Source organism: Convolutriloba macropyga, chromosome 9, assembly GCF_964194025.1.
Source record: "Convolutriloba macropyga chromosome 9, txConMacr16.3, whole genome shotgun sequence".
NCBI classification, from domain to species: Eukaryota; Metazoa; Xenacoelomorpha; order Acoela; family Convolutidae; genus Convolutriloba; species Convolutriloba macropyga.
This window is the reverse complement of record NC_134476.1, coordinates 4,157,782-4,222,081: the sequence shown is the minus strand read 5'-3', so window position 1 is coordinate 4,222,081 and position 64,300 is coordinate 4,157,782. Positions and strand designations below refer to the sequence as shown.

Genomic DNA, 64,300 nt, shown 5'->3' with positions numbered 1-64,300 from the left:
AGAGTGAACAATTTGTTATGTGATGCAGATTCCCTCAACCAATATACAATGACAAGGGTCAAAATCACGCAAAATTGATATCAAATAGCATAATCTCTACTAAATTGATACAAACTTGAAAATTTTTAATTCTTTACAGAAACGAATGCAAAATGAAAATTTTTTTCACCCATCAATTTTAACGAATTCTGTTACAAATTAAAGGCGATCAGGAAAAAGACAGCTGAAAGACTAGTGCACACAATTTCTTGTCAACTAGTACAAAATGCGTTGATTGGAAACAAATTTTGTGAAGAAATGTGACTCTCCACGAGAATTTCTCAAGACAGGCAATGAAAGCAAAGGACTTTGCGCGCCTAGTTCAACCATTTGTCTACGTGATACAGATGAGCTGCAAAATTTAACAGAAGAAGTACAAAACTCATACAATAAACGTTGCATATGACATAAAATTTGTCTGTTCGTCGCATAATATCTGTAAAAATTATAATCTGTTTTCCAAAATATCTCTGGAAAGTCAAAAAAGCAAATAAAATTGTTGAAAATTTGCTTTTTTTTGTTCAGGTTAGCCTAACAACCAAACCATTGAAATGAAATGTACGTACTTATGTCATACTGTTAAAATAAATCAGGAAAAAAATATTCCTACAAAGGAGGATTTCGAATCATTTAAATTATCTTTAGCAGAATCCTAACATTTTTTTCTGATGTAATTTTTCTCTCATTGATTGCTGCCAATAGTGTTACTGAAGCTATTGTTTAACATTAATTTACACTAAAAATTCCTAAAGTCACTTGTTTTCAATATTAGGTGGTAAAAAACGTAGAGCAGAAAATTTACAAATTCAGTTAACAAGATAATTCAGGAATAAAAAATAACAATAATTTTACTTTACAAATGCAACCAATCGGCTATATGAAACTCATTTTCTTACTCACTAGCAGTGCTCAAAGCAGTTAACACCTAAAATTCGTAGTATAAGATAATTGTTATTGAAAAACATAATAATTAGATATCAATAAAAATCAAGTACAACTATTGAAAACAATATTTTGCTAAATTTAGAATGCATCACAAAGTCAACAGCAAATATTTTGTTTTAATGCATTGAGAAACTCAGTTTGTTTTTGAAATGTCAAAAAAGGATACCATAATCAGCGACGACTCATCGTCTAGAAAGATTGCAAGGATCGTCAACAGAGGAAAGCACTAATCACCTTATCTGTGTTTTTATCCAGTTCTTGTGATCCATATAGTTTAGAAGCCAACGTCTCCAATATCAAAAGACAGTTCCGCTCGAAATTCTCAGACTCATGAAATTTTGTAAGTTGTTCCCTCTGTTCGTAATCACTTTCTTCCACTGATCCATTATCCTTCCTTGGAAGTTGCTGAACAGGAATGGAATTGGAAAAATTTTCCAAACCCATAGCTTAATGCGTTTTGTTCTTTGTTGTCTATGCTAAGAAAGATGAATTTTTACTCTTCTTCGTAAAGATTTGAGAATATACGAGAAAAGATAAAGTCTCACTAATCAAGAGTTTTATTGTTAATCATGTTATATTCAGCAATCAAAATTTGAACTTTTAGCTTTTCAATGTGAGATTTAACAAAACCAGTAAATCATTTCAAGTTAAATTGAGTAAAGAGTAAAAAACAACGCGGAACAAATTATTCTTCAAGATGAATTGAGTAAAATTCACGTAAATTGCGGAGCAACTCAATCTGAATAAACAAAAGTATAATGATTAAAAGCTGATATGTAACTTTGAGCTACTCGCCAATGACTCATCACTTCCATATATGGAAATGACGTCATTTCTTTTTTTTTAGAAACAGGCGTTATGAAAGAACATTCTAGAAGGAATATATGATCCCGATTGCGACAGTTCTACATATAATTTACTAACTTTCAGCTTAATGTACAAACTCATTCCGTGGCGAAACATTCCAACTATACATTTTTTTCTCATTTTTCTCTTACTCATATTTGTTAACTTTTACATGAAATTTTCTTTTTCAACACAGATTTTTTCACTAAAGAAAATACAACAAGAAAATTACTCTTTAAAAATTTCCGATTGTTACAGTATTTTGAATAGATGTAGTCCAAAATTGTGTATCTCAAATATTGATAAAGTTTACGTGTCGATAGGGGTAGTTGCTGCAATTCCATTCAACACCCTTGTTTTCTAATAGATTGGAAGCCTTCGGACAACCAAGATCATCAAGATTTTCCACATCCTTACACAAGTAGGGTGATAAAATTTTGCATTTTTCAAGTCCTTTAGCAAAGTTCTCTGTTGTTGGTGAGCAAGGTTGATGTATAATAAAAGCCAACTCAGAATAATCAAGCTTTCCATGGTTCCAATTTATACCGTGCATATGTTTTGTATTCCATTTTGCTTGAAACGTCGGCTTGTAGTCTTTAGGTGGGAGAAAACTGTATCCAAGTACAATTCCGTCCTTAAAGATTCCCAACTCTTTGATAATTTTTCCTTCTAAGCATTCAATATCTAGTACAACGAGAGGCATTCTTTCTTCTGGGATGTTTTTTCAAAAAATGATCAACAGTCTAGAAAAAAAGCCTTTTTGAAAAGACGTGGATGACAAATTTTTATAAAGATACAAAAGAACAGAGCAGTAATGTGACCCAAGAGACATGAGCTCGGAAATTGAGGTAACACGTAACAATAACCCGGTCCTGGTTTGTAGTTGCTTTAACCGCTCCAGCAGAATCGTGTAAAATTGCATGTAAACGAAACACTTTCGATCTTGCTAGGAAAAAGTCCAGAAATGAATTACCGTATCCAATAAGTCCTCGGTGGGGGAAGTTTTGGTCAATTTCCTCCAAATTAATGTTTTGATCCCAAATTTTACATGCAGCCAGGAAACAGTTTTTTTGTTTTTCGTTGTTGGGAAACATTGGAAAAATACTACTGTAACAATTAAAGATGTTTAGAAGTGTGACAATATCCATCAATTGTTTTCTTTATTTATCTAAAGTGATACTGGTCTTTTTGAAAGTCTCTACATAAGAAAGAAGGTCAGGAAGATGTTCCAATAATTTTTTGTATTCCTCCTTTTTTAGTTCAATCTTTGTCAAAAAACTCCATTGAACTCCGTTCCAACGATGTTGTGAAATGGAAATTTCGTGTTTATCAGATTGATAGATTAAAGTAGTGCGTCGTAATCCGTTATGAATAACCCACTTTAGTTCTGAAAAATTGGACTCACTGTCAAGTTTATCAATTTTGGGAAAATTTAGAGCCTCAAGAACTGTATAAGAAGACTTTTTTAGTTCGTAGTGAAGTCTAACGTGGAATACTTTAGATTTATTTCTTAGACTCAGAAAAAAATTTCTGGAGGAACCAATATTCCAACTCATTTTCAGTTTGAAAAAAAGAAAAATGATTCAAATAGTATGAATTAAAAAGACAAATACATTATAAAATTACACATTTATTGAAATGTACAATGTTGAATATTAGAAAAGTCCTTCAGATTTTGTATCAACTCCTTGAATTCATCCAGAGTGTAGCTGACATAAGTCACTTGTTTGAACTCGTTGTTCTCCTTTCGACAAAAAAGTCGAATTTGTACATAAGTTGAAGCTGGGTTGTCCTTGATGTATTGGAGGAAAGTAACATAGAGTCTGCGATTTCGTTCAAAGCTAATCTCTCTCACTTTGTGACACTGTTCCAGCACGTGTTCCATTCCTATGTTTTTGTCGAATTGGGGTTGGTTTTCTCTCATCTCCAGTTCTCCATTGAGAAGATCCTCCTTGAGGAAGCAGAATTTCTTAAACTCATAGTCTCCAATTCGCAGTTGCTGGTACTTTTCAAAAGTCCCAGAATTGTCTTTTCTAAAGACTTGGAAGGTTGCTTCAGTATGAAGTTGTCCGTTTCTTGAAATCTGGGACATATTAAATCTCCCAAATCTTTTTGAATTGGAACCAAAGTCCATATAAAAAGGAACCGAATCAGTCCCTGGTTTTGGTGAGGATTGAGTGTACATTGAAGGAGCACTCGAAAGAAAAGGTGATAGGTGATACTTTAGAGAGAGACATTTCAACAACTTGAGCTTAGAGTGAAAGAGAAAATAAATGATGTATTTGTACGCAATTCCTCTCAATAACTTAAAATTTCCTTTTATGATAATGACGTCGTGTATACCCATAAAAGGTATGCTAAATGACGTTATTTCCTTATAGGGTAATCTATTCGGAAATCTTGAGGTTCGCAAATTTTTTAACCAGAATTTCAAACGGATCCTGGTGTTTAGCTCTTCTGTGTTGCATTAAAAAAAATAGTGCTTGAAATATTTTGAACAAGTATAACAACGAATTTTTTTAGCCTTCTGTTTCTTGAACTGTATCATTTCGAAAATGGGTTTTTATGGAAACAGAACCTGTTACCTCTAAAAATAGAAATTACGTTACCGTAATTTTTGTTTGCATATATAGGTTCTATAGTGTTATCCCGATATAGAAATGGCAGCAATAATGTGTCAGGTTTTACCTCAATTTTACAGAGATTTTAATGACAAGACAATATTCATTTCTCTATCAGTTAAGGAGTATAAACCTTATCTACTCACTGAAAAATACTCCGTTGCTGCTCATAATGACAACTTTTGTCCATTAAAGACTTGTCGCTACCACATTATTCTCATTTCATCCTCAGTGAAAGAGATACTAGAGAAAATGGAAAATTTGTCTTATGTTTATCAAACAGTTGATTGCTTGTACACACTCTATAAACATCAGTTCTTTGGTTCCATTATAGAAGAGTCTGGAGTGGTCTTTACTCAGTTAACCAGAGCGGTAGAGCACAACTTGGAGAATAAGTACGTGGAAAAAGTGCCCAGTATCTCCAAAAAACGATTGAGCAGAAAGAAGTTCAAGCGTCACCTTCTACGCGCTGAGCAAAGAAACGCGAGTACTCAAACCCTTGGATCATCTTTTCTAGATAGGGTGCATTCCCTAAGAAACTCAAAGTATGAGAGTGAACTTATAAAGATTGTTGATTGTTTGTTAGATGGACATGGCATAATTGATAATCCTCTTTTGTATCTTGAAATTAGAAAATAAGGTATATAATTTCTTGCTTGTGATTTGTATTTACCTTTATAATTTAAATTAACTTATTGTTAAAAATCAATTTTCCAAAAACTTTTCTTACAATTCAAAAATTCAAACAAATTTTTATTAAATATCGAAAAAATTTTCAACCTTTTCTCTTAAAAATCGAAAATTTTTTCAACAATTTCTGTTAAATATCGAGTTTTGAATTGAAAAAGTTTTCTTGAATGTCGCAAAAACTTTCAAAAATTGTCATTTAAAAACGCAAAAAATTTTCATTTTTCTTCATTTTACGGTATGATTTTGCGCAAATAAAAGAAATTTTCTTTACATTTTAAAATGGCAACTTTCGAAATTGTTTTGTTTCAATAAATATCAATTTTTAAAACAAAGATTTTTATTTAAAAATTGAAAAAGTAATTCAGTTTTTTTCTTAAAAATCAATTTTTAAACGACCGTTTTTGTTAAGAAGCAGATTTTGAATCAAAGTAATTATAAAATTTTGACAAAAGTTGCTGTGTTTTTGCTTGAACATAGCCTGCATAGTGTTCGGAATAAAGAGAAAGTTCAACTTAAAAAGAAATGAATTAAAACAAAAGTATAAATACATCACAAAGAATTCAAGTATAAAATTTACAATATCAGGTTCATTCAAAAGGAGTTCTCACAACGTGATCTGGCAAGTTTTGAATTTCATTGCCAAATGGACGGACTCTTTCAACAATTGCTGGCAGTTCTGTAGGTCGAACACTGATGGGAGTTATCGGAGCCTCATCAGTCAGCACAATGGGGTTGTGAGCTGTTCCATCCTCTATGGAGAGGGTTGTCATTGACGGTGTAGTATATCAGTCGAACCATAATACTGAGCTGGATTGAAGTTTTCCAGATCATTAAATGACCACGTGGTGCTAGTATCGACACTCAATTCGCTTTGTTGGCTGCTGCCAGCATTGCACACTATCTGGAGAAGGCTGCTTTGCGGTTCTGGACTGGATACTTGACTTGTCTCTGATGTATTAAACCAGTTGTTGGGAATCTGGCCTTCCTCCCATGGAAATGTGTACTGAATGCTTCCAGCAACGTAGTTGTCGGGAAAATCTGTTCCGTTAACGTGAGGGTAGTGATGCCCACTGATCACAGCAACTTCGTGCCCCATTGCGTGAGTTCCAAGCTGATTCTCCGTGATTGGAACCTGTCCCTGATGATATGTGTCAAACTGTTGTCGCTGGTGCTCAATAATGTGCCACACTGTGACAGGTAGGGTTACAACGGACTCGTAGAGACCATTCCACAGGTCTCTGATGCTGATCCGAGCAGTCTCTTCTGTGAAAGAAACTGAGTAGAGAAGGCTGTTGTTCTGCACTGTAAATTCCATTTCTCAATGTGGTGAGACTAGAGTCAAAGGTAGTTGAGACAGAGGTGCTGTTGTTTTTAGAGAAGAGAAAGCAAGTGATGCTGGGTGAATTTTTCAGCTCTATTTATACTAAACTCCAACCAATGAGAACAAAGTTTCCAAAAAGGGTAATGTTTAGCCGAAAAAGTGACGTTATTTTCCAGAAAAGGAAATGTCTCAATTGTAAAGTTACCAAAGAAGGAATCAACTCATAGAAAATCTAACATTACTATCCGAAACAAGTAAGCTCAATACCGAATAAACACCAAAAAAGGTAACTTTTACACGTGTTACCCTAGTTAACAGCCAAAGATGGATAAGTTAGAGGAAATGAGTTGACGTAATTGACCAAAAAAGTCAAGCTTTGATAAATTCTCTCCATCTCGCTGAATCTCAAATCGATCTCGGAAAATGTTCCAAATTTGGAACTAAATTTTTGTATATAAATGTTGGGGAGTCGTATCCCAAATCGTACTCTTACCCCCTCTGCATTGTAGTCCTTGTAATAATGAAAGAACAGAGCACTCTGCAGAGATGAAGTAATTGTTACCGGTTCAGGAATTGGGATATAATTAGATTGAGACAAATTTCTGTACTGTTCCATTATCTCTGGGACAGAATTTAATATGAAAAGCATTTCATACTTGTTGATGTATAGTTCTGACGAAAAATCAAAAGATTGTTTTGTTATGTAGTCATCATACTCGAATTTTTTGATAGAGAAGGTTGCATATTCAAATCCTTTACTAAGTCGGATGATTCTGTTGTTTTGAGTAAAAACATCCAAGAAATTGTAAAGGAAATAAGAATCAACATCAATTTCGTCTACTCTGTAAGCATCAGCGATTCCTTCCTTTCTTTTGTAAATTTTTTCCAAAAACTGTAAGTGATTTTTGATCAACATTTTTCACAAGTGAATACGGTATCAAGTAAAACCCTGTTAATATGAAAGAAAATTAAAATAGAAAAAACAATACATAGAATGATATCATTTATCTTGAGAATTAGATTTCTAAAGCTGACGTCTGATTGGAAGGGAGGTTCTATTACAACAACATTAAGTTGTACAACGAAAACTTGTTCTTCAATAACAGATGGAAGATTTTTCTTGATCTCTCTCTGTTTGTGTTGAAAACACATTTATGCGCTAGTTTCTATTTTCAAAAAAAAACTAAATTTGATCTCAGACAGTAAATTTTATCAATATTTCAGATACACAATTTTGGACTACATCTATTCAAAATGCTGTAACAATCGGAAATTTTTAAAGAGTAATTTTCTTGTTGTATTTTCTTTAGTGAAAAAATCTGTGTTGAAAAAGAAAATTTCATGTAAAAGTTAACAAATATGAGTAAGAGAAAAATGAGAAAAAAATGTATAGTTGGAATGTTTCGCCACGGAATGAGTTTGTACCTTAAGCTGAAAGTTAGTAAATTATATGTAGAACTGTCGCAATCGGGATCATATATTCCTTCTAGAACATTCTTTCATGACGCCTGTTTCTAAAAAAGAAATGACGTCATTTCCATATATGGAAGTGATGAGTCATTGTCGAGTAGCTCAAAGTTACATATCAGCTTTTAATCATTATACTTTTGTTTTTTCAGATTGAGTTGCTCCGCAATTTACGTGAATTTTACTCAATTCATCTTGAAGAATAATTTTTTCCGCGTTGTTTTTTTACTCTTTACTCAATTTAACTTGAAATGATTTACTGGTTTTGTTAAATCTCACATTGAAAAGCTAAAAGTTCAAATTTTGATTGCTGAATATAACATGATTAACAATAAAACTCTTGATTAGTGAGACTTTATCTTTTCTCGTATACTCTCAAATCTTTACGAAGAAGAGTAAAGATTCATCTTTCTTAGCATTAGACAACAAAGAACAATACGCATTAAGCTATGGGTTTGGAAAATTTTTCCAATTCCATTCCTGTTCAGCAACTTCCAAGGAAGGATAATGGATCAGTGGAAGAAAGTGATAACGAACAGAGGGAACAACTTACAAAATTTCATGAGTCTGAGAATTTCGAGCGGAACTATCTTTTGATATTGGAGACGTTGGCTTTTAAACTATATAGATCACAAGAACTGGATAAAAACACAGATAAGGTGATTAGTGCTTTCCTCTGTTGACGATCCTTGCAATCTTTCTAGACGATGAGTCGTCGCTGATTATGGTATCCTTTTTTGACATTTCAAAAACAAACTGAGATTCTCATTGCTTTAAAACAAAATATTTGCTGTTGACTTTGTGATGCATTCTAAATTTAGCAAAATATTGTTCTCAATAGTTGTACTTGATTTTTATTGATATCTAATTATTATATGTTTTTCAATAACAATTATCTTATAATACGAATTTTATGTGTTAACTGCTTTGAGCCCTGCTAGTGAGTAAGAAAATGAGTTTCATATAGCCGATTGGTTGCATTTGTAAAGTAAAATAATTGTTATATTTTATTCCTAAATTATCTTGTTAACTGATTTTGTAAATTTTCTGCTCTAAGTTTTTTACCACCTAATATTGAAAACAAGTGACTTTAAGAATTTTTAGTGTAAATTAATGTTAAAGAATAGCTTCAGTAACACTATTGGCAGCAATCAATGAGAGAAAAATTACATCAGAAAAAATGTTAGGATTCTGCTAAAGATAATTTAAATGATTCGAAATCCTCCTTTGTAGGAATATTTTTTTCCTGATTTATTTTAACAGTATGACATAAGTACGTACATTTCATTTCAATGATTTGGTTGTTAGGCTAACCTGAACAAAAAAAGCAAATTTTCAACAATTTTAATTGCTTTTTTGATTTTCCAGAGATGTTTTGGAAAACAGATTATAATTTTTACAGATATTATGCGACGAACAGACAAATTTTATGTCATATGCAACGTTTATTGTATGAGTTTTGTACTTCTTCTGTTAAATTTTGCAGCTCATCTGTATCACGTAGACAAATGGTTGAACTAGGCGCGCAAAGTCCTTTGCTTTCATTGCCTGTCTTGAGAAATTCTCGTGGAGAGTCATATTTCTTCACAAAATTTGTTTCCAATCAACGCATTTTGTACTAGTTGACAAGAAATTGTGTGCACTAGTCATTCAGCTGTCTTTTTTCTGATCGCCTTTGATTTGTAACAGAATTCGTTAAAATTGATGGGTGAGAAAAATTGTCATTTTGCATTCGTTTTTGTAAAGAATCAAAAATTTTCAAGTTTGTTTCAATTTAGTAGAGATTATGCTATTTGATATCAATTTTGCGTGATTTTGACCCTTGTCATTGTATATTGGTTGGGAGAATCTGCATCACATAACAAATTGTTCACTCTGACGAAATATATATTGCGTTAGTCGACTTATAAGTTGTTGATCAGTATTCTGTGGTTTTATTATAGTATTTTGCTCATATTTTAATCTCGCTATATCTGAACTGGTTTAAGTCATTTGTTTTATGAAAGTCAGTATTTTCAACCAATCAAAATCAAGTACTTAATTTATTCTAGAACATATGGTAAAGAGCACTCTATGACAAAAATACATTACATTTCTCAAACTATCCTTTTTCTAAATATTTAGCATAGATTCTAACCAGTTAATCGACTAAGCTCGTTTTAAAACTAGCATTTTATTGAGTGCGGGTTGTAGTTCACATGTTTCGACGTAAATTGAGTGCAAGAAACAGAATAAAAAGAACAAGCTGACTAATAAAGTCGATATTATTTTTTTAACAGTTGTGACTATTACTCAGTTAGCTACGTAAGTTGTTCTTTTTATCGACTTTATTAACCCACTCGGGTAATTGTGCCTCAGTTTTCAGTTTCCTGATACTTTTTCAATGTCAGTCTTAGATTGAGGATGTATTTTTATGTGTTTAGTTTATTTTGTGTCTGTGATTTTTTAAATTCTAGTTCATTTGCTTTTCTATTATTTGACGTTTTTCCAAGTTTTCAGCGATAACGATTTCACTAGTACTGTGACAATGTCAGATTAGCAAGAGATAGTTTCGATCTACCGACCTCTGGGTTATGAGCCCAGCACACTACCACTGCGCCATCTTGCTGTTTAATGTCGGCTATACATCATCTTAAAACATCTAGGTTAAATTGTGAATTTTTGACTTCAGTTTTAAGTAAAACTTTCGTAAAGTTTGATTCGATTTAGCAGATTTTATGCTGTTTGACATCATTTTTGCGTAATTTTGAGCTTTTTATTGTTTTTTAATGCTAAAAACTGCACCACATAGCAAACTGCTCACTCTGACGAAAGTTGTATAGTACTAGTCAACTTTTAATTTGTTGACCACTTTTATTTGTTTTTATATTGTTTTTTCGCTAAATATGTCATCTGTGTCTGGTTATGCCCTGTTTCAACTCATTTGATTTTTAAAACTGGTATTTTCAACCAATCAGAATTAGGTATTTGATCAAAACCTAGCTTGAAAAGCAAAAAGGAGGCAAAATTTTGCAAGAATTTTGCAAAAATTCAGCAAATTTTTTGTAAAGTTTGATTCGATTTAGCAGACTTTATGCTGTTTGACATCTTTTGTGCGTAATTTTGAGCTTTTTATTGTGTTTTAATGCTAAAAACTGCACCACATAGCAAACTGCTCACTCTGACGAAAGTTGTATAGTACTAGTCAACTTTTAATTTGTTGACCACTTTTATTTGTTTTTATATTGTTTTTTCGCTAAATGTGTCATCTGTGTCTGGTTATGCCCTGTTTCAACTCATTTGATTTTTAAAACTGGTATTTTCAACCAATCAGAAGAGAGTATTCAGAAATTATTGAAAAAAAACAGCGTAAAATTGTACAAAAATCTCGAAAAATCTCAAAAAATACCCCTGATCTTATACCTAATCTAAATACATGTCGGCGGCTATAAATAATCTTAATACATTGCGACGCCTATAACTAATCCTAATACATGGCGGATATAACTAATCTTAGCAAATGGTGGCTATACCTAATCTTAATACATGTAGACTATACCTAATCTTAATACATGTAGGCTATACCTAATCTTAATACATATAGACCATAAATAATCTTAATACATGTAGGCTGTACCTAATCTTAATAGATGTTGACTTTACCTAATCTTACTAGATGTAGTCTATACCTAATCTAAAGACATGTAGACTATACCTAATCTTAATACATGTAGACTATACCTAATCTTAATACATGTAGACTATACCTAATCTTAATACATGTAGGCTATACCTAATCTTACTACATGTAGTCTATACCTAATCTTAATACATGTAGACTATACCTAATCTTAATACATGTAGGCTATACCTAATCTTAATAGATGTAGACTATACCTAATCTTAATACGTGTAGTCTATACCTAATCTAAATACATGTAGACTATACCTAATCTTATACTTGTAGACTATACCTAATCTTAATACATGTAGGTTACACCTAATCTTAATACATGTAGACTATACCTAATCTTAATACATGTAGACTATACCTAATCTTAATACATGTAGGCTATACCTAATCTTACTACATGTAGTCTATACCTAATCTTAATACATGTAGACTATACCTAATCTTAATACATGTAGGCTATACCTAATCTTAATAGATGTAGACTATACCTAATCTTAATACATGTAGTCTATACCTAATCTTATTACATGTTGGTTATACCTAATCTTAATACATGCAAATTCATTCCCTATCTTAATACGTTAGGGAGGACCCAAATCCCGAAAAATACGCTATACCCTATCTTAATACATGGGGTTCCTCACCCCCCCCCCCCGGGGGGACTATCACTCACTCTATTACTACTATTCTATTTGTCCGTTATTGCTCTAGGACGCCTGCGTTTTAAATGAAGAATATTTGCAATTTTTTGATATTTAGAGAAGACGAAACTTTAAGATCTGTTCAACATCTGCAGCGTGAATTTTACTTACTTTGAAGAGAATTTTACTTACTTTTGAATTTTAGTTACTTATTCTGAAGAGAAGTAGGAAAACAAAATTCGAACAAACATTCGTCGAGAGATCTTAGGTTTGAACCTCAGCAGTGTCATAACTTTTGGCATCCAAAGAAATTTATAAGATACACCTCTTCTATTTTAAGTGACCCGCATGTTGTGTCTAATTTTGATAGAGCTGATATTAATGAAAATTCTGAAGAGTAAAATTTATGCAGCAGTGAAAAACGTTTAACAGCTGATCAATGGTGATTTAGCTGAGCCAAAAAGTGATTTGGTTTTCATACTAATCAATTTGAGAGTGTAAAAAAATCTCTTAGTGCTCAGATGCGCTTCTGGTTCAGGTGCGGCTAATTCAAGCAGTTGATTTGTTTTTTTGTTTTCCTTTGAGGTTTTCAATAGGATTAGTAACAATATTGGGGCTACTAATATTTTAAGAAAAGATATGACAATCCATGTTAGCCGAGTAGTTAATGCTTCAGTCTAGCACGCCGGAAGTCAAATTTTTTTCTGCGCCCATAAAATTGCATCCAAGCTACAGCACTTTTTAATTAAATCGTCCCTTTTTTTTCGAGAGCAATATCTCCCACAGTCGGTTTATGTCCTTGAAATCTGAAATGTTTCGCCGATGATTATATTTCTTCCTAAAAACCGCCTTCGGAAGTCTCATTGGTCCTTCAAAATTGGAATTTGTTGTGAGGAATTTGCTGATTCTATTGACGTAGAAGATACCGCTGCTTGCATAGACTACAATTCATCATTTTTTGTATCTTTGAGTAGAAGAATTTGTCAAAAAAATTTCTGAAATTTTACATAAATTTTTTAGTTTCTAGTTCTGACAGCATTAAGCATCTATTTGATTATTACTAACATCGCTTGGTCATTATTTTTTTCTGAAAACAGGCAAACAACGCCTTTTTGTTGATACCGATACACAAAATTACCGTAAAATTAGATAGCATCTAAATCTTAAAGTTATTATTCTGCGTCTTAGATTATTGGAACCATCCTGTTTAGTCCATCATCTGTTCAACATTTAGACTTAAATAGATACGTTTAACACATCTTTATTGTCGTCAAAATCATTTAATTCAAAGTTCGTGTTGCATAAACTTTTTACTTAGAAGTAAACGTACTGTTATTTGGAGTTTTCATTAATTCGGAACACTGAAAAAAGAGATCTAAGAAATCTAATTCATAACACTAACTCTACAGTTGAAACGAGTTTCTAAGATTGCAAGCCGCTTCTAATGCATTTTTCAGATTTTATTTTTTTAAGTCATGCAGCGATCTGTTGATACTAATGGTTTCATGGTGGCTTTCTGTTAATTCTTTAAGTTCACCCATTTTATTGAACTTTCGGATTTTGCTTTTGGCGTCAAGAAAATTTTCATTCACAGGGTTTGAGCATAATTTTGCTCGTTTGGTAGAAGTTTTCGTCTCCACGTTCGGTAGGAAGATGCTGATTTTCATTTTTTTTCCAATGTTTTATTGTTTTTTAAAAATGAGATTTTAAATCACCCTCTATTTTTTGGAGGTATTGACTTTTAGCTCAAGTTTCTCCCCAATTATGTGACCATTTGCTGAAACGCCGTCAAAGAGTGACTTTCTCCGGTGATGTGTATTACTCAGCATCTCAATTTGGGTGCGTTACTTCAAGTTTACGAGCTTTTAACTAAATTTTTGCATCATTTTAATTTTGAATTGATTAATACCACCAAAAAAATTATTTTTATCCTCACTGATGATTCTAATTTGAATATTCATTTTAAGTTCAGATTAAATCGAAGCAAGCAAAATAATTTGTTATAAGATCACATAGCTTGTAGGACATTAGTGTTTTAAATTTGATTTGAAAATGAAGACAGAAATTGAAGTCTCAATTGCTAATTGCTCTTTGTTTTTGCCGCTGGTGGCAGCCTTTTTTAGCCGAAGGCGTCAAATTTTACAAATGCCTGCTGTTTCAATTGATCTAGTTATTGTCACATTTTGTCACTACATACGTCTACTGTTGGCTTTGCAGTGTAAAATTTTCTAAATTGTATCTTAAAAAATTGTCTAATCAATTTTAGTTATATAATCTATTTCCGCATGTTGCGTCAAAATTTCGCATTCCGTATTTTTTATTGAGTAAAAACATTGACCATAATCAGGGCTATTTGCTAAAACTTACTGAAATCATAAAATTTTTACGACATACTTGCGGAATGTTTCTAACTTCATCCTCGAATATCAACCTAAAGACCTTTCCAAAAAATTTTAAGAATCACTAGCTTGAAGACTTTGAGTCAAATTTTAGTGGTCCTATGTAGTGCTTCTTTAATTTTTTTTTCTGATTTGGCTGGAATTTTTCTTATTTGTACTTTTTGGTGCCATCTAATTATCAACACGTATTGCCTTATAGATAGCAAAACCTCAAAATGGTCGCTTTTGCTTATAATTGATTCTGTCTAATTGAGGCTAAAGCCGATAAAATTAGATGTAGTCTAACTAATTAGGTCTAACAGCAATTAAAAAAAATTGATACTGATGATTGAAGTTTTGTTGGCTTCTCCATAGCTCTATGCAATCGAATTTTTTCGTGAGCAATCTTGAATAACGGAAAACTTTCTCATTAGTAGAAATTTCAGAGGCTGCTTAACCGCAGTTACTAGCCAAATTTCTTCCGAATCTTTAAGAAGGAATTTTAAAAGTTTTCAAATAGGATCAAAAAATTTATTTACTGAGCATTATTATAAAATTTATCTCTTCTGGAAACTTTTTTTAGTCTTTTTACTGGGTAATTTTTTATTTGTCATACAACTTAAATTCTACTCTGTAAAATGCTCAGCAGAAATGTCTTGTATACTTGAATTGATTATGTCTAATTGAAGCTACAGCCAATGAATTAGCTGTAGTCTAATTAGGTCTAACAATATTTAATACAGAAACAGTTGATACTGATGTTTGAAGTTTTGTGGCTTCTCCATTGCTCTATGTAATCGAACTTTTTCGTGAGCAAATCTTGAACAAAGGAAAATTTCCTCATTAGTAGAAATTTCATAGACTGCTTAACCGCAGTTACTCGCCAAATTTCTTCCGAATCTTTAAAAAGGAATTTTAAAAATGTCAAATAGGGATCAAAAAAGTTTATTTACTGAGCATTATTATAAAATTTATCTCTTCTACAAACTTTCTTTTGGACTTTTTACTGGGTAATTTTTTAAATTTTTTATTTGTCATACAACTTAAATGCTGCTCTATATATTGCTCAGCAGGTATGTTGTCTTGTATACCTGAATTGACCGTGTCTAATTGAAACTACAGCCAATAAAATTAGATGTAGTCTAACTAATGAGGTCTAACAGTAATTAATACAGAAACAATTGATACTGATGTTTGAAGTTTTTTGGCTTCTCCATTGCTCTATGTAATCAAAATTTCTCGTGAGCAAATATTGAACAAACGACAATTTTCTCATTATTAGAAATTTCAGAAGCTGCTTAACCGTAGTTACTTGATAAATTTCTTCGAATCTTTGAAAAGAAATTTTAAAAGTTATCAAATATGGATTAAAAAAATTATTTGCTGAGCATTATTATAAAATTTATCTTTTCTGTAAACCTTTTTATGGACTTTTTACTGGGTAATTTTTCGAAAGTTTTTATTGGTCATACAATTTAATTTCTGCTCTATATAATGCACAGCAGGTATGGTGTCTTGTATACTTGAAGATTCGTTGAAATTCGGAATTTCTGGTTATAAATTATAAAAGGGTCACCTGAAAGTGGGCGAAAAAAGAACAAGAAGCTTCAAAAGTCACAAAACTTTCTATGATCAAAAAGACAATTGGGGACTTGTCATTTTCCCTCAACGAAATTTTCAGCATCTGCATCAATCAGGCATTTGGTCTTTTTAATGCATTTTTTTGCAACTCCCTATTTTTTCATTGATCGTTTTTCGACTGAGCATCAAAATTAAAGTTTGATTTAACAATTTTCAACTGATATTTTAATTTATTTACGACGAAGCTAATTTGTTAAAGGAGAAAACAAGTATTTCGTGCAAAATTTCATGACATTTTAATTTTTAGAACTGCTTGACATTTTGAAACTTTGTTTTTACTTTTGCTTTCAAGAAGTTTTTGGATTTAGCTTTGCCGAAAAGTGATGTGCTCGCGATAATTGAATAATGTTTTTCTTGCCGATTGAAACTGAATTGCTTTCATTGCCAAGTGAGATAATGTAACAATATCGTTTCTTCTATTTTGAAAATAAAGTTGAGAATCTCTTAGGTGCGAATTGTCTCCGAAAAATTGAAAAACTTTATCAATTCAATTTTTATTATGCCTGATTTTGAACTACCATGAATTGTTGACTTCAAACAAAGCATCTTATCCTGTGGGCACCCCGATGGGCAATGAAAATACCAGCTGGTTGTTTCTGCACTTGCACCAGGCAAGAACAGTATAAATCAATCAAATAACAGAGAAGACAGCTATCATTTTCCCTATTTTAATCCTGTAAACAAACTAAATAATTATAATTCTTCCGTTTTTATCAGGTAAGAATAATTGAATGAGTTTGAAAAAATTATGCATTCGTTAATTCAACTACTTTGGTTCAAAAATTGGACCTTAAGGACAAAATTAGGAGAGGGGACTTTTACTTAAAAGCCGTTAGTGATCAGAAGTGGCCAATGATTATCGGTATTTTCTCTAACTTTTCTTAAGTGCCATCGAAAGAAATCTGATAGTTTTTCGTCGTTGAGTGAGCCTTTTTACAACCCAAGAGCAGGTGAAACGTATTTCAATCTTTTCAGATCAAGAAATTTCCCTTCCACGAAACTGTCTGCTCAAAAGTTGCGGTATATGGCATACTTAGGGACTGTAAAGCGTAAGGCTCTAAGAGAGCTTCTCAACCACTTAATCTTAATACCCTCCAGGCTTTACCTATTTATCCTGTTTTTGAGGACGAAAAGTTAAAAGGGTCAGACACAAAATCGCATTAACAAAGGTCATAAGAGTTTTTGTCCATTTCAAATTAATATTATGAAATAAAATTCTACGACATTTGATGTTAATCTTCAGTGTCAATAGCCGGGTGTCAGTCAAAAATTGTTTGTGCAAAAATTGCGACATTTACTTTCATAGACGCTGTATAAGCTAAATAAATAACTTGTTAGGCAGCAGTTTACACTATGTCAGTCCTCGTCTTGCGTATAACCTCTTCTTGTCACACTGGTGTACCCCTTATACCGATTAATTTCTAGCCCTAACCGAGCATAGCCGTTTAGTGTTTTAACTATTGTTTCTTTTAATTCTTCAGCCAACTGTTGAAATTGCTATAAGGTAGGTGACATAACTGATTACACTAAGACAAAAAAGTTTGCAAATATAATTTTTACTCCTCGAATCAATTCAATTCAAATGAAACCTACAAAAATGAAGCTCTGATATATTAAATAATTGTACAACTGCACTGATAAATGTAATATATGATGGAAGTTCATTTGATAATTTATGTTGAGACTTACAAACACTGCAAAAACTTGGACAGTTCTGTCTCGGAGAATCTGAGCAATATATAAAGTAAAGCAAAACAGTTTGAACAAATTCCGCCTTACTAACAAATCATCAATTTTCAACATATCTCACACCACCTTTTAAACATTTTAATTAAAACGCTGTTGCAACCGCTTAAATAAATTTATCGGAGGACAAACTTGTCAGTAGATAAAAATCAATATACCGCCTACTTTGTTTGTTTATTTCGAAATTTTGTTTAAGAAAAGAACTAACATCTCCATTACAAAACGGAATGGGAAAGTAAGATATACAATGGCAAAATATGGTGGGAGGTAGGCGAAAAAGTGAAATTTCCAGCTTAATCAAACTAATTTAAGGAATTTAAGCAATGTTTTCAAAATTTGCTTCGGGCGAAGTTCTCATTTTAAACGATGATCGTTCTTATTTTTGGGAGTCATTGGCCGACAGTATTTTGTATATGACTGAGAAGTCCTTTGATCCATAACCCTGTGCACACATGGTCCTGTATATCTGATGAGAAATGGAACCCAGAGGAGTCGCACTCTTTGACTTGGTCGCCTCCGTCTGGGCCAGACCCAAATCCTGCAATCAAAATAGCTTGTGGCGAAAATTATGGTCCTATTAGTTGAGACAAATTGGAGCCTAGGAAGAATTTTGATAGAAAAAACGTACGCCGGCTAATGTCGGACAAATTGCTCTCATATGACAGGCGGGGCAATTTAATTCAAAGGGGGGGGGCTGAAGCAAGGTTCGAAACCCCGTTTAGACAATGTCAAAAACAGGGGAACATTTCTAGTTATGTTATAAAAATCACTGCTACATTCTCAGTGAAATTGGTAAAAAATAGCTGGCAAATTACCGCACAATAGAACGTCAACAAAATGCTTTAATCTACTTAGTTATCAATTACCTTTGTGATGAGGGCAGTTCCGAATCCATCCTTGTAGTCGTTGGAAGCTGGTACCGACTCCTTAATTCCAGGCACTGGATTGTATGTGTCTACTGACCAGCACCGACCACTGCTCACACACAAGATGTCCGTCAATAATTTGGGATCCAGACCCATCCTGCATAACACAACAGAACAGAACATGATTGTAAACAATGCCTCAAATTTCACCCAACAATTTGTAATCAAATAGCAATACGGTTCAGTTGGAGTGATTTCCAAAAATTCTAACACACAACTCTAATACGTATGGTATAGATGAACTTTACAGTTAAAAGAATATGAAAATATAAAACTAAGGCATTATATAAAATGAGAAAAAGCTATCGGATAGGGGACACATCTTTATTATTCAATTCGATCGAAGACAGGATAAGTGTCAAAGAGGACAGCTTACTTCCACCTAGAATCTCCTCTAAAGTTGTTCAGCATTAATTGAAACATAAACATTATTGTTAGGAAGCTGTTCTGTCTATCCAATGCTGATTTATGTCTTGTTAACTTCGTCCTCATGAAATCTGTTTGCCAATAGGCGTGCTTTCTAATTCCGGCTAATACCCCTAGCACGGTTATTCTGCGCAATTGTAAAACGGAATAATCGTCTTACTTTGTGAGCAAGGTCCGGGTAGGTAGTGTTGCTTTTTGTTCACCCGCATATTTCCCAAAAGTTGTTTCAGCTGATCACGCTTTGGCAGCTTTAAACCTTGGGAAATTCAGATACATTTAATGCAAACAGCCAGAAAAAGAATAATTATAGTTTTCCAGACTATTTAGACGTGTTTGAAAAACGAGCAAAAACTTCCCGAAATGTAGTGGTATTGGTTGTACCCAAAAGGTCTTCAAAACTTGGACGATATGCTTTTGATTACCAAGGTGCTGTCTTGTGAAACAAACTCCCCAAGTGGATCAGAGAACAGAATGGAGTTGATCAGTTCAAATCAGCTTTAAAAACATTTCTTTTCCGTGAACATTTTTACTCCTAATACGGAACAGTACACTTCTGAGTCTGACGAAAGAAGTGTATAAACAAACGATGATGATGATGATTGCCACGCCAGGAAGTTTTTGTAAGAATTTTGAGAAGCTCCTAAACTTCGTCTTTTGTTGTTCTTGAAGTTTTTCCTTAGGTTAGGAAAAGTGTTTTTCCTTAGGTTTTTCCTTAGGTTTTCCTTTCGTTACAGTCGTTAAAAACTGTGAATTCAGCCTGGTAAATTGCAGACATTAGGCTGAGTACTAACACAACGCAGCAGTATACACTACAAAACTTTGATAACTTGATGCACTATGCTTTTTAAATTAAGCTTAATGCACGAGATTTATGTTTATCCAGAATCTTTTGATTTCCCATTTTGACCTTTATATTTAAAGTATTTCCGTAATTTTTGAATGAATTCAAAATTCAATTCAAATGAAACCCTGGTTGAGGTAAGACATAAATCAAACGTGAACTTGTGTAAAACAAAAATTAGAACTAATCAAAAATGAAGGTCAGCGCCTAAATAACAACCGTTTTAGTAGATGATGGTGGCTAAAAAAAACTTTTGACATTAGATTCAAATTAGTTTTTTTATTTCGTCGCTTCTGAACCTCATTTCGTCGCTTCGGCTAAAATTCACCTCTCCTGAGCGTAAAAAATGAGGTCACGCAAAACAGGCGAGGCGAGGTCCGTAAAACAGGCGAGGCGCGACGTGAATACGTTAACCAAACCGCCCAACTCAGCGGCGTGAGAAAATTTAATAAAATGAGCGTACGACATCGGAAAAAAGCAAAAAACCATGAGTACCTCAATATAGCTCAGCTCAGCTTACAGCTTCGTAGCTATAAAAATCAACATAGCAGTCATATTGCAAAACAAAGTTGCAATAGCATGTAGTCTAAAATGTGTAAAAATTAAGACCTAACAAATTTTAAAAGTTTTTATACTAATTGTCGTGTTGTCTGAGGGTTTAGAACTCGAAGGATTAGATTCGGAATGTAATTGTTATATGACATATGAAGGAAACAGCTCGAAGAATAAAGCTCTGTTAAAATTGAATGCTTCAGATTAGAAGTTCAACAATTCTAATCTTCGGGAAATAGAGCATTTCATTTTGTGATATTCTTTGGATGCACTTTAATCTTCAACAAAAAAACTGTTATCAAAACATAAAATTTATGAAATGAGTGACGTCATTTTTTGAGTTAGGTAAGTCCAAAATTTATGACACAAATGGCCTAAAAGTTACGCAGAAGAGGAACAAATAACGTCACGTACACAAATTCAACTACACAGCAGTTAAATGTCACTGAAAGTGAAGCGAAATAGTCTCAATAACCATCGACGAAGGCAACGAATTAGAAAAAAATACAATGAGACCAAAATGGCCTCGCTATCGCTTCGTGGCTCTTAATAAAGATCGACCTCAACTCCTCCATTAAAGTGACAAAAATCAAGTTTAGAGATACAAATTCACTATAAAAATGAGGTAAGTCACGTCTAACCAAAAAACTATTCGTGCAAATGGAGAAAAACTCGCTCAAATAAGTTTTAAAATGACTTCACACATGCATTGCAGCCAAACAGACGCGCATGAAAAGAATGAATAAACAATAGATGAATTAATCATGACCTCATATGCATGTAACAAAAATCTTGGCGACAAAATAAAAAACATAGCAGGACAAGTCCTGACGTACAATTCAAAGAACTTTCATCGACTAAACAATACACTAGACCTAGAACGGACTACCACTGAATTGGGAAAACTATTTCTAAAAAAATCAGATACAAAAATTTAAAAAAACTGAAAATTAATGTCAAAATGCCGCATGTGAACAAAAAAGCCACTAGCGAGCGAAGAAAATTTGGTTCAAACAAAGAACTAGACCTAGAATGAAATATGAGTGGATTGGGAACATTTCGAAAAAAATCCGATCCAAAAAATCGAAAAAACAGTAAAAACTAAAGTGAAATTGCCGCATGTGAACAAAAAACCACTAGCGAGAAACCCAATTTTTGTTCAAACACCGTTTTCTCACTCTACTTTAAAATTAGAGCGAAAAACTTTCACGCCGCAAAAGCACTCTCTTTTTCGCTCCACTTCCTGTTTCGGCGTGACCAAAATCACTACTCCAATTTGACTTCAAAAATCATGAAAATGTGTGAACAGATCTTAAAAAAAAGACAGCGCCCCAATACGATTCAAATTCTTTGAATTGTAAAACATAGCCGACAGATTGCCAGAAAATAGCCGCAATAGATTCGTAGATCTGAAGTCTAAAAAAAACAGTAAAAAAGACAGACCAAAAAAACTCGTATTTTCATTGAAGGCTGATCTGTTATATTTTGGTTAAAAAATCTGTATAAGTTATTGCTGCCTCTATTAGCTGATCTCAAATAACCTTCATGTAGAGTGACACACACCCATTTGACCTTATCTCTTTGAATTAAAGTAAATAAAAGTCAATTTCAAAGTGAGAAAGTCATTTTTGAGAGTGAGGTAAGTCAAGTGTGACCAAAAACTCAATCACGCGCATGAAAAAAACTCGCTCCACTAAAACCGAAAAAGGACGTCACACATGCAATTCAGTTGAAATTGCATGAAAGAATGAACAAAAAGTGGCTGTGACGTCATATGGTCGTAACAAAAATCATGACGACGAAATAAAAAAACATAGCAGGACAAGTCCTGACGTACAATTCAAAGAATTTTCATTGACTAAACAGAAAAACTAGACATAGAATGGACTACGAGTGAATAGAGAAAACCTTTTTAAAAAAATCAGAACAAAAAATCGAAAAAACAGTGAAAATCAGAGTGAAATTCCGCATGTGAACAAAAAACCACTAGCGAGAAAGCGAATTTTTGTTCAAACACCGTTTCCTCACTCTACTTTAAAATTAGAGCGAAAAAAAATCACGCCGCAAAACCACTCGTTTTTTCGCTCCATTTCCTGTTTCGGCGTGACCAAAATCACTACTCCAATTTGACTTCAAAAATCATGAAAATGTGTGAACAGATCTTAAAAAAAAAGACAGCGCCCCAACACAATTCAAATTCTTTGCATTGTAATAAAAAACCAAGAGAAGGGCAATAATAGCCCCAGCTATCGCTGTGCGGCTATTAAACACCAAGAGATGGTCAATACTAGATTCGCCGAGCTATCACTATCACAGCTATTAATAAGACTATCCTCGCTTCTGAAATCTGCGTTCCTGTTCCTCGTTCGACACGTGAATATTCTAACGCGATACACTTTCCCTGCGAAAAAACCTTTGCCACTAAATAGTTTTCATTGCAGTTGTTAGCTCCAACAGTCAATTCTGCCCACTGGTACTTAAAATACTCATAGTTACTCAATAGTATTTCGTACACACCTGGCGCCCAAATTGAGTGTCTCGGAGGTTCCAATCATAGAAATGGCAAGCATCATGTTGTTGCAAATCTTGGCAGTCTAAAACAGGAACAGGTTGAGCAAGTTAAGTCACGCAGAATCAACACACTGATATAAGGAAAAAAACATACAAAAACGCACACAAGTACACATCTAGTTGCTATAGGATTCACAAAACAAAGTAGCTGATTTAGGCTTTTAAAAGCCTGATCAAACGCTCGCAACAAAAGTCCATGAATAGCAGGCGTGGCTGTTACCTTGAAGGCACCCCCCTTAAAAAAAGTTACCACAAAACTAAACGAACAAACACAGACAAAAAAAGACGAAGATAAGTATTCACTATAAAAAAGATGTCTTCAATGAAGTAACGGTTTCTAGCAAAAGTAAATCAAACAATTTGAACTAAACCTATCTTCATTGATTCCTAACACCTAAAAACTAGAGATAATTGATAGATGAGATTTAAAAAAAAGAAAATTGAGATTGGCGTTAACTTCCTAAAAATGTGCAGCTAATTATCAAAATTAGCAGACACTAAAACTCAGAAAAAATATTCTTTGAGTACTAGAAGCTAAATAAAAAAAGCTCGAAAAGTTTCAAAAATTGAGAAAATTTACAAATAAAAATGTGCTATTAAAAATCTTTTAGTTAAATGTCTTCAAAACCAACCGGTTAAACGCTCTAACCGCTGAGTAATTTTTTGCCCACAGAAACTAAAAATTATAAGGAAAACATTTCGGAAGTCTCTGAAACAGTTAATGTTATCAAAGACTTACCAAAAGCAAATCTGCCTAACCCAAATATTCTTTAACCACTCAGAAGAAAATTTAAAAACAATTGCATCTAGTTTTGAGCCGAGTGCTTACGATCTCTCACCGTTCTTATCACGACTCAATCATTATTAGACTCAATCATCCAAGTGAAGTCATAAAATCTTTCCCCACGCCTACTTAATTGGAAAAAACCACTTTCAGGTGAACGAGAAATAAAACACCTGACACTAATGTGTAAATTTACAAGAAACAAAAGTCCCAATCCGAATTCTATACAATACATTTGTTAAACACGTCGGAAATAAACATGGGCGACAGATAGTCGGAAAACAGCCTCTAAATAGACCGCTGAGCCTCTTAGACAGAAAAGATCAGCAGGATTAAGGGCAAAAAATTTATTAGCCAAACAAATCAAAATTCTGATAGGAAACTCTTCTTTTCTTTCAAACATTTTTTTAAAAAGGATTGGGTGACCCCCAGAGCATTCACTGAGAACTTCACTGAGAACTAGTAATAAACGAAGTCACACAGCAACTCAACCATTGAAAGGTAGAAGACATCAAAAAGAGTCGAGCTTTGACTACTTGGCGCATAAAAAGATTGTCATAACAAAATAGGGAAACGGAGGAATTACAATAAACCACGGAGACCAATAATGGCCTCTCCATCACTTCGCGGCTACTAATAATCGGAAAATTGACAGATAAATATACCACGGAATGACAAAGAAGCAACTTTTTGTATAATTCATAATCCGAGGGACAATTACATCATTGACTCTTGAATTTTTTCAGTATCGTTTTGTTAGGATGTGAACCTTGTTTCTTTTCTACAAAATTGATCTTATAATTATTTCGGGGTCATATCTCATTTCTTTTAAATTGAAATCGACTGTCAAAAAGAAAAGCTCTCCTGTTACACACTACTCGGACAGTCTGCGGCTTATGTTTAGATTTGTTTAATAAAATAAGTAATAATCATCTACTAAATTTTGAACACCAGATCTGTGTGAACACTATTAGGCTATACCGCCTGTTTATGTTACAAATAAACAGGCGGTATAGCTTAATAGTGTTCACACAGGTCTGGTGTTCAAAATTTAGATGATTATTACTTATTTTACTAAACAAATCTAAATATAAGCCGCAGACTGTCCGAATAGTCTGCGGCGTATGTTTATATAGACTAGCGTGTAGTAAAATAAAGATAGAAACAGATATAGAAATGAGTTGTAAAATGTTATCGCGGCCACCCAAGAAACTTTAATTTGAAACTCAATTCCAGCATTGAGAACATTTTTGGGTGCAAAAAGTATTGACCACACAGAGATTCGAACCTCAGTCCCCGGAGTACGCTTCAGAAGCATTAACCACTCGGCTACCAATCCACTTTGCTTTAGAAAAGACATAATTTATGAATGAACGCAATTTAGGTCACGCAAAAAAAGCAAGAATCAAGCGTGAAAAAGCGACTGAAAACGTGAAGCGACAGAACGTTCTAGAACAAAAAAGTAAAACGGAAAAGAGCGTCAGACGGCAAAACAAAAAATATAGCCGGAAGACTCCGGAATCGTCTCGAGGTAGAACTTATGCCCTATCTAACTATGTCCTATCTAACTTATGCCCTATCTAACTAAACTATCAAAACTATTTACTTCATTATATCACCCAATTTGAATAAAAACAAACAAAAAAAAACAAATTACAAAAAGAAAAATGCGAAAACATAGTCTTGGAAATTTTTAACGAGTTGTGAGTTTCCGATAACAGAATGTAACAATTTCCGATAACAGAATGTCTAATATGCTCAATTTCTGTTCAACAAAACTGCACATGTTAGAAAACTTGCCCACCTAATTTCTGGAAAAGAGCCGCATAAACACGATTGAAACACGACAGAGGGAGTCAAACATCTGAGACTGAGAACCGCCCCCTCACACCCTCAAATTATTCCTCAAAACTGTTTCGGTGAATCGGATTCTTAGAGACATGTAAAGCGTAAGGCTCTAAGAGCCTCAATTAATGCCTCAATTAAGGCTCGTAAGGCTCAATTAATGCCCTCCGGGTGCTACCTGTTATCACGTTATTGAAGACGAAAAGTCAAATGGGTCGAACAAAAAATCGTTCGAGCAAAAAATTGCATTAAAAAGACCACAGGACTAATTATTTGCAACAAACATTGTTTGAGAGCAATTAAAAACCTAGACAAAATCTAAGAAACCTGTTTTTTTAAATAATGTTAGCTGAGAGTTGTAGTCTCAGCTTTAGCAAACTTTATGAATCAACTCCTATTGATTCGTTAAGCAAGCAAACGACACCCAAAGACACGGAAAAGACCGGAAAGAAGTAAAAAACGAAAAAAAACAGCAGAATTGATTTACTCATTTTATAAAAACATGTACTATAAAACCTTTAATTGTTTAATTCACGTAGTCACAATAGCCCTTTAACTAAACCTAATTAAACAATTGAACATGAAAAAATAATCTGAAAGGCAGAATAACCAGTAATTTGTCAAAAAAAACGAAAAACAGAAAAATTAAGCAAAAAATGTTAAAATTTAGCCCACTTTCTTCAGCAAAAACAAACTTCAAGTGATATTAACAAAATTAAAGGGGTATGAAAACCCACAAGAAAACTAATTTCAATCAAAAAAATTCACCGAAATCTAAAAACTGGAAAAAGAGTACAAAAACCGCTAAAAACGTCCATAATGGCGTTATCACCAAATTAACCCAAGATTGCATATAATACAATAATATATGATTTAGATGGTCGAAAACGCAGCATGAATTGAAAACTACTTTCTCATCTCTTTGCTCTTCAATTCGTTCAGCCGTTACACCTAAACACTAAAATTTCACGCGCGGCATTGACTTTAACATACTGTTTTAAATACAATTCAGAATATTATCGATAAAAAAGACGCTACACCAATAGTCCTCCTCTTCGAGTTGTACTAACACCAAGAGCACAGCAATATAGCTCCGCTCAGCTTTATTATTGTTTTTATTTATTTATTTATTTAAAATAAATTCATTTATTATTGACACAACTTACAAGTCCAGATCCTACTGGGCCACAGTGGAAAAACCTCTGGCCCATTGGCTCCAGAACAGTCTTGGCTTCTTCGAATTTTGGACCTCCTATCATGAAGGTCAGGGTGGCTGCTTTGGCTGCCGGAACCGCACCTTGAAACAAAGAGACAATTGCGCTCATATTTTCTAGAGGTTGATTTCTCTAACTTAATACTGAGAGCATTGCTAGTATTTGAATAGTAATATTTTATGTCACTAAAATAAAAATTGTTAATGCATACATATATATGTATTAATAATTGTTAACTTAGTGATATAAAATATTACAATTTAAATACTAGCAATACTCTCAGTATTGCTATATGTATTCCAGGAATTGACGAGCCATCGATCTTCAATTAGCACTTGGACGCGTGCTTTTCCAGTCGCAGAGAGTACTTGGAACTGGTTGAAAAATTAACTTTTCTTGCACTACAAGAATAAGGCAATGGAGCCCATCACCACCCCACTCACCGGGTAGAACGTGATTATTAATACAATTATTTAAACACTTATAAACAATATACACTTTTATACAATAATCTGTACATTTAATTAAAAACAAAACTCATTTTTGACCTTACTATCTGAATTTTTTCTTAAAATAGAAATGTTTTGTAAATTTGGATTTGCATTTTTTTGTTATTCCTTATTTTTGACTAGGGTTATTTTGAAAGAGCTACATGGTGCTCACTGGCTATCCTCTTCAGAATTTTTTTACTGAAGGAATTTATTGTTAAAAGTTATTAAATGACAATGACTAAGTTACGTATGACAACAAAATCAGTCGAAACACTGGCATGTTACAGTTATAATGTTTCAAATGTTTCTAGTATGGCTCAGTCTGATTAAAGTGTCCCCGCTCATTGGGTGTGAAATTTAAGCTATTATTTGCATTTCATTGACGGTTCTTGATCTCTATGCTCGATATTTTAGATCCATATAATAGATTAAATAAAGTGTAATATTTAGTCCCACCTCTTAGAGTACATTAAGTATAATCAGTGTAAAAAAATTTGGTTTGATCACGCTAGTGCCTGAAATAAAACTTTCTCTCTTCACCTGACACTGGACAGTCCATGAACGTGTACCCCAACTTAGAGGCTTCCTTCTCCACTTGCTGTGCGGAGTCAATGTCAATGGTCGAAGAATCCAACAGCAGAGTCGACTTTGAAGGACCACTGAAAGACAAACAAAAGGGGGATCTATTCTGTTTTGCCCCCCCCCCCCACCCCCCTCCCCCACCTATGTGAGCTTATATTTTTACGCCCCCCAGGAGCACCTGCTATTTTCTTACATAGTAACGTGCTATATAACAACATATAATTTGTAACTGGGGGGGGGGGGGGGGGTGGGGGGGGGGGGCAAACAAATACACGGGGGGGGGGGGGCAAACAGAATAGATCTCAAAAGGGGTCATTAAAATTTCAGAGAATCGAAGCAAAGGGTTGGGGTTGGTGGGGTGGGGGGGGGGGGTGTTTGGGAGCACCCGACATAGAACTCAAATGACCACAATGCCAAATTTGCAAGTTAAAGTATTGAATTCCTAACACTTCTCACTTCTTTCGAAGTAAGCATTTACATATTGAAAATAATACATTTGCATGTTTTTCGTTTGTGCCCCCCGCCCCAGAGCTTAGTGGATATATATTATTTGATCCCCACAAGCGCACGTGCCATATTTTTACAATGATTTACTATGTAACGTCCTGTGCTCTGTAATTGGCAGCGGGGGGGGGCACAAACGGCAAAATCCAAAATTGCACTAACAAACTTCAAGATAAAAAAAAACTATAATGTTAACTTAGTTAACTGAACAAATCTGATCCTATATGTATATGCCATATATCGAGTAACTATTAACGTATGGCTGCTAATTTGGTGTACACCTTTATTCTCGCTTAATATAGTTGTGGAATACGGGTGGACGCCTCGGCCCGGGCAGTATAGGATAACTGACTCCCGCTTTTCTTATGTTCGAGGAGAGAAACTGGCCCTTTCCAGACCACTTTCTATACAAAATTCCACAATATTTGCAACTACGATTACAAAATTGGGGTTGCGATGGCTACAGTACGAGAAAGCTCCATTAACGGATTCCAAGACTTGAATTTCCAGGAACCAACTGACCCTTTCAAAACTCCATCCGATCCCAGATAGACCTCTCGCATGTGAGAGCCCTCTGGCACCATAGATATGATGGCTGCAGCACCCTTCTCTCCACACATTTCAGCTAGTTGTGCAGGAGAGGAGGCGGCTGTGGCCCCACTGCCCTCTGAGACGAACTTAGAGGTCACCGCTGGCACTGCATCATGGACAACTAACTGATAACCTGTCAAACAGATTATAATTTGAGATCTAATTCTGATGTTGTGTTAGTCTGATTGGTGTGATAAACTTATTAAATAGACTCCACGCGGAAGGCTATTCAAATGGGTCTCAGCTTTGTCTTTGATTATTAATACTGATGGTAAAAGCCTGACATCGATTCGATAGCCCCATTTGAGATTTTTAATTCCGGAGGAAGATTTGAATCTATTCTGATAGGCTAATATCAAATTTGAGAGAAACTTGTATGCTGAGTCTAAAATTGCTTGATGGTATTTATTGCTGGAGCCATTTGTGTATGCAAAGCTACAGAGAATTGCCCAAACCGAGCTACACCAAACAAATTTTGATAACCAGAGTCTCACCAAACAAAAAACATACAAAATTTGTGAATATGGGGAAAATTTCAAAAGAAATCTGATTTACTTATTTGGAATGATGACCAGCTTTGCGACAAATACCCGCTTCAAAATGTCGAAGAATTGTTGGGGACCTTGACTAAGTTAGTTAATCTCTTGAAAGCTAATTTTACAACAGAACAATTTTTGCCAATCGATATATTCATCGTAAGGAGTTTTGAAAGCTAGTCAAGCGTAGAATATCAAATTAAAAATATATTTTTTTAATTTTGCCTTTTCGGAGGAATTACGGAAGTTTTGTGAACGTCAGACTCACATCCGCTGTTTTTTTTTCACAATTTTCGTATTTTTAGCTAAAATTTTGAACTATTTTGCTACAAAATATTTTGGCTACATTTTTTGAAAATTGAGCATATTTCTCAATTTTCATGACAAAGGGCACCAAATATGCTTTTTTGTTGCTCTTCTTCTCCAAATTGACCGGTAGTGCAGGCGAAAACCGTTAAAACAATCCTTAATTCAAATCTCAACAATTAATCTCTTCAATTAATGCAAATGAAGGCCAGTGATCATACATTATAATTTCAGCGAAAAACTTTTGGTTTCAACACTGTTTGCGTAAAATTGTTTGAAATTTTGAGTTGTTATTCGAGCTTTTATTCGTTGTTATTTTGTAGTCTTTGACCTAGTCTCAGAGTAAGGACATGTCTAGTCGGTTTCCTAGTCAGTGAAAAGTCAATACGTTTCATGGTTTTAGTTGAAAGCTGATGGTTGTTGTCAATGATGATTTTTAAAAAAATTTCAAAATAATTCATAGATTTTTGAGAATTGCCATTTTTGTCTCCTTTCTGTCTCCTTGTAGCGTAGTCTCAGCAAACCGAGAGGTCGCATACTGCTTCAAATCAATTAAAACAAGTCTTCATTGCTGTTTTATCTTTTAAAAGACTGATTTTAGTTCTGAAACTACGAGTTTTCAACTTCATTTGGACGTTTTCCAATTTTGTGCTTCCGTTCAGCTAACTTGTCATATTATCACATTAATGAAAAGTTACTTGTCACATTATGGACGTTGCAGGAAGGCGCAATTGATTATATTAATATTTTTTCTTTCTGTAGTCGTATGACACTATGGATAAAGGCCAGTCTCAACAGCTTCCTACGGAGGTAAAAATGAGTTCGTTTAATTGCAGCTGATGGCTTTATTGTCTTTGAAATTCATTTTTTTCAACGCACATTACCGCACCACCTGGTTATAAATATATTTACCCTTGTTTATCATATTTCTCGCCATATATGACCCCATGTTTCCCAGACCAATAAAACCCGCAATCTTGGGAGCCGCCATCACGCACAGATCACAACTATCTGAAATAGACAAAATTTTGAACCGATTTCAGCATCCTCATCGCATCCAATGTTTCTCAGAAAACACTACAAAGTAAAATAAAATCAAACTAATCGTGCAAAAATTATCCTAAGACAGGATAACAACTTAAATCCTTAAATTTTAAAGAATGTTGAGAATTTATTACATAACGCCACAATCCTTTAGCCATAATACAACACAGGCTTAAACAAACGAGAGCATTATTATGAGAAAACTATACTCGTACAATAATTGGTAATGCGCATATGATTGGATACCAAGATTTTCAGAAAAAAATTGTTTGCAGACTAGAGATAAAAACAAAAAATTTCAAACTGAAAAACTCTTTTTTCTTCAGGTATCTTGGCGTGCGAGTTGATGCTTAATTGAACTTCAATGAAGACAACACAAAAGTAGAAAACAAACTGAACAATTTGGCTTAAAACTTTTCACAGACCAAGGAAAGTATTGACTATAAATCATGATTAAAGCATACAAAGTATATGTTCAACCATGGTGTTTCAGTCTACGGATCAACAACTATGAATAAGTTGACACAAATTGACTGTAAAACAGACAAAAAATTAGAATCATTTCTTCAAAAAAAACTGAGTGTTAGGCATCATCGAGAAAACAAAAACTACTCAGCGACCGAGTTACATTTATATGAACTGGCAAAACAAACTATTGATCAAAACAATTCGAGGGGAAAAAGCCATTGATTGTATAAATCACATTATTTTTTGGAATAAGTGAAGTTGGCTACAGGAAAATGCAAAAAATTATTGCGACATACAATAAGCTGCTTAACAAATTTTTAATTGAGATTCGTGCAGCGAAGTATTCTTCAATGTATACAAGTTTACACTATTCAACTCTACAAGTTTTATACCCGTCGATATAGCAAAAATACTTAATTAGCGTTAGTAAAGTTCTCAAAACCCTCGCTTGTAAGATTTTCCCAATTTGTTCTTTTTAATTCAAACGTATAATTAAATGTGTCGATTATAAATTCAAACATTTCAATTTAAATAAAATTAAATTTAAATAATCGTGTCGTATATTGAAAAATATATTTTATATTTACAAATAAAAATATCATTGTTACCTAAAAGATCGTGCCTTTGAAAACTCCCGCAAAATTGACAATGACGAAAATGGAAATAAAAACACGTGATAGTAACAACGATTTGATTCGGTAGCTAAACCATGATTTAATAAAAACAAATAGTTACTCAATTTCTACCGACCACTGGGCTTCCACAACATGACTTAACAACGTTAGAAGGCACGAAACTACGACTGCAACTACCACACGCCGCTAAGTTCAAGACCTAACCCCACATTGGTTGGAAGTTATTAAAAATTTTAAACCTATATAAAAACTTTTCAGTCTTGAAGGAAGGGCGGAACGCCAATCACCCTTTTAGACAAACAGCATCCCCACCCAGACCTCGGGGACCCCCAGCCATTGTGGTCAACGAGATTCCCATCCAGGCATCGGTGGAACCCCCTGCCATTGCGGTCAGCGAGATTCCTCGCCCAGACCCCGGTGGACCCCCAGTCATTGTGGCCAACGGGTTTCCCCACCACGGCAGCGGACGAACCCCATTGTCTTTTCTGTGAACCAGCATCCCCATCCATGCAGCGGTGGGGCCCCCTGCCACTGCGGTCAACGAGCTTCCCCACCCAGACCCCCCAGCCATTGTGGTCAACACGATTCCCCGCACAGGCAGCGAACCCCGGTGTCTTTTTCTGTGATTCAGCATCCCTAACAAGGCACCGGTGGCGCCCCTGCCATTTCCGTCAACGAGCTTCCTCACCCAGACCCCGGTGGACCCCGTCATTATTGTCAACGAGATTCCCCACCAGGAGCTACCAATCATCAGCAGCGTTCTCCAGCCGTTTTCCTGGCTAACCAGGATTCCCCACCAGTAGCACCAACCACAGAAAAGCTGCATCCCGCAGCCATTTTTTCCTGGCTAACCAGGATTCCACACCAGCAGCTACCAACCAGCAGCAGCGTTCTGCAGCCGTTTTTCTGGCTAAGCAGGATTCCCCACCAGCAGCAACAACCAACGACAACCGGCATTCCGCAGCATTGTTTTTTCCTGGCAAGCCGGGATTCCCCACCACTAGCTACCAACCAGCAGCAGCGTTCTGCAGCCGTTTTCGGGCAAACTAGGATTCCTCATCAGTAGCTACCAACCAGGGGGACTGCTACCAAGAATATCGTGGCTTAAAAACTCGCAAAATTGACAATGACGAAAATGGAAATAAACACACATGATAGTAACAACGTTTTGATTCCGTAGCTAAAACATGATTTAATAAAACTCTTTCAAGAGCTACTCAATTTCTATCAAAGTCTTCCACGACAATTATGTTAAAATCAACTGCTTTTCAAATTGAAATAGCAAAACGTTCTTCGTTTTGGTTCAAAATTTACTATTTTCAGTGCCCTATGCCATAAATGGTTGGGAAAAAAGTTCGTGGCTAGTTTCCATAGTTTCATATTACAACAGAAAAAGCATAAACTTTTCCAACTAACAATTTTCATTGAACGATAAACATTATTCCCAGACTAAAACGGTGATTAATATCCGGTTAACCTATTGTAAGCATATATTGTATAACTAATAACGTTGTTGTATTAAGACAAATTACGCTAGCAAAAAGCAACAAATTCGAAATTTAATTCTTTTATTGCTTTGGTTACCGACTAACACTTTTTTTCTTCGTTTTTGATTTCCAATTATCAGAAAATTTGTCTGGAGCTTATTTTGAGACCAAATTCTAGCGGGTAAACATTATTTGCATATTGAGTGATAAAAAGCTATCAAAAACAAAACGATAGAGAATAAAAATTTATATGAAAAACGCGTAATCGCACGCTATTTATTCAAGGCAATCAACAAAAAGAGCATCAATTATTAATTCCAATTAATTATAACTTACCTTCACGAGAAACTCCACATTTTACGAATATGCACTCTTAAATAACAATAGAAATAACAAAATGAGCACTAAATTTTGCATCAAAGCCGTAGAATTATAATCATAAATCTTCACCAATAATTAGATGTCAGATTTCGGAACATCGTTTACATATGCCGAAAATCAACAGCATTCTTTTTACGCCAGGAATTCAGATTTTATCAACAAAGCATATTTTGTCAACACATTCAATACTTTGAAATTATCAACGAAAATATTATTTCAATTCTTTAGAATTCCGATGCCCAAAAAATTGAAATAACAAAATAATAAATTTTTCAACGAAAATACATTAATATTATTATCATATTAATTCACAAAAATTAACTAAAATTAAGCGAAATTAAAAATTATTATTAGTTACAAGAATTCAATGGACAACAAACTGACGCCGCTTCCCAATTTAATTGAGCCGAAAAATAATTTCCCAGATAAGAACCTGAACAAACAACAGCAAACGGAGCTTCTTGAAAAAGGCAACTGTTTCCTTTTCTACGGTAGAGTCTGGCAACCTTTAATAGATATTTTAAACTATTATAATAGAAAAAGTACAGCTGAGAACAGGCTACTGTTAATGCATCGTAGACTAACAGCCTAATACTGCTCTGTTGCAATTTTGCACAATCAAAAATATTTATTATAATGGTATTATATACATATTATAAGGGCTACTCCCACCTCTTACGGAACTATCTAGACCATTGTTAAAATAAGGACGAAATATCGCGCATGTTCAAAAAGGCTCCTGGAAAAAAATTAGTTCAAGTAAAAAAAAACAGAAAAAGGAAACAGTTTGTGAAGCAGTAATGGGTCAAACTACGGATGCTAACGAATTAAAAGATCTAAGTAGTAGGATGAAATTTCAACTGAAGCAGACGTGGCTTCATTCACGTGATCTTTTGGCACCCCAACTGACCGCAAAATGGAAAAGAGAAGAAGTATTATGGACAGGGATCTACATTGCTGGGATTATTGGGATCTGTTTCTTCCTAAATAAAATTTTCAAAAAAATGCTTCGCTTTGACTCGGAATATATCCCTGGTATCCGAGAAATAGATCGCTGGCGGCCTGGTAACAATAACTACGTTTGAGTGGTTTATTCTAATTGTAAACTGAAAGCTTGAGCGGCGATGATTCACCATTACACCGCAGAGGTATACCCCAAAATTTCCGCCTTAGTAAAAATCGCTCGAAGAATAGATACATAAAATGAACGAAATTAGGAGACATCCTTTGTATCTTACTTTTCGGAAAAAGGGTTTGCCCAATTTTGCGAAATAAAAGAACTTTCAAATCGTAAAATAGGTTACAAGTCTTGTAGCACGTTTCCGCTCATTTTAGGTATCTATTATTCGCATTAAAAGAATCTCTAATCCAAAAGAATCTCTGTGACAGTTTTTTTTCGAACAAGATTTATTTGCAAATGCAAAATACTTTTCAAGTGCCTCAGTATCCAATAGCAGCAATTTTGCGTTAGCAATTTAGGTATTTGTTTGTAATCTTTCATTGAGAAAAAAGTCATTAGTATGCAATACTCTCAATTTGAAAAATAATTTAAAAATTATTAAAAATAATTAAAAAATTATTAAAATTGTAAAAAAGAAACAAAAATTATAAGCAGAAAATTCTCCAGACAATTACAAATGGTTATCTTGCACTAAAAGCTTTGTCTTCTAAGAACCACATTTGAAACGAGTTCATCCTGTTGAACTCATGTTGACCTCATTAATATGCTTAAAAGGTTGCAATAATTGAACAAACGCATATTTTTTGTCAACGTCAAAAACATCAGAAAGTTATTTGTGTACGTATCAAGCGAACAGTTCTTACATCTTCCATCTTTTTTGCTCATTTTTTAAATGTTATCAACCTTTTTTCAACTTACTTGAGTATCGGTGGAAAATATCTGTAAAACGAAAGCACTTTTAAAACCTAGTCAGAAGCTATCACATTGATCACATCCCGCCCTCATTAATTTCACCCCCTATCATTTAACCGCGATTATATTTCTTCATGGTGGTATAATTTACGATAAAAATTGGATAAACAGAGGTTTGGGGTTGACTGAAAATTTTACGGAGTATACTGATGCAGGTGATAAAAGAAATGATATTAAAAATGGGGTGTAAATCGGGGTGAAAAGAAGAAGATTAAGAGAGACTCACAAAAAGTTAATTTTCAGTAAAAACCAAATAACTTAACAGTCCAAACGTTTCCGCGTATTTGGCGTCGTTCACATGATTTATTTATTCTATGCAAAAAACAGACGACTGTGAGTAGGTGCTGAAACGAAAAGAATAAAACACCACAAGACTAAGAAACAATCTTCCACTGAGAAAAAGGCTTCGAACTTAAAAGGGGAAAAAGTTATGAGAAGAAAATTTCCAGACGATTGCAAAATGTTATCTTTCAACAACCTGATGTTAAAAAGAACTAAATGTTTCATAACCAAGTTAAAACGCTTAATATTCTTAAAAGTTCGAAATAGTTGAACACATGTATATTTTAGTCAACGAAAAAAAGGAAAAACATCAGAATATTAATCTCAAGCGAACAGTTCTTACAGCTATCATCCTGTTTGCTCGTTGCGTATCCCTGGAAATACTGACCTCATTATCAGCTAAAGGGAAGCACCTTTGAAAAAACTAGTCAAAAGCTGTCACATTTCTGGCGCTCCACCTGATCACCTTCCATAATTCATCACCATCAATCATTTAACCCCGATTATAATTTTTCATGATGATACAAATAATAATCAAAATTATGGAAACAGAGGGTTGGGAGACAATGCGTTGGGTTAAAACGTTAGAAAGTTATTATCATTCACTGAGTAAAAAGACATAGTGTTGAAACAATTCGGGTTCAGCAGGGTGAAAAACTCGACTGATTTTCAGAAAAAAAACACAAGATCAACCATTGATCGTTTGTGGGGATATGAACCTCGACATAAACTCAAAAAAACCGAAAAATTCAAAACTATTGAAACTGCATTGAGGTAAATCATTTTGATATACAACCCCTTGTACGAACACGAGTAACATTGATTTCAAACACATGCCTCGACATGCCCCATTATATCAAAACTTATTCAACGAAAAAGAAGAAGTGCTTGAACAACAAGGTATTGCTGATCATTATCCAGTTAAAATAATTCTGTCAACAAAAATTGTACATGAAAATAGTAGAAAAGTTTAATCTTGATATTAATTTTTACAAAAGCCCTTGTCTTGTACCTGAAAAAAAATTATGCTACAACATGTTCAATCTAATGAATATCTCATATACCAAAAGAATTAACCTTGCTCGGCTTTGAGCAAGTTCTCAACTTTTTCTCGAAGTAACTGATGTCATTGCGCCAATAAGAAATGCAAAGAACAAATCCAAAATGCCCCATCCTTTGTTTTAGTAAACGCTTAAAGAATCTAAAAAGCAAACAAAATGAGGCACACTGAAAATGAAGAAGTGAAAAAAAATGAAACGACTTTAGCAGTTTAGAGAAGACATCTACTTCAGGGAGAAATCACAAGGGCAAAAAAGATAATTTTAAATCGTGGTTAGAAAATTCGCGACCGACTTTCAACGACACACAACTTAATGAGCTAAAAGGCAAAACCTCAAACTCCTCCAAAATACCACTTCTTAGCACATGCTTTAATAACTAAAAAGAACCAAAAGATGTTGATAATGCGAATCTTTTAAGTGTTTTTTCACTACCAATCGATAGAACATAATTAAAAACCCAACAAAGCCTTTTCCCCCAATTTTCCATCACAGCAAGCCTCTATGTGCTTTTTTCATCAAACAACTAAATTCGAAGTGCTACAAAATGTGGCGGAGCTTGACAACAAATTGTTGTCAGGCGATGATCCAATAAAAAGTGTTCTAATTATAATCTGTGGAATTTATCATACAGAACTTAGTCTTCTTAATCAATTTTTCAGGCAGAGTGGAATCAATTGAAATTAAAGAACTGGCAAAATCAGAAGTTTTTTCCTTTACAAAAAGGAGATTGCAAATTTTTAAAAAATGACTTGGAAAATTTTACTTCTAATTGCCTGGAGTAAAATTTATCAGCGTGTTATTTTCAATTAGATTTATTGTTACTTCGAATCACGACAGTTCCTCTACTGCAAACAATTTGGCTTGAGGTCTAAACAAAGTGCAGTTGAGTCATTAGTTGAACCTAATGAGAATACGACAGAGCTCCTCAAACTTTTAAAGCTTTTTCTTGATCTTTTGAGAATTAATTAAAAGTTTTTTACACAATTAACCGCGATATCTCACTCTATAACTTGATAGATACGGGCTCAGAAGTAATTGTTTGAATTGGTTTAAATCATATTTGGAAAAAAGATATAAAAGAGGATCAATTTTAGGACTGTTATTGTTCCTCATTTAAATCAATGACATAACAATCCTCTGTAACGTTCTAACATTCTTCTTGTTGCTGATGATACAAATATTGAATCGTTAGGATGTATTACTATAGACATTGAATCATATCTTGAAGCAAGCACTGATTGACTTGAAAGGAACAATTCAGTATTAAATCTAGATAAAACAGTTCAGATGAATCTCAAGTCATTATCCGAAGACACATTTTTCCTGAACTTCGATATACCAGTGTGCAATTACTTAGGAATAAAATTAGATAAAAAACGCACATTTGAGCACATATTGACAATATGGAAGGACTCAGGAAGCATTATTGAATGGGTTTTGAGCTCAGACAGTATATAGCAGGAAATTGTTAGAAATTATCGTACTAATTTTGCTCCTATTTTGCAATATGCTGCTTTATTTTATTGCTGCTGCTCGTCTCTTTGAACTATCTCTCTGTTACAAAAGAAGATAATTAAGCTTATTCAATTCAGAAAAAGCTATAACTGCAACAACTTATTTACAAACAATTCAATCCTATCCGTTTATGAATAGCACATTTGTGAACTTCTCTATTTTCTTTTGAAAGCTATAAATAATCCACTCTCAAAGATTTTTGCAATAATCTTTTTTCCTTTAAACAATCATGAGTAAGGGTAACCAGAGGTTCCGTTATGAAATTGTTAGAAGAACCCTTTTGGAAACAAGAGGTCAATAACTCTTCAATCCGGTATCTAGGTGCTAAACTTGATAATAGCTTGAGGTTAATTGGTGTTATTTCATCAGAAATTGATTCGTCGTTTGCGAAGAAAAAAACCAAGTTTTGTATCCAAGTAACCAACCTCCTATTTAGTCAATAATTTTGACCTAACAAGATTTATATTAAATCAGCCACCAAAGATACATGAAAATGAAACTTATACAGCCAGTTCAAAAGGATGACCAGTGAATCTCAGGATCATCTTATTAAAAATAATTTGTTCTGGTCATGGAATTAATTTCTTTAGAACTCGATATTAAATTTACTCCAATTGTTTGTCAGTTCAAGATGCACTGAATTTTAATATAAATGATGCTCGGTTTATAATCCATTATCTATGGTGAGTGATTTGTAATTAGGCCCAAATTGAAATAGCAGATCCTAACAATCTTGTTATCTCACCTAGGTTATTGTTGATTTGTATCACAATAACGAAATTCTTTCTTTCTTTCTCATTGAAATTATTGAAATATTTCAGGAGTGGTTAAATCGGGGCGAAAAGAAGTCAATCGCGAAATTGGCACTATCAGCTAGAAAAATCAAAACGGGTCAAACTAGTAATAAAAACCAAATTTCCAATAGACATTTTTATTAACTTCAACAGGCAGTGTAAATCAAGTCAATATTGCTTATTATAAACAAACAGAATCAGTATTTTGAACATTTATACATCTATCATGCTTCGACGTTTTTAACTTTAATATTATTTTTAATATTTTTAAAGTTTTAAATATTTTTTTGGATAAAACGACAAACGACTGCCAAAAGGGCCTCCACCTTCGTTCAAGAGCAATTAAACATGCCTAATAAAAAAGCAGAGTTGATTCTTGTTGCGAGAAACAGTTCCTATGAATTATTCTCTCCACTCTTCTAGTAATGTTGAAAACGAGCCTGAATTTGGTGGACGAGTATAAAAATCAGGAGCCCTATTTGGTAGTCAGTGTCCAGTCACAGCAGGAGACTAAGTTCCCAACTGTCACTGTGTGCAATAAGAACGTCATTTCGGCTGTCAAGGCCGTAAAGTATGCTGACTTGAGCTCACTCTTTGGACTCGAAAGTAAGTTCTCAAGTGTGAGGGAATTAGAGAAAGATTCGGGTATTTCCCATTATAGCCCCCCCCCAGCTTAGTGGTCAGATAACCTATAGCCCCCCAATCATGGTAAATATACCATAATGGGGGCTATAATGGGAAAGACCCAAAGATTCAAGCCAAAAAGGGGCGAGGTGGGGTGCAGAGAACTAATGGAGAAGAAATATGATTCGCTACTCAACCCCAGCAGCAGCAAAAGCCGTGGTTTATATAAGGGTTCTTCGCCATTATAACCCTCAACCAGAATACGTTAACGAGGGGAGGGGGTATTCACTCTATGCTCTCTAAAAACCCTCTAAGCCCAGAAAACCGAGGGGGAGGGAAGACATTGTATAGCTATTACCCTTTGACGAGCGGTTGTTGAACCTTGTACTGTAAAAAAACTAAGGTCGCTAACGGTTAGTCTGAAGATGAAACCACGGTGAAAGCAAGACAAAAATGTCAGACACACAGAACACAGTTTGATTAAGAACTAATGGTAGCCTAATTGTTGTGATAAACTTATTAAATAGTTTCATGTTGGCAATGATGAGAACAAATGGACACCAAAACAGCCACAGCCAAGCGTATCAAACTATCCCTCCACCTTTGAGCTATCTGGGAAGAACTCCGGTTGCAAAAGGGCCCAAGCGAGGCTGTACGGAATTGAGTCCTGTAACCGAAAACCCCGACGCCAACCTAGAAGCTATTATTCAAAATGCCATTAAAAATGCCATTCCCGACATCATGGCTCAAATGCAACAGCAACTTGAAGCATCAATCGCACGTGCTGTCTAAGATTCCCTGGCGACTTTTAAACAACAAGTCAAAACAAATGGTCGACCTCGAAAATAGATGCTACTTGAAAACACTGTCGGAAAGTGATGTGCACGAATCGTACAACAGGCGAGATAATGTAAAAAATTTCAATCTTAAGATGGACGAGGGCAAAACACGCGAAGAGTACAATGAGACTATTGACAAAGTACTGGAAGTCATTGATCGAGACGAATCAGTTGTTGAGGCCTCAGACATTTCAATTGCTCACCGCCTGCCTGTAAAACGCAATCCTATCATTGTGAAGTTCAATAGAAGGGTGGCAAAACCGGACCTTCTGCAAAAAAAGAAACTAGCAGAGGTGGACGACATGAATTATATTAGTGTGGTCGAGGATATCACCAGACCCAGATTGAACTGCTTGAACATTATGAAAACTGACAACCGCATCAAGTGCCTGGGTGCGTGAAGGCGTACTGCACTACATGTGGAACAACGACACTAGATTTTATAAAATTTTCGGGTTGTCTGAAATTGGCTCAGTGCTCAACTACCCCCTCTCTGACGTTCTTGCCTGTTTCAATGGTGTTTTCCCCCAAACAATAACTAACAAGTCTCTTGAACCCCTCCAAAAACCCCTACCGTCACGTGACAAACCCTCTACATCTAAAGCCACCAAGATAATATCTATTTTGCATTTAAACATCCGCTCAATCAGGAACAAACTGCTGGAATTGGAATCTTTCATATATGGACTTGAATCACTTCCCAAAATCATATGCCTTACGGAGACACACTTAGATGATGATGATGATACTTCTAATTTTTGTTTGCCTGGATACTCGAACATTGAGGTGAAAAATCGTAACAAGTATGGCGGAGGGGTGATAATTCAAGTCCAAAAGAGTGCGACGATAAATAAAACCTTGCAAACTCGATTCGAGGAGGCAATGAAATCAACAGCAAATCATACACATTTAAAACCTTGGTGATTTACAGTAAACCTATAACTAACAAAAACCAGTTCATTGAGTTACTTGATGAATATCTGCAAGGTAATACTTCTGCCCCAATGCCTTTTATAATATGTGGGGATTTTAACATCGATGCAAAATCTCAGAATTTGATTAGTAGTAACAACTCCGATATTATAAATGCAAACGGCTTCAGTCTGTTCGATAGTTCGGATCGTCCAACTAGAGAGACTGATCATTCATCAACCTGCGTAGATCATTTCATCTATCAAAATATTCCTTCAATTAAATCAAATATCTTGTTTCATCAAAACATCGCAGATCATTATCCTATTCTAGCTAGTTGGTTGGTCAACGAACTCGATCAGACTGACGCTCAGTGTAAATTTCGAAATACAAAATTTATTCATGACGAATCTCGGAGACAGCTCTTCCTGCATGAACACCGACAACAGCTGACCTTAATAAGTAGTCGTGATCCAAGCATTGCTTTTGAAATCTTTAACTCGAGTTTTATTACGGTCTTTGATAAGTTTACCCCAATGCAAAATGAAAACTAAATCCAATCAAATAACAAACCTAAATGGTTGACATAATGGTTGACCTAATTCCTTGAAAAATCTTAAAATCAAGCGTAACAAAGCTCATAGAAAATGGAAAAGTAACCCCAATAATCCAGATTATCTGGCGAATTTCAAAATTCAGCGTAAAAATTTCGAAAACGCATACAAAAAACCAAAAAAAATCTTACTATGCAGATAAGGTTAAGTCTTGCATTGGTGATTCAAGACAACTTATCATTTACTTAAAGAAATCAGTGGCAGAAGTACGCACTCAAAAAAAATTCCTATTCTATCCTCTTGTTATGAAGCGAACCAGTCACCCTCTCGCGGTGACGTCGCAGAAAAGTTCAATCATTATTTTGTCAATGTACCCAATACTATTCTTCAGTCGATCAACAACGTGCCTCCTATTCCCATTCCAGACAATGACAAGTCTTTATATTTATACACGGTCTCAACGTTTGAAGTTCAGGAGCTCATTGATAGCTTGGCTCACAAAGCATCATCTGCTGATGATGGCTTAAGTAATATAATAATTAAATTATCAGCCCCTGTTACGGTTCGCTTCATGACACACATTGTTCCTTCACTCATGGCTTCTTCCCCGAATCGCTCAAGAATGCAAAGATACTTCCTCTACACAAGGAAGGTAGTAAGTTAGAAGAAAATAACTATCGCCCTATTTCACTTTTAAATGTATGGAGTAAAATTTTTGAACGTGCTATGTATACAAGGTTATACAACTTTTTTGAGCGATTCGGGCTCCTCTCACCCTGTCAATTAGGCTTCCGACACAAGCATAGTACCATCGATGCTTTAGTTGAATTAACGGAGAAAATAAGGGAAAACTGGAATGTTAAGAACATAAGCTGCTTTTTTTGGATCTACGGAAAGCGTTTGATACACTTGATCACACAATTTTACTTTATAAATTGGATAGATACGGAATAAGAGGTAATGTTTTGTGTTGGTTGAAATCTTATCTCGGGAGCCGAATGCAAAGAGCAGAAGTCAATTGCAATTCCTCGCAATGGTTGAAAGTACAACATTGAGTACCACAAGGGTCTATACTAGGCCCCCTGCTTTTTCTTATCTACATAAATGACCTACCAATTCATTGTAAACATGCTCAAGCCCTCCTTTTTGCAGATGATACAAATCTTACGTTTCTTAATAAGTACTGCCAGGACGTGCAAGGAGAAATTGATAATGTTAAACACTCGCTAGATGCTAATAAACTTTGTTTGAATATTAATAAGACCATTCAATTGCAATTGAAGCCAAGCGAAAATAGGTTTGATATTGATAACAAGTACATTTCCATTGAGCCCGTATGTAAAAATCTCGGCATTTTAGTTGACTTCAAATTTTCCTTCGTCTCTCATTTATCGGTGCTGAAATCGAGACTCTCTAAACAACGGGGTATTATTTCAAAACTTAGGCATTATGCCCCGCGTAACCAGCTCATTGATTATTATAAAACGAGCGTAAGTTCTATTATCCAATATGGCATACTAGTCTATGGGTGCAGCAGCTATAACAACCTGTTGCCCATTTACAATTTACAAAAGAAAATAAATTTACATTTATTTCAGAAAAAAATCCGACAGTGCTAATAAGATCTTTGTTGAAAATAATTTACTTAACATCTACCAGCTTCATATATACGAGTTATTGAAGCTAGTTTTGAGTCATTGAGTGGATTACATCGTGAAAGTTACCTTAATTCTTTGTTTTCGTTTTCGCCATCGAGACCTACGCGAAGTGCATCAAAAACATTACTAATGGAACCGTCTTGTAAGCGAATGTTTGAAAAACGATCAGTTAAGTTCAGAGGTTCGAAGCTCTTTAATGCATTGAGTAAAGCCGATGTTCTTCCCTACAATATTATTGGATCAAATGAAAAAGTTATAAAAAGTTTATCATAAATTTAAGGATACATTTTTGGTTAATAATGATGATATAGTGAAATACATCGTTGAATAATTTTCCTTGGAAAATCTAAAGAAAACGACCCCTTGGATAAATGCTATCAGACATCTGCTTTGGGAATGGGATTTCTGTGGAAAAAAACTGAGCTCTCAATTCCTTCTAGTTTCCGAGTTATCTCAATTTTTTCAAAATTTTTCCCGCTAAAATTGCTTCTGAAAAAATTTGGAGGCCTCCAGTAGGTTTAACGGGGTATAATTAGGCTGCTCTTAAATTGTGACAACTGTAGCAAAAATATTTTATAAGTTTTTTTAAGTCCATTTCGTTAAAAACGATGATTAAGTGAAATACATCTTTGAATAATTTTTCTAGAAAATCCTAAAAAACGACGCCTTGGATAAACAATAACATAGCTGGCAGATTGCCAGAAAATAGCCGCAATAGATTCGTAGATCGGCAGTCTAAAAAAAACAGTAAAAATACAGACCAAAAAAATTCGTCTTTTCATTGAAGACTGATCTGTTTTATTTTGATTAAAAATCTGTATAAGTTATTGCTGCCTCTATTAGCTGATCTCATATAACCTTCATTTAGAGTGACACACACCCATTTGACCGTATCTCTTTGAATTAAAGTAAATAAAAGTCAATTTCAAATTGAGGAAGTCATTTTTGAGAGTGAGGTAAGTCAAGTGTGACCAAAAATTTAATCACGCGCATGAACAAAAAAACTCGCTCCACTAAGAGCGAAAAATGACGTCACACATGCAATTCAGTTGAAATTGCATGAACGAATGAACAAAAAGTGGCCGTAACGTCATATGGTCGTAACAAAAATCATGACGACGAAATAAAAAAAAACCAAGAGAAGGCCAATAATAGCCCCAGCTATCGCTGTGCGGCTATTAATCAGACATCTAGTTTGGGAATGGGATCTTTGTGACAAAATATGAGCTCTCAATTCCTTCTAGTTTCCGAGTTATTGCAATTTTTCAAAATTTTTTGAATTTTTCCCGCTAAAATTGCTTCTAAAAAACTTGAAAAATTTTTAAACCGAAAAATTTTGGAGGCCTAATTTATGCCTCCAGTAGGTTTAACGAGTTTTGAGCTTTAATTAGGCCGCTGTTAATTTTTGTCCAATCTACTTTGGGAATGGGATCTTTGTGAAAAAAATATGAGCTCTCAATTCCTTCTAGTTTCCGAGTTATTGCAATTTTTCAAAATTTTTTTGAATTTTTCCCGCTAAAATTGTTCTGAAAAACTAAGAAAAATTTTTAAACCGAAAAATTTTAGAGGCCTAATTTATGCCTCCAGTAGGTTTAACGAGTTTTGAGCTTTAATTAGGCTGCTGTTAATTTTTGTCCAATCTACTTTGGGAATGGGATCTTTGTGACAAAATATGAGCTCTCAATTCCTTCTAGTTTCCGAGTTATCGCAATTTTTCAAAATTTTTTTGAATTTTTCCCTCTAAAATTGTTCTGAAAAACTAAAAATTTTTAAACCGAAAAATTTTAGAGGCCTAATTTATGCCTCCAGTAGGTTTAACGACTTTTGAGCTTTAATTAGGCTGCTGTTAATTTTTGTCGAATGTAGCGGAAATATTTTTTAAGTTTTTTTCCATTTCTTCATTTTTCTATGTTTTTGTGATCATAGGAACTTCTCTGTTGAAATAGTCCTCCTGCGTAGTTTACAGAGTCTCTAAGGGCAGGGCGTGTGTGTTTAAATACCCCGTTGCCTGTTCACATTTTTGTACGAGTCAATATTTACGTTTATTTTTTGTGATTGCTGTTACTTGTGATTGCTGGTAAAGAAATAAATTCTTTCTTCTTTCTTTCTTAAAACACTCACGTGTACATTTTAAAATATCGAAAGTCTGCAGTGCCAGAAGTCAAAATGCCAGAAGTTGCTACTTAGCCAGAAGTTGGATTTCGTTGACTTTCGTCATTTTAAAACGTGCGCGTTTCGTTTTTTAAGCATGGTTAAGTGACTCTGCGGAACTCACTTCGAAATTCTGACTTAATATCTCGAACCGCTTCGCGGTTCTCGATAAACTCCAGAAGTTCTCAGTGACTTCAAGCGGAGTCACTTAACCATTACTTAAAAAGGGTAACAGGTCAATGGTCTTATGAAGGCTAGTTACCCGTTCATTAGTACTCAATGATCTCAACAGTATAATTCCGTAAATTATCTTCTCGACTAAGCAGGACCCCTGTCATACCCCCGGTTCGGCATGATGCAAAATCGGCAAACCCCCTCCCCGCAGCTTTCAGTATTTAACAACCAGAACACCACTACAAAAAACAAAATAACTTCAGATAACGTATCGCTACAATAAATTTTGAACATTTATAAATTTTGTTTCCTTCGACATAACTTTATATAAAAGTGATCTCGTTTACACCTAACATTCACAACTTAACTTATTCATTGACTAAGCAGCTGCGGATCTATTTCATCCCACGCCCAGTGAATTTTATGCCCCCTAATTACAACTTATGTTATATTATACAGCACGTCACTATGTAAAAAATAAACCACGTGCGCATGGGGGTGGGACTAAAAATGCTCTTTTTTGCCCACTAAACTGGTGGGGGGACAGAATAGATCCGAAACTGCTCTAATTCTGCGAATACATCGGTTTTGATCCGATCATGAACCAATTGATCAGAGCGAGAATTGTCCGTTTTTCAGACAATCTGGGGACTCGTACAGCCGCCGCAATCAACGCAATCAGAGATCGCTACCCTGAAGAACTGGAAGAGTACTTCGACCTCGAAGAATTGTGTCCCACTCTTTCGTGTGGATACGATGACGATTCCTACGCCCTTCCCAAGCTGTGTATTCCCAATGAATGGTTGTGCGATGGGTACAATGACTGCTTAGTGTCCGATGGGGAAATGACAGCTTGGGATGAAACTGAGGATAAATGTGACGTCAAAGATAGAGCAAATTTCTCCCAGGTTATTGCGTCGATTGAAACACGCGCGTGCAATCTTTGAGACGCCAGATCGCTTAGTGGAGTATAATATATCTTTTACAACTTCCAGGCTCGAGTGCTATTTTTACGTGCTGTATAATGTTATGTAATTTGTAATAGGGGCACAAAAACACTGCATCCGCCAGATATGTACAGCGTCAAATTCTAGAGAGCGCCGGATTTTTCTATAAATAGTAGCAGATTTTAAAACTGCAAAAGTTTGCGTTTCTAGAAAGCCTACGTGAGTCAGCTAATATCATTTCGAAACTCGCGGTTCTCGATCGGTCCCAGATCAGTCCCAGATTTGCGCGGTTCTCGATCGGTCCCAGATAAGTCCCAGATCTACGCGGTTCTCAATCAGTCGCAAATTTGTGCAAATCATTTCATAGGATTAACGTAACTTGTATATCAGGTCACAGTGATAAGCCCCAGAATTGAGTTTTTAGCTACCACTGAAGGGATCCCCCTCTCCTGTTTTTCTGTTCACAATCTAAGCCGTCTTCTTACAGCTGCTTAAGTCACACCATTTTTAATTTTTACAAATACCAATCTTTTGATATTTAAAAACATAATACAAGAGCTATGAAGGAAATTCTAAAACCAAATTTTCTTAAGAATTAGCGTGAATCAATTTAATTTAAGCTGAAAAATCTATACGAGTAGTCAGTTTTAGCGCTAAAAAGGCACTGTTTCTAATTTGATCTGATTAAAAACTGACTGATCGGTTACTTGATTGAAACTCCATTTGTTTGCATCTTAACAATCATTTCTTTGTTTTTTTTTCGAGTTCAAGAAAGCTGTTCTTTGGAAGGAAGTTATTTATTGTTGTTGTTTCATTTTGCACTGCTAGTTACACCTTCATTTTCTCAGAATGTTATATACGGATAGCTTTTTAAAGAGCAGTACAAATTCAATACGAAAAATATGAGGTTGCAAGGAAAGGAGCATTTTTTTAATCGCTCATGACAAGTTTCCTCAAATTCTAATTTTTTCACCAAACAATTTTTGTTTCTACCAAAAACCAATTAAGGTACTATCTAACTTCTAAAAACGCTTATGAATCAGGCAATAAACTTGTTCAGTGCTCAAGAATTTGAAAATATTGGATTAGGCAAATTTTGGTACGAAAAACCAAAACATTGCCGATGTCAAAATTTGCAAAAAAATTTACAAATATTGATTGAAAATTCTTGATCAGCTTTAGAACTTTCTGCAATCTGACTGAAGCAATCAGGTTCTGATGTTGTCGATGATTACAGAATCAATATTTTCAGCCGATTTTTAGCACTGAGAAGAACTTCCAATTTGATCTGATTGCCGAACTTACTGATCGAAAAAAGATTAAAAAACTGCTCATCTTGAGCTGATAATTTGTATAAAAACCAACCAGGATTAGATAAGAAAATTTGATCACATGTTCTGACCCAGCAGTGTTTTTTTGTTGATATTTGAAGCTGCGCGACGGACTATGATACGCGGTTAATCTAAGCGTAATTTCGGTTGGTTGTGCTCAGCTGGTTATCCAGCCGTAGGTTAACTAAGAGTAGTAAAGATAGATAGATGCCTTTAGTCCGTACATTTCGGCGTAACGAAAGCCATTCAAGCCTCGAATATCTTAATCTGTGGGCTGGCTCTTTGAAAATTGTTGTTTTCGGAGAATCTATCCACGTTTAAATTCTTTGGCCAACTTAGAGCTATTTTCCTGAACCTCCCGGCTAAAGGAGACAAGATTGTCAAAACTTGATAAAACTCAGCATATCAATAAATTTGAAAAACAAATTGAGGATTTTGGGGATTGATCTATTGAGGATCTATTTGTTCGGAAACATTGTCATCTCAAACAATTTTTCGGCAGATTTCCTCAATTCGCGTTTCCTCAAAAATTAAGGTGCAACTGAACACTGTAGAAGAAATTTGAAGAAGAAAACTTAGAAAAGTTTAGTTCTTATCGTTTCGCTTTTCTACGACAACGGGCACACCTTTCAATTTTTATAGAAGATAAACAATAGATTGCACTTGTTGGCCATAGCTGTTCATAAAAAGGAAAAAATGATTGAAAAAACAAAAAAAAAACGACTCGTATTTCTTCATAAATCAAAAACCACACTTGATTGAATTTTCATGTCTGTGTTCTGTTTCGATTTTAAGGAAGCTTTTGAGCCAGTTAATTTTCTGTTGTTGCTTCGTTTTGCACTTCCCTTTTCTTAGTTTTTATAAAGCGATATGTTTTCAAGCACTATAACTTCAAAAATCTGAGCTGGCAGAGAAAAACATAACCGACTAAACGTCGGAAGAATTGCTCTCGAACGACCTGCTTCAGTCGGAGGGGGGGAGGGAGCGCCTAAATGGGACTAAGAAGTTCAATAGTGGGCTTCAAATAAGCACATTAGAGGTTAACATATACCACTATTAAGATTTAAAGTAAAAATGGCACCAGTTTCGGCGCACTTTTCAATTGACTTTTAGTATTAAATTGCCGCCAATCGAGTTCAGCTTCTTGAAACTGTGATTGAGAGAGAATTATAGATCAAGCAAAACGTAAAAAGCCAAGAGAGTAGTATAAGTAAATGACTAGTAGCACACCACGGGGGGGGTCACGCACTGTAAAAAAACGACCCCCTCTAAATCTTGCAAAAGGATTTTCGCCCCACCGGGATTCGAACCCGGATCTAGTGCATGGGAAGCGGATATCTTACCACTGGGCCAAAGGTGTATACAATCTCCCCCTGCTTATTGCGGATACGTTCTACCACTGCGCCATTGAGTCCATTGTTAACGTCTTTATAGAATTTAAGATACGTTATTCTTCGTATTCATTTCTTCGTATTCAAAGGTTTTACTCTTTACGGCTAGCCTAGATTTATGCGTAACACAGACAATAGCGAGAGCTATTATTAAATGTGAACTAATTAACGCGTGGTTGTTGCTATTACATCTCCGTTCTCGTTACTATAACTCACTGGAATTTTACTGTTCATAAACTTACGTCTGCTTTTCCCGAAACGGTGTCGGGGATAGTAATTTATGTAAGCTGTCTGGTTCTCTTCCGCGACTATTCAATACTCTATTTTATTCACTCAATGACTAATCTGTCTACAATTCCCGAGTTATAATTTTGCAAAACTAGTTTAATAAACTTATGAAACAAACATTATTCATCCCCAAATTTGTAGCTTGTCTAGACATTTTTGGCATCCTGATTAATCATATTGTACGTAAATTTTTAGTTCAATTTTCATTTTGTTGTAAATTCCTTATGATATCAGACTAACAAAACCAATAAAGAATTTGAAAAAGTTATTGAGTATTAAATATTAGAAAAAATTGGCAGTCCACTTTTAGGTTTGGACTTAACACCAGTGCTACGATATTAATATCTGTGTTTGGAATTAACACATAGTTACAACTTGTCAACTATAGAAAGGTAAGTACACTTTATTAAACTGAGTTACCTGTTCACTTTCCCTTGAACTGTTTTGTGTTACCAATGAACTGAATCGTTTGTAATTTCAAATGTGATAGTAGTCTATCTCCAGTTAAAACTGTTTGGTTTTATAAATTGAAACTGATTTGCTTCCCCCAACACACACGCACGCACACACGCATCAGGATTTTTGATGTAATTACATGCAATATTAAAGCCAACCCCTTCCCTTATCCATACACTTCACTTACTAGGTATCATATCATTATGAAATGAGAAAGGAACATTCAAACAATTGTTGATAGGTAACCTACTTTTCGAAACGATGGAGATAGAAGTTGTTGAAATTTCATCCTCATCAAATGATGAACCCGATGATCGAAACGAAATCGAAGAAATCAATGCGGAAATTCAAGCAACCAACAGTCGGTCGGTTTCAAATGGAGATTCTAGTGAATATGAAGGCTCGTCTGATGTTGAAAACACGGGACTTAACGAATCGTTTGAAAACATTCCTGAAAATCTGGGAGTACGTTCGCTTGCGAGCATTAATGTGGCTAGACATGCTTGCGAGAATTGTCTTTTTTTCCGAAAAATGCATCCACAGGCGAGAGTGTACTACAATGCAGGTGCCCTCAAGTTAGAACTAGCAAAAAAAATAACAAACGAGCAACCCGAAAGCGACATCAGGCAGAAAAGTACTATGAAGCTGCGAATCGAAAATTACAGAGAGCCAATGATAGAGAAACCGATATCGAAAATTTAGCCCCAGGTAGACGTACACGCAAAGCTGCCATTAAAGCAAGAGAAGCGTTGAGAGAGATCAACTCAAGAGCTAATCATTAGAACACTTTTAACTGAATACTATTGCTTTTGTTGTCAATTAAAAACGTTTCAGCTATACAATTTTTCACTGGTTACCTAAGCGAGTTTTAACTTGTACATATCAAGAGAAATGGTGAAAAATAACTTGTTTATTGGATCTTAAGCTATCCGCTGGTTACCTAAGCGAGTTTTAACTTGTACATATTAAGAGAAATGGTGAAAAATAACTTGTGTATTGGATCCTAAGCTACCTGCTGGTTACCTAAGCGAGTTTTAACTTGTACATATCAGTGGTATTGGTGAAAAATAACTTGTGTATTGGATCCTAAGCTATCCGCTGGTTACCTAAGCGAGTTTTAACTTGTACATATCAAGGGTATTGGTGACATTTTTGTGGCCGAACAAAGTAGTGTGGAGAGCAAAAGGGAGTGCAAAGCGGAGAGCAAGGTGGAGAGCAACGAGGAGAGCAAGTTGGAAACCGACTGCAGTAAAGGAATAATTCAGTTAGTCCTTTTAAGTTTTACATCTTTTTGTCCAGATTTTTTGGGTTTTTTTTATTTCAAAACTCTCCTCTTTGTCTCATGGCATTTTAATTCATCACCAATTTCTGATGTTGCTCACCTTTATATTTTCCTTTGTTGATAAATTCTATATATATTGGGAATTAATTTTAATATCTTGTCTGGAGTACAAAGTCTTGAGATAAACAGTCTGAAGAGTAGCAGGAACTGTACTCGCTTGACGCCAGTAAACTCCTTGCCTTCTTAACTTTGGCAACCCCAATGATTGAGAAGCGGACCTTGCTGGTTTAGAGAAACCCCATTGCGAAAATTAGACGGCACCAGTTCACAAACTTTTAACACGCACCACCATTCACAAACACTCACTGAGTTCACTTAGACACTTAGACCAGTTGTAGGGTAGACTATGACAGATTGCTACAATCGACACAGATGATCTACGGAGGTAACTATGAACATGTTCCTAATTTTTTTCGAGACAAAGAGGAATTTTTGTTTGGCAATAAACATCAGCTACTTTTTTCATTTCCATCTGATAGCGCGGAAGCTTTTTAAACGCTTATACTATGCATTGAAGGTACTGAGGACAAAAATGACTTAGATATAAATTGATCAACTGCTTATATCGGGGAGCTTTTAAAAGACTTATACTATGGATTGAAGGTACTGAGGACAAAAATGACTTAGTTATTAATTGATCAACTGCTAATGGGGGAGCTTTTAAAAGACTTATACTATGGATTGAAGGTACTGAGGACAAAAATGACTTAGTTAATAATTGATCAACTGCTTATATGGGAACTTTTAAAAGACTTATACTATGGATTGAAGGTACTGAGGTTAAAAAAGACTTAGTTATTAATGTATCAGCTACTAGTATGGGAGCTTTTAAAAGACTTATACAATGGATTGAAGGTACTGAGGATAAAAATGACTTAGATATAAATTGATCAACTGCTTATATGAGAGCTTTTAAAAGACTTATACTATGGATTGAAGGTACTGAGGACAAAAAAGACTAAGATATAAATTGATCAACTGCTTATATGGGAGCTTTTAAAAGACTTATACAATGGATTGAAGGTACTGAGGATAAAAATGACTTAGATATAAATTGATCAACTGCTTATATGGGAACTTTTAGAAGACTTATACTATGGATTGAAGGTACTGAGGACAAAAATGACTTAGTTAATAATTGATCAACTGCTTATATGGGAACTTTTAAAAGACTTATACTATGGATTGAAGGTACTGAGGTTAAAAAAGACTTAGTTATTAATGTATCAGCTACTAGTATGGGAGCTTTTAAAAGACTTATACAATGGATTGAAGGTACTGAGGATAAAAATGACTTAGATATAAATTGATCAACTGCTTATATGAGAGCTTTTAAAAGACTTATACTATGGATTGAAGGTACTGAGGACAAAAAAGACTAAGATATAAATTGATCAACTGCTTATATGGGAGCTTTTAAAAGACTTATACAATGGATTGAAGGTACTGAGGATAAAAAAGACTTAGATAATAAGTGATCAACTGCTTATATGGGAGCTTTTAAAAGACTTATACAATGGATTGAAGGTACTGAGGATAAAAATGACTTAGATATAAATTGATTAACTGCTTATATGGGAGCTTTTAAAAGACTTATACTATGGATTGAAGGTACTGAGGACAAAAAAGATTTAGTTATTAATTGATCAACTGCTTATATCGGAGCTTTTGAAAGACTTATACAATGGATTGAAGGTACTGAGGACAAAAAAGACTTAGATATAAATTGATCAACTGCTTATATGGGAGCTTTTAAAAGACTTATACTATGGATTGAAGGTACTGAGGATAAAAATGACTTAGTTAATAATTGATCAACTGCTTATATGGGAGCTTTTAAAAGACTTATACAATGGATTGAAGGTACTGAGGACAAAAAAGACTTAGATATAAATTGATCAACTGCTTATATGGGAGCTTTTAAAAGACGTATACAATGGATTGAAGGTACTGAGGATAAAAATGACTTCGATATAAATTGATCAACTGCTTATATGGGAGCTTTTAAAAGACTTATACAATGGATTGAAGGTACTGAGGATAAAAAAGACTTAGATATAAATTGATCAACTGCTTATATGGGAGCTTTTAAAAGACTTATACTATGGATTGAAGGTAGTGAGGACAAAAAAGACTTAGATAATAAGTGATCAACTGCTTATATGGAAGCTTTTAAAAGACTTATACAATGGATTGAAGGTACTGAGGATAAAAATGACTTAGATATAAATTGATCAACTGCTTATATGGGAGCTTTTAAAAGACTTATACAATGGATTGAAGGTACTGAGGACAAAAAAGACTTAGATATAAATTGATCAACTGCTTATATGGGAGCTTTTAAAAGACTTATACTATGGATTGAAGGTACTGAGGATAAAAATGACTTAGTTAATAATTGATCAACTGCTTATATGGGAGCTTTTAAAAGACTTATACTATGGATTGAAGGTACTGAGGACAAAAAAGACTTAGATATAAATTGATCAGCAACTAGTATGGGAGCTTTTAAAAGACTTATACTATGGATTGAAGGTACTGAGGACAAAAAAGACTTAGATATAAATTGATCAACTGCTTATATGGGAGCTTTTAAAAGACTTATACAATGGATTGAAGGTACTGAGGATAAAAAAGACTTAGATATAAATTGATCAACTGCTTATATGGGAGCTTTTAAAAGACTTATACAATGGATTGAAGGTACTGAGGATAAAAATGACTTAGATAAAAATTGATCAACTGCTTATATGGGAGCTTTTAAAAGACTTATATTATGTATGGATTGAAGGTACTGAGGACAAAAAAGACTTAGATATAAATTGATCAACTGCTTATATGGGAGCTTTTAAAAGACTTATACTATGGATTGAAGGTACTGAGGACAAAAAAAACTTAGTTATTAATTGATCAGCTACTAGTATGGGAGCTTTTAAAAGACTTATACTATGGATTGAAGGTACTGAGGATAAAAATGACTTAGTTATTAATTGATCAGCTACTAGTATGGGAGCTTTTAAAAGACTTATACAATGGATTGAAGGTACTGAGGATAAAAATGACTTAGATATAAATTGATGAACTGCTTATATGGGAGCTTTTAAAAGACTTATACTATGGATTGAAGGTACTGAGGTTAAAAAAGACTTAGTTATTAATTGATCAGCTACTAGTATGGGAGCTTTTAAGACTTATACAATGGATTGAAGGTACTGAGGATAAAAATGACTTAGATATAAATTGATCAACTGCTTATGTGGGAGCTTTTAAAAGACTTATACAATGGATTGAACGTACTGAGGATAAAAATGACTTAGATATAAATTGATCAACTGCTTATATGGGAGCTTTTAAAAGACTTATACAATGGATTGAAGGTACTGAGGATAAAAATGACTTAGATATAAATTGATCAACTGCTTATATGGGAGCTTTTAAAAGACTTATACAATGGATTGAAGGTACTGAGGATAAAAATGACTTAGATATAAATTGATCAACTGCTTATATGGGAGCTTTTAAAAGACTTTTACAATGGATTGAAGGTACTGAGGATAAAAATGACTTAGATATAAATTGATCAACTGCTTATATGGGAGCTTTTAAAAGACTTATATTATGGATTGATGGTACTGAGGACAAAAAAGACTTAGATATAAATTGATGAACTGCTTATATGGGAGCTTTTAAAAGACTTATACTATGGATTGAAGGTACTGAGGTTAAAAAAGACTTAGTTATTAATTGATCAGCTACTAGTATGGGAGCTTTTAAAAGACTTATACTATGGATTGAAGGTACTGAGGATAAAAATGACTTAGTTATTAATTGATCAGCTACTAGTATGGGAGCTTTCAAAAGACTTATACAATGGATTGAAGGTACTGAGGATAAAAATGACTTAGATATAAATTGATCAACTGCTTATATGGGAGCTTTTAAAAGACTTATACTATGGATTGAAGGTACTGAGGACAAAAAAAAACTTTGTTATTAATTGATCAGCTACTAGTATGGGAGCTTTTAAAAGACTTATACTATGGATTGAAGGTACTGAGGATAAAAATGACTTAGATATAAATTGATCAACTGCTTATATGGGAGCTTTTAAAAGACTTATACAATGGATTGACGGTACTGAGGATAAAAATGACTTATAAATTGATCAACTGCTTATATGGAAGCTTTTAAAAGACTTATACTACGGATTGAAGGTACTGAGGATGAAAATGACTTAGATATAAACTGAAACTGCCTATGCGGGACCTTTAAAAGACTTATGCAGTACAATTTTTCTGTAACTCGAGTTGAAAAGACTTTTTTATTCAAACGGGAAAAACAAAACATAAGTCACAAAAACTAAAGCAGAGTTCTTTCACAGAATTTAATTGTCGTCACTATCAGAGTCAATTTGTACTACTCTCCATTTCTTTATTCTATCTACATTGATAGATTCTTTGTCTGATATCAGCTCCAGCGTTCGTTTTGCGCACTTTTTCATACTTTTTGAGGGTCCGGGATGGTTGATGGGTTGCTCTTCTGTTGAAGAGTTAGTAGAAACATGAATGGGGGATACGGGTCTTGGGTCTAGAAGACTAGGCGACCAACCTGATTCAGCAGCCTGATCGTCTATAAAGGAACATCTTTCAATTTCGTCCTCAATCACTTGTTGAGTCAGATTTGCAAAATCTGCAATGTCCGCTTCAAGCTCATCGTCACTGTAAACACGCTGATTGAGACCGGGATCCGGCGGAGACCAGACTTCTGCTGACATTTGGGGACCTGTGTATTGAGTTGGTAGTTGACTTTCTGGCGTTAATGACTCGGCAACGTGTACAACAGTTTCTTCCTCGTCACTCGAACCCCAATCTGGATCCTGTACTACGTTACGCATGAACATTTCCTCGCGCAGAGCGTGGTGGCCAAATGGTAGAGTTGTGATCTTGTCGTTTAAAATATACCGCTTGTCATCGTATCCCGAGAGTGACTTCTTGTTGCACACAACTGTCATTAATTGGTGTTTGCTCGACGCAATTCTGGTGTTGATAAGTCGAACAGTTTCTCCTCCTGTGAAAACCTGTTTGTATAATTCATGTGTCATCATGCGCCTGGCGTCTTGAGTCACACCTTTCGCCGACTGCTTTGCAATACCTAAAATAGAAATTCGTGCATTCTAGTTTTTGTTTTTCACTTTTTTTTCGTTTTTTGGAAATTTAATCCTAGGTCTCTTTTTCTTACTTTTTATCTGGTTTTTCTTTACTCATTCTGCTTTTTGTTGTTTTCTTGGCTTTTTTCAGGTTTTGAAAAAAAAAGTTGACTAACCATCTGCCAGTTTGATGGAATACAGCTTCGGCTTCAACCCCACAAACTCAGAAATCATCTTGCCTCCCATCTCATCTTTAAATTTTAGTGTCACCCTTGCGTTGCTTTGATCGTACATCTCGTGATTAGTTGGAAAGTTTGAGAAATCGAAAAGGTCCTTCACTGTGGTTTTCCGCTTCAAGTCTGCGAAGAAGTCGTTTGAGAAAATTTCATAAACAAACGAGTCCGTGTCCGAGTACAGTAGTTTACAATTGAAGTGTTTCTTCATTGTATTGTAGTGGAAGTCGTACATGAATTTCTTCGAAAGATCTAAGATGCAAGCACCTACGATAGTTGGTTTGTCCCACTCTATTTCACTCTGATTCAAGCTTATCGTTGCCAAGTTCTCATCAATGATTTTGAACGCCTTCATCTGTGGAGCGCTGGTCCATTTCAGTGTCTCTTCTTCACTTCGAGCCAGTTTTACTTTTATGCGATTGCGTTTCCCCTCACACGTTTTCCCAAATGCGCTGTTCACCATTAATTTATAGAAGTTCTCCTCGAACTTGTTCTTGGCTTGCTTTCGCTTCTGAGTGTTCAACTTTACATATGGCTCTAGCCATTTCGACTGGTTAAAAGCGAGTGATCGATGTAGTTTTTCAACTTTCAACCCCAACTGTACGTAGAGCTTCAATGTTTGATAGTGCAAAATGTAGTTCTTTTTGGGGAACAAGGTCTGGATCAATTTGTCACTCGAAGGCGGCGCATTCATCTGCATATCATTCAAAAGCTCTTCCTGATAGTCACCCAACCAGCATGCGTCAACTTTCTGTTTTGTTGGGGCCAAGGGAAAATCTGAATGAAGATCATGAAGTTCATCTGGGTACGACAAATCCACTTCTAATACGTAGCCAATATCGCTATCGTCAGGTGTCTCCAACACGCTTTGGATGAACGCTTTTTGAATTTCGGGATCCCAGTTTCCGTCAGTGTACTCAAAATTGTTCAATGGCAATGGAAACTTTTCCATTATGCCCCCATACAAATTGTTTGCATCAATCATCACTATGAAGGTTGAGGGTGCTTTGGGGTTGAAATTTGGTAGATATTTGTTGTTCGCAACCGCCAGCCGCTTGTTATAAATCGAGCTTACGCCGCCACGAATCAATCCTTCTACCATATCCAATTGTTCTCTCTCTTTTAGGAGTCTCAAAGGCGCTTTAGATAACTTTAACATAGCATCACCAGAGAGATTGGAAGCGGTATAGTACTGACAACAATCCAGTCCGTATGTTTCGTAACACACTTTGCGGAAGCAGAGTATAACTGCAGCTAGGAGAAACACATCAGTTTTGAGATACAAACTATAGTAATCTTCAATTGTTTCACATTGAAACTTTTCAAAAACTTCTAGCGAATGTTTGTACTCATCTTCAGTAACGCTCACTTGATACTGTTGGAGACTATTCATCCACTTTTCTCGTGGTGGGAGTGCGGTCTCTTTCAGCTTATTGAAATTATCAATGTAACAATAAGGGAAAAATCCCTTCCGTTTCAACATTTGCACTGAACTTTCTGGCCAATCCTTAAAGTGATGTTCTAGCAAAGTAAACTGATCAGAGGGTAAGTTTTGTGCTAGAGAATCTAATGACGAGGCCATGAAACGAAATGAGTCTAGTAGCCTGATATACTCATACACCGGTTTGATCACTCCATTTTTGTCCTGACGGTTGTAGACTAGAACCCCAATTTCCAGAGCTATATATTTCTCATCTGTATTTGGAACAATTGATACAGTATTCCTCATGTTACTACCCTGGAGAGCAAGAATTACATGGTGAAGATCGTAGTTTGAGAGATTGTGTGCAAATAGCGGAGTATAGTTGAGAAACCTCCTGTTAATGTTACAAGTGTTATGCGCCCATCCGAGGAATTCTCCAGTGAAGTGACAATGATCTAGAACTGTCGGGTTATTAAAATTGTGTTCCAATGGTTCTTCACATATCCAACAATTGGTGGCATCTTCTTTCGCGATGAGAGGCTGGCCAGAGAAATATTTGTGTTGCTGTTTAACACTGTAAACTCGTTTTGCTATGCTTTCTGAAGACTGAACAAATTGTTCCATGACCTTTGGACCTGTCAAACATTCAAAATGAAACGGTTCAGTTTGGTTCTGAGCAACAAACAACATTGCATAGCTGCACGGTTTATGTATTTCTATTGTTCTTGTTTCTGATTTGGTTGGGTTGTTTTGACATCCTGAGACAGGTTCAATTATTGACTCCAAGTCAAAAAAGCCAACAATTGGAGCAAACCAACGGGACTGAAACTTTTTGTAGACAAACGTTGTGTTTTTTGGCATACGCACGATTGCTGGTTTGTTCTTCCAGCAAAGTTCTAAATGTTTTTCATATCGTTCTTTTGAGGTGCAAACATGAAAACAGTTTCTACAAATATGATTATCTGTTCTAACTACTCGTTCCTTGACTTTATGAATAAGAGATCGCAGGTTTCTGATTAAAACGTAGTGATGCATTTGACCGTCGCTAAGAAGAAGAAGGTCCATATTGAATTCACAGTTCTGTTTTTTGGAAACTCGGAATGGTATCAGTCCGTTTTCAGCGTAGCTAAAATATTCAAACTTTTTTTGGTTTTTTATCTTTTCCTCATTTGCTTTTGTGCCACAATCTTCTTTTTAGTTTTAAATTTTTTCGAAAAGAAAGATTTTTAACTTACCGAAAAACGTTGACGCAGACATTGTTTAGCTCTTCAAAGCGAGTCATCTGGTGGAAGCCCATAGGCATGTCAAACACACCATCTGCTTGTTTTGCAAGCGGGTTGCCTGGTCCGTATGTTACTGGGCTGGTTATTCTGCGTGCCGATGCACCAGGAGGAAGAAGTCGAGGGCCAAACTTAAAATGGTAGGCGGCATTATAGCAATACAGAAAACAATTCTCGTCTTCTCGGTTTCTGATGTTCAGTAGAGAGCATGTGCGCGCTAGTTTGCCTGGAAGTGCTAAATATGACGATGCCCTTATCGGTTTAGCTTTTGCTAATCGGATTTCAATGTTGACAATTTGGTTGAGAGTCCAACCGCTACCATGGGAAGCAAAATTGTTGAGCGCTAGGAGCATCTGTTCTACCATTGCATGGAAAGTTTTATCTGCAAGACCACCGAAATCCACTCGTTCCATTTTTGATGCAACATGAATCGAAATTCTATCGGGCTGGCTTGATGATAGATCATCATCGGTTTTCGTGGGTTTGACGAGATCGATAACTGAGTTGAACTGAACTTTTTGTGAGTGTTGTTGAACACTAATGTTGATAATGTTTTCAATCTCTTGACGTTTTAGCTGCATAACGTGTAATAGATCAACGTCTCTTGACCCGACGGTAATCTCATAGACTTTCAGTGTATCGCCGAAAGCGCGTTCGCTTGGTATGATGCCTGAGTCCTGTAGGTTGTTTACATCTACACTCCAAGCTGGTAGACCGTGGAAAGTGTTCATGTGCTCAAGATAATCAGCGTCACGTGGAAAACATTTTTGACAGTATATGCAGTATCGTGGACCGGTCGCCTCATGCTGCACAGTCATGTGTCCTGTTAGCTCATACAGGCTTCTCGTGGTGAATCCACATTCAGTGCACTCGAATGAGTTTGCTTGAGGATAGATCTTATGCACTTCTTTCCGATGTCGACGAACGCTTCTTCTATTTGCCAGTAGTTTATGACAAATTTCGCACTTGGCTTGTCCCATCCCACAAAAATTGATTGTTGCTGTAAGAGAGTAACGGTGAAAGGAACGATTAATTAAGAAGTTTAGAAGTGACAAAAATGTATCAAGTTTGAATCAACTGAACGCAAAGTGTAAGGCAAAAAGCAATGAGTAATTTTTCAGTCCGGGGAACCCCGCTTTCAACAAGTTGATTAGCCAATCGGATGCAAGCAAGCTGTCTGTTTTTTTGTTTGTTTTTATCGAGGGGCCATCGCGTTACAGTGACGCAATTCAACCTGGTAGCGTTACTTTTTGTTTACATAGTGCACTCGGGTCCAGACAAGAATTTGTTTACATGCCATCAACACAAGTCTGAAGAACTTGAATTTGTTTACAAGCCATCAACGTTTTTGTCATAGTTGAACGATTTAGTTTGTTTTTCCAGGGGAGGGGGAATTTAGGTCTTTATAAAGGTGAATTTTTGGTTGGTGAGTCATCGACTTAACTAAAAAGAAAGCGTGTATAATTGTTTACTTCATATGTTTTATAAAAGACAACAGCTGAATTTCATTGATATCGGGAATGAATGGAAAATTATCATTGAGAACACAATGAGCTATATAAATGCAATAAAGTCCACACATTTGAGAGTCTGCACTTTGTAGGGGTTTATTTGTGTCACGTCTGTCTTCCATGAGGTCCACTATAATGCTATCATTAGTGCTTTGTCGAAATCGGTCTGATATGTGTTTATATGAATAGAGAGGTAATGCCAGCGGGTCGGCAAAGTATGTTATTGGGTAGGCATATCTCTTTGCAAGCACAATCCAATGAGATCCAGGTGAAGAGGCTGGTGAAGCGTTAACGATAGCAAATGAGTTGGTTGGTATGTGCAAGGGGAAATTGTCAGCTGCATAAACACCGTTGAATTTAAACATCAAATGACCGGATTGTAGAATCAATTTGAATATTTTATCTTCATCCATTAGATTATAGGAAGAGCGTTTTTGGAAACGTTTCTCGAGGAATCGATATAAACTGTTGAACATTTCTCCCCGAGAAATAAAATTTCAATGTTGCGGGGCAACGCTGCACCGAACTTGAGTTCCACAGATAATGAAGAGTTTGTTAGCTCGGGATGAATAAAGTCATGGGTTGCCTCTTGAGTGCTGGTGAGATCAAACACCATAATGTAATGGTTAGGAAAATCAGATAGAGATATCCCGTGACCATTTTCTACATAAGCTAGTGCAGCCATCGAGTTGTAGTATAGTCGTTTATTATCAGTTGTTGATATTGGTGTACCAGCTGTGGCGAACCCATTACGGTAAATTATTATCTCATTCAAATCAAACTTCTGGTATGAAAATGGATTGAGCGTATTAGTACCGATGAACGCATCGCTGCGGCACATGGCGACAATTAGTCTACGAATAGGTTCTTTTGTGAAAATATCCTCCTGCTTCCAGCTCTGTTGCCCAGCTGTTGCTAGAAAAGCTTTCGAAATAACTTCATTATATCGGTACATTGCAGGTGTCTTGAGAAGTGTTTTCTCGATTGCACCAAGCACGATATCGGAGACTGTCATTTTTCGCACGAACAAATTTGCTTCATCGATTTTGATTTTATAGTGTTTAGCCCCGTCTTCACTCACAATCGCAAAGTCATCCTGTGATCGTCGGAAAGAAATTCGCAGCGTTACTCCACTCGTTAGATGCTTCTCGCATGAAAAGAAATCGGTAGCTATTTTTCCATACATTGTGAGTTGAGCAGATCTTCTCACAGTTTCTTGTCGAGCTGTGATTGTAGCGGCTGGGACGCCTGTTGGGTCTGCTTCATAATCATATCCTTGACAGTTCAGCCAGGTTTTTTTCGCATCCGATCCATGAGAAAATTCTGTTTCTATGAAACTTTTGTGTGCGTAGTGCCCATTGGCGGAAGATATTTTGATGCCGTTTGCTGACACTATGCAATCGGCGAAAAGGGAATGTAAGACATTATTGGCTAGATGTGGCGTGTCACTGTTGTTGGCATCTCCCGTGGTGAAGCGTAAATCGTTTCCATTATTTCGAACAACTCGAAATTTGATTTCCAGATAAATTTTCTGTAGGTCGATGAAGTTATTTCTGTCACCGACTATTTCAAACTCTAACGAAGATCCAGTGGGCGAGTACAAAGGTCCTGTTTTTTGCTCGAACGATTGATCAAATGTTACAAGAAGGGGAGGTTTCTCGAACAAGTCTAATGAGCTATGTGTTGCCTCTGTGGGAATAACAATGTTAGTACGCATTTTTTACTTTTGAGAAGAAATCTGATCGACTTCTTTGTGGCTTCGTTTTTCGCGAAATGATCTTTTTCTTTGGTGGAGACTGCTTTTTGGATGCTTTCTTCTTCGACCTCCTTCGATAGATTGCTTTTCGTCCTCGTTGAAGTGCTCCTCCGATTTGTTTTCTCGCTGTTTTTGCAACTGTACTTTTCAGAGCTTGCTTCGCTGATTTCTTTTTTGTTGCAAATTCTAATAACTCTGGTGCACCTTGCACTAGCAATTCTCTTCCAATTGTTTTTGCTGCTGGCCAAATAAGTCGTCGGGCTAGGGGTAATGCAACACGACCAATGCCAGCAGCTAATGCGCCGAATCCACTTCCTCTTTGTCTATAATGTCCTGAGAAATGGGGCATTGAATTGGATGCTTGATTATTATAATAGGCTTCCATCAGTTAGCTTGTTCTCTGGAATTTGAGACTTATAACAACTTTACCAATTCCAGTGAAAGGGATCAGTTTCCCAGTTTCACTTCTCAGCTCAACTTTGATGCTCTGGATATTGTTTGAAAGTA

At 35.2% G+C, this 64,300-nt stretch overlaps 2 protein-coding genes across 2 annotated transcripts; one reads left to right on the top strand and one right to left on the bottom strand.

Moving 5' to 3' along the window:
• Positions 1-17,802: 17,802 nt before the first annotated feature.
• On the bottom strand, positions 17,803-31,204 carry LOC142345967 (3-hydroxyisobutyrate dehydrogenase, mitochondrial-like). Its single transcript, XM_075398434.1, has 7 exons — positions 31,090-31,204; positions 29,267-29,468; positions 28,199-28,317; positions 27,120-27,250; positions 23,271-23,347; positions 18,875-19,031; positions 17,803-18,546 (listed from the first exon to the last, which is right to left on the bottom strand). The coding sequence occupies exons 1-7, from the start codon at positions 31,166-31,168 to the stop codon at positions 18,385-18,387; spliced, it is 927 nt and encodes a 308-aa protein (XP_075254549.1). The 5' UTR covers positions 31,169-31,204; the 3' UTR covers positions 17,803-18,384.
• Positions 31,205-40,202: 8,998 nt separating this feature from the next.
• On the top strand, positions 40,203-47,721 carry LOC142345940 (uncharacterized). The gene is made up of 2 exons (XM_075398406.1): positions 40,203-40,383; positions 47,329-47,721. Exons 1-2 carry the CDS (start codon positions 40,203-40,205, stop codon positions 47,634-47,636), a joined length of 489 nt encoding a protein of 162 aa, XP_075254521.1. The 3' UTR covers positions 47,637-47,721.
• The last annotated feature ends 16,579 nt before the right edge of the window (positions 47,722-64,300 follow it).

Excerpts from the sequence above, each read along its gene's own strand:
- LOC142345967 (XM_075398434.1), bottom strand. The coding sequence starts at position 31,168 with ATGGCGGCTCCCAAGATTGCGGGTTTTATTGGTCTGGGAAACATGGGG. Across the intron at positions 27,251-28,198 it reads CATGGACTGTCCAGTGTCAG|GTGCGGTTCCGGCAGCCAAA; the intron begins GTGAAGAGAGAA and ends CTTTGTTTCAAG. Across the intron at positions 19,032-23,270 it reads ACACTCAATTTGGGCGCCAG|GATGGGTCTGGATCCCAAAT; the intron begins GTGTGTACGAAA and ends TGTGTTATGCAG.
- LOC142345940 (XM_075398406.1), top strand. The coding sequence starts at position 40,203 with ATGTTGAAAACGAGCCTGAATTTGGTGGACGAGTATAAAAATCAGGAG. Across the intron at positions 40,384-47,328 it reads CTCACTCTTTGGACTCGAAA|ACAATCTGGGGACTCGTACA; the intron begins GTAAGTTCTCAA and ends TCCGTTTTTCAG.